This window comes from Prosopis cineraria, unplaced genomic scaffold (assembly GCF_029017545.1).
Source record: "Prosopis cineraria cultivar Desert tree isolate PC_DT_omini unplaced genomic scaffold, ASM2901754v1 PC10, whole genome shotgun sequence".
NCBI lineage: Eukaryota > Viridiplantae > Streptophyta > Magnoliopsida > Fabales > Fabaceae > Prosopis > Prosopis cineraria.
Window position 1 is genome coordinate 11,992,668 of NW_026555341.1, and position 72,089 is coordinate 12,064,756.

At 30.4% G+C, this 72,089-nt stretch overlaps 2 protein-coding genes and 1 pseudogene across 6 annotated transcripts; 2 read left to right on the forward strand and 1 right to left on the reverse strand.

Annotated features, from left to right (window-relative positions):
- The first annotated feature begins 3,162 nt into the window (after nt 1–3,162).
- LOC129322407 (high affinity nitrate transporter 2.5-like) lies at nt 3,163–5,872 on the forward strand (annotated as a pseudogene).
- An 8,056-nt stretch (nt 5,873–13,928) lies between these two features.
- LOC129321234 (polygalacturonase At1g48100) lies at nt 13,929–17,899 on the forward strand. Its single transcript, XM_054966938.1, has 8 exons — nt 13,929–14,209; nt 14,332–14,460; nt 14,988–15,155; nt 15,269–15,313; nt 15,426–15,633; nt 16,387–16,468; nt 17,123–17,231; nt 17,338–17,899. Exons 1-8 carry the CDS (start codon nt 13,943–13,945, stop codon nt 17,740–17,742), a joined length of 1,413 nt encoding a protein of 470 aa, XP_054822913.1. The 5' UTR covers nt 13,929–13,942; the 3' UTR covers nt 17,743–17,899.
- Nucleotides 17,900–20,603: 2,704 nt separating this feature from the next.
- On the reverse strand, nt 20,604–41,291 carry LOC129284331 (homeobox protein knotted-1-like 6). Of its 5 annotated transcripts, none has more exons than XM_054919768.1 (6): nt 41,066–41,291; nt 29,431–29,823; nt 28,731–28,850; nt 28,408–28,543; nt 21,094–21,332; nt 20,604–20,981 (listed from the first exon to the last, which is right to left on the reverse strand). In XM_054919768.1, the coding sequence occupies exons 2-6, from the start codon at nt 29,752–29,754 to the stop codon at nt 20,817–20,819; spliced, it is 984 nt and encodes a 327-aa protein (XP_054775743.1). In that variant the 5' UTR covers nt 29,755–29,823; nt 41,066–41,291; the 3' UTR covers nt 20,604–20,816. The 5 variants fall into 5 exon arrangements, with proteins under 5 accessions (XP_054775743.1, XP_054775742.1, XP_054775741.1 ...); XM_054919767.1 differs by lacking the exon at nt 41,066–41,291 and adding an exon at nt 30,077–30,225; XM_054919766.1 differs by lacking the exon at nt 41,066–41,291 and adding an exon at nt 30,060–30,223.
- Between the last annotated feature and the right edge of the window lie 30,798 nt (nt 41,292–72,089).

Here is a 72,089-nt window from a genome sequence, read left to right on the forward strand (position 1 = left end):
AGAGATCAAATATAATTAATTTTCTACCAAGTCAATAACATTGATTGCCCTCAAATGCTGCTTCAAATATTATTTAACACTCCCTCCATATCAAATTATAAGACAATTTTAGATAAAATCTCATATATTAATAAACCTCATTAAATACACTAAACAACTTTATCTTTCCAAAACAAAAATATAAAATTTTAAAAATACTCATCATTTAATACATTAAAAAGAGAAGGGACAGAAATTAATTATAAAAAGAGAAAGGATAATATTAAAATTGGTATGTTTAATGAAACTTTAATCTACCAAAAGTGTCTTATATTTTAGAATAAAGAAACTCTTTCAAAAGTATCATATAATTTGGGACAGAAGGACTAATTCAAAATAATTATATTTTCTTATAAATTAATTAACAACTATTCATGGATGCTTCTTAATGTGTGTCTCATATTGTAAACACTGTTTTTTGTATGGATTTTCAAGTATAAATTAAAAATTGATAAAAACACAATAAATAAAATAAGGAATAAAGGAATAAAAAAGGGGAGGCTTTTGTGATAATAATAACAATAATATTTTTTTTACCCCAAATCTCCTTAATTATGTTTCCATTAAGGTTGACTTTTTTAAAAGAAAATTTAGAATATTTGAAATTTGATTTGAAAAAATTATGTCTTGATTGAAATTTATTTTAATTAATTAAGGAAAAAATCTGAAATCTAAAATAATGAAAAAGAGTCAAAATAAAAATTACCTTTTTTTGTTTGATTCTATTATTAAGTGAGTGAACCTTAGTTAGCACCTATAAGAGAAGATAGACAAGAGATTTGAGAAGAGGACAAAAGGAGAGAAAAATTGGGAGGAAGCAAAACATATCGGGCGAAGCTTCGAAAGGTAACCGGTCCCATTTTGATTCCATGTTTTTCTAATTATGTGTGCTTAGTCGGCAAAATCTCTTTGAAATAAAAGCTTCTTAGGTTTAGATTATGCACTCTTGTGTAATAATAATAATAATAATAATAATAATAATAATAATAATATGGAGCTTTGTACGTTGGGTTTGAGGCCATGTATTATTGTGCTTGGTTTGGTTTGATCATCACGTGACATCCTGTAACCTCATCCACAAATTTTTTTTTTTTGGGTTTTACATGATTGATCTTTACGTGTTACAAATGATCCCGTACTTGCTCGAGACTATGGGAGACACACTTTTTTTTTTTTTTATATTTGTGATAAGATTCACTCTTGCGGCTTTATTACATAATGGAGTGAGTTTCGTGTTTCGATTAATGAATCATTAGCCTTTTCTCCTTAACAAAAGGCAGAGGTCACGATGACCAAAAAAAATTCTTATAGCTTTCCCTTTTTTTTTTAAAATAAAAAATAAAAAGTTTATGAGTAATATCATATCACTATGGCATAACCTAACTTTTTTTAGCATATTTTAAGTTATGTCATAAGTGGTACTAAATTATTATGGATCCCTAAAATATTAAATGAGACACCGTGAATGACCCTAAGTCATTGCAGGTATCAATTTTTGCAATTAAAAATTTTCATAATTAAATTAGTTCATGGAAAATTCATTTTAGAAATTTCTTTAGGGTTTGTTATGGGTGATATTAAATCAATGTGTGCGCCTAGAGCATCAACTAATGGACCACGAGTGATACTAAATCACTGCAGGTTCCACCTCTCTTGTGCATTATTACAAAATAATAAAAATAATAAAAACTTTTAACATATTTTAGGTTGCCTCATGAGTGATACTAAATCACCGTGAATTCTAAACAAAAATCAAACAAGATACCGTGAATGACACCAAGCCATCAAAAGTATCTAATTTTGTATTTAAAACTTCTGAATTAAATTATTTTATAGAAAATTCTTTTAGGATTCACCACGAGTGATACTAAATCACCGCAAGTTCCTCCTCTCTTGTGCATTATTACAAAATAATAAAAAATTTTAGCATATTTTAAGTTATCCCATGAGTGATACTAAATCACCGTGAATTCTTAAAAAAAATATCAAACGAGGTACTGTGAATGACACGAAGTCATCATAAGTATCTAATTTTGTATTTAAAACTTCCAAATTAAATTATTTTATAGAAAATTCCTTTAAGATTTTTCATGAGTGATACTAAATCACCGTGTGCACTTAAAATGTTGACTAGCGGACTGTGAGTGATCCTAAATCATCACAAGTTTCAATATTGTTTATTTTCCTTTTACCTAAAGGTATTTATGACAATTTTTTTATAAATATAATTATATAAAACAAAATAATCTTCTCTTCATAAAATAAATTAATAAAAAAATTAAAAGAAACCCTAAATAATAATATTTCGAACTACGTGAATTTTAATTTTCATCACAGGGTACGTAGGTCCTAGGCTTTGATCGTAGGTCAAGTCCTTCCATGCAAATAAATAATTTATTTTTTTATTTTTTATCTTGATTTTTCATGTGCAATAAAGGATAACTAAAATATTCTTAAAAGGCCAATTAATTTACACGATCAACTTAGGGTAACCGTTCTTATGAACGGGTGTCGTGAGGTACTTAATATCTTTCCCGTGCACAAATGACTCCCAAACTTTATTCTAGTTATTATAGACTATTTTATTCTTTTTAAAAGATTTTCAAAATTATCTTTTAAAATTTTGGTAACGAGTCTTACATTTATCGACCTTCTTTCTCGGGGAGATTACAATTCGGACGCCACACATATCATACTCAAACACTATAACTTTCGAAGAATATTTTAAAAAGAAAATAAAAATTGGAAGCTAGTTCACTCTCTCGCAGCCGCAGCGAAATATATAAAATAAAATTGAGAGCATAATGTGAGAATCGGCAAAACGAGGGTTTTCCGAGCTCCCCAGAAATCAGCCACGCCTTTCCTTGCTCATGAAAAGCCAGATTCTGCAATTCTTCAAGGTCTCAGTTTTTGAACTCTCCTTCGCGTATTCTTAATCTAATCGAGATAACAATAACTTCTATACATGACTATTGATGCAATAACTCTGCTGTTTGATTCTATCCCTAAATTTTCCATCATTCAAACTATTGATGCAATCATAAGGACAACAATCATCTTCATATATCATCAAACAAACGCACAGTACGCACGTGAGGTTTTATACGCACACGCTTGGAAAGAATGGAAGCTTCAGACAACCAGTTTCTTAAAGAAGATTCTTCTTCGCAGCCACCGAAATTCGTTCTTCCGGTGGATTCAGAACACAAAGCGACGGGGTTCAGACTGTTCTCAATCGCCAAGCCTCACATGCGAGCATTTCACCTTCCATGGCTCTCCTTATTCTCCCGCTTCGTCTCCAGCTTCGCCGCGCCACCGCTCCTCCCCATTATCCACGACAATCTCAACTTCACCTCCTCCGTCATCCGCAACGCCGGTGTTGCCTCTGTCTCCGGCGCCGTCTTCGCCCGTATCGCCATCGGAACCGCCTGTGACCTTGTTCTGCTTCACTCATCCTCCTCACCGACCTCGCCGTCTTCTTCACTGCCTTAATCTCCTCGCCCACCTCTTTCCTCCTCGTCCGCTTCTTCACCGGCTTCTCTCTCTCCACCTTCGTCTCCACTCAGTTGTGGATGAGCTCCATGTTCACCTCTTCCGTCGTCGGCTCCGCCATTGGATTCGCCGCCGGGTGGGGAAACCTCGAAGGAGGAGCCACGCAGCTGATAATGCCGTCAGTCTTTGACGTCATCCGCGACATAGGGTCGCCAAAATTCACTGCATGGAGAATCGCGTTCTTCGTTCCCGCCCATTTTCAAATGTTGACAGCCTTCTCGGTGTTAATTCTGGGACAAGACCTGCCGGACGGGAACTACTACGGACTGAAAAAATCAGGCGAGAAGGCGAACAACGATTTCTCTAGGGTTTTACATCCCGGAGTTACGAATTACAGAGGGTGGATTTTAGGGTTGACGTATGGGTATTGTTTTGGGGTGGAAGTCAAGGTGGATAACATAATAGCTGAGTATTTCTTCGACAGGATTAACCTAAAGCTTCACACAGCGGGGATGGTGGCCGCCAGCTTCGATCGGGTTGGCTAATGTGTTCCCACGGCCGGCCGGCGGGTTTATATCGGATTTTATGGCGAGGAGGTTTGGGATGAGAGGGAGGTTATGGGCGTTGTGGCTCTGCCAATCTTTGGGATGCATTTTCTGCATAACACTTGGCCTTGTAGGGTCTTTGGAAGCTTCTATCATTGTTATGATTATGTTCTGTGTGTTCGTTCGAGCTGCTTGTGGACTCACTTTTGGTGTAGTACCATTCGTCTCAAGAAGGTATGCGTGCATATATGCGGAGATAATGAAACATCTTAGTCCTTAAATTTATTTTAATTATTGATTTCATCTCTTAAGTTTAATTTTATCAATCGAGTTTTTTATATTCTCTTAAGATATCATGGTAATCTAAGTTTTGAAACACAAATTGGCTATCAAATTAATTATGTTAATTTCTTATCTCAAATACAAACACACAAGTTAAATGAGAATAAGTGAGATATTACAAGTAATTTGACTTCCTTATTTTCCTAATTTCCTCTAATTATTTTCAAATATTCTTTAGTCATCAAATAAGGGAATCAAATAACTTTTGTAAAAGCTCACTTGTTTCATTTAACTCTATAAACATACCAAATCATCAATATATTTTATTTTTAACTTAATTTGAACGCAAATTTGTGTTCAAATCTAGATGACTAACGTGGTAATTTTAAAAAATATAAGATATTACAACAACAACAACAAAATATAAAATATTATATCCAATAAAATTTAAACTTACGAGCAGGACTAAATTAATAATTGATATAAATTTGAGAGACTTATTTATTATATCAATCTAGTTTAATTTGACAAACTATAGCCTATCTTAATTATTATTTATTCCCTTACATTTAACTTTTCCAATCTAGTTTAATTTGTTATATTTTCTTAAGTTATCATGTCCCCTAGACTTTAATATATAAATTGACTATCAAATTAATCTCATACATAAAGTACATTTGATTGCTCGAGCTGTTAGTTATCAAGTGTGAGTAGACTTGGCTTGGTGCGGAGAAAAGTCTCCCATTAGATAGAGTTAAGCTAGAGAAGAGATATAAGTAAAAAGGATCAATAAACTTAATACCTTAAAATTTTAAATTAAGATGTGATATCATTTTCATTTATATGTGTTCTTTTAAAATTATTGGGTGGCCCAACTATGTTCTCCCCTCTTTAGAGATGCTTCGTGGGCCTAACACTAGCAAGTCATATATGTGAACATGTTAAAACAGGAACAAGTCAGATTTCACAACATTTGATTTCTTCATTTTTCCTATTCTCCTTATTTTCAAATATTCTTTTGTCATCAAAATTTGAGGGAACTAAAAGTTTCATATGATCTGTTTCAACAATGATCTTTTATATATGTAATATTGCTTGAGCCTTTAAATATTGAAAGTAAAAGATTAAATTACTGCGCAGGTCGGTGGAGGTCGCTGGAGGTGACATTAGGGATGACAGCACAGGAGTAGTGTCACAGTTAATATTCTTCAGGGGGAAATTCTTGAAGGAAAGAAGGATCACCCTCACGGGAGTGATGATCCTCATCCGTATCCTCCCTTGTCTGTCTCATCTGATTCCCCCAACGGGGTGGCATCTTGTGGGGCCCATCTTCTTCGTCCTCTGAACGAGACTATTATCTCCCAGAATGGAGCTCTAAGGAGTGGCAGAGAGGATCTCATCATGCCAGCCTGAAATTTGCATATAACAGCACCACCAAAAGAGGCAGATTCATCCATCACTCCTCAACCATGCCTTCTCAGCTTCAGCCCCCTCTAACCACCACCACTCTCTAATTCATATTATTTATATATATTCATAAATCACAAATAGTACTATGGATTAATTTCTTGGTATAGATTATCATAGTCAGATGGGGAAGATCTACCTTCCATTTTCATGCTGCCTCTACATGCATGTTTCCATATAATCTTAAGCATTTGGTTCATCACCTTATTATAATATAATGATTTTCATTATTTATAAATTGTAAACAATGAAACTCATCACATCAAGCTCTATGCAAATATACAATAGCCACTATTAAAAAAATTACCATACATAGCATCTTCTATATAGTGGTTATTAAAAAAATTGCTATATGTCTAAGGCAAGATTTAAGAAAATAGACTATATAGCGATTATTTTGAATAATCGTTATATAATCTTAAAATTATATAGTGGTTATTTTAAAGAACCAATGTAATATCTTTTTTTATTTTATTTTTTTCTATAGATTATATAATGGTTCTTTCTAAATAATTGTTACATAATCTTAAAACTATATAGTGATTATTTTAAAGAATTGTTATATAATCTCTTTTCTTTTTGAATTTTGTCCCTAGAGATTATACAGTGATTCTTTCTAAATAACCATTATATAATCAATAATTATATAGCAATTATTTGAAAGAACCATGCTATATAGTTTTCTAATTTCAAAAACTTTTAAAATACACACATTTTATATAACATGAATTGGTGATACTATTATCTCTAAATCATTTTTTTTTTTTATTCATTGATACACACACTCTTTCTCTCGTGCTCTTATTGTCATTTCTCACATGCAAATACATCTTTCACACTTCACCTTTACGACACTCAACCCTCTCTCTCCCTCCTCTCTCACACACTCAACCTCACTCCTCCACTTCACACTAAACCATCTTTGTTATTCAAACATCTCTTTTACTCCAAACTTTGAGTCTTCATTTTCAATACTTACACGATCAACTCCAGCCTTGATCTTCGGCTTAACATACATCCCTTCTCCATCCTATGTGCACACACAAAGCTGTGCACCAATGTCTAGTTTGTGTGGTACCCAATTTTGTCGGTGTCAGTCTCCCTCAACTCTATCTCATCATTGTCATTGGTTATATTGTTAAATGGGAGATTAATATTACACATTTGCATTTAAATTATATTGGTCATATCTGTATGGTACTAGTTCAAGTTCATTTTTTTCATGAGGATGCTTCTTTTTGATTTTCTAGATCTATAATTTTTTTATTTTCCATTTAAATTGTTAAATAGAAAGCCTTAACATCAATTGTTATTAATTTCATATCTATATATTATCTCTACTATTTTTATTCTTTATTTATTCCATTTTTAACTCTACTTCGCTCAAGGATTTAAGAGGGAAAAAAAAAAAAAAAATAGTGTAGGGCTGCTAAAAATGTAGCCCCTATTTTTTTAAAAAATGCAGCCCCTATTTTTTAAAAAATGCTCATATATATATAGTGTTATTTAATAACCACTATATATTTCAAATAACCACTATATAGTTGATTATTTGTAACGGTTAAAAATTATTATATATTAATTTAAAGAATATATAATGTTAGAATATATAGTGATTAAAAACTGTTATATATAATCCTTTTTGTAGTAGCTAGTGATCCACATTCGTTTTGATGTCTTTAGTTCCTCTTCCATAAAGATGAAGTCCTCTAATTAATCAACACAACACTCTCTCTCTCTCTCTCTCTCTCTCTCTCTCTCTCTCTCTCTGCGCGCGCGCGTCCAACCAAGATCTCGGTAATGAATGGACCCTGGGTAAACTTGAGTATGCCTGATATCAAACAAATGGCTCCAACATTTTTTAACGTAAAGGGAAAGATAAAAAAAGGACTACTTTTGGTAATGTTTGTTGATCCATCGCCTGATTTAGGAAGTTTAGATATTACCACTTCTCATGCAAACTAATACAAACCCCCACTTTCTAGGTCGTTATTATGATGATTGATCTCAAGAATGCTTTTAACATATTCGTTTAACATAATTACATATTTTAAGACTTGAACTTGAGATTCTAAAATAAACTGATTTAATTTCTTCAACTGATTGAATCAAGCACTTCTCAATATTTTTGATAAACTTTTAGTGAAAGGAATGAAGAACACAATGTTATTGTCGTGTCATTGCATTTGGGCCGGTTCTTTTGGTTCTTATAAACTTTCAGAGTGCCTCAAAATTAGTTAATCCTGCTATGAAAGCTAATTAAGTGGCTGCTGGCTTGCTGCCATACTCCACACATGCCAAGTTCAACACCTTATGGTTGATCTTCAAGTTTTGATTTTGAAACTACTACAAAAATTAAAAAAAAAAAGGTTTGTGAGAGCATTTCAAAAATGTTCTCATAAGTTGAAAATTTTTTATTAAAAAAAGTGGCCTTAGAAGGCCAATTCCCCACATCATTAAGGGCTCTCTTGTCGGCTTTTTTTTTTTTTTGGCGGTGTGAGATTATATGTGCTCCCTCTTGTCCTTTTTAAGTTTTTAACTAACTCACTAAAATCAAGGTGAATTAGTTAAAAAAAAAATTATCTTAAAAATAAATCACTTGTCAATTTTGCTCCTAAATTTTAAAAAGAGTGATTTGATATATGAAAATAGTTTTCTCAATTTTTTTCATTGAAATATTACACTTCTTTGTAGAATTTGCTACAGGGTAGTTTTGAAATTATATATATCAAATGTTACAAAAAAAAAAAGGGAAAATGACTTATATAAATTATCAAGAAAACCTTCTAAAATGTAACTAACAAAAAAGACGGGAGGAAGTACTATATAAATGAATGTGATGTATTAGAGTTTTTAACTTTTTTTAGGATCAAAATTTTTTCCCATCACCACTACTAGAAAAATTGAATTTAGCAAGGGATTCGTCTCTCGCTTTTCATAGCTAAATTGTATTTTAGCTACGAATTTTGTCCCTCGCTAAATTCGTAGTGAAAAAAAAGCTCGCTAAATTTAGCGAGGAATTGTATTTCCCTCGCTAAATTTTGCCCTATCACCCACTACATGTGCGATAACTCATGACATGTCATTGTCCACCTTGCGCTATGTCACTTGCTCCTTACCATATCATATATTCATCATGTTTATGCCAAAGCCAAGGTTTGAACCCTTGATCTCATACCTTTCAAGCTTTATGCTCTCCTTCTTTACCAGTTGAACTGAAAGGCACCTACAAGCATTATATGATAAATTAAATATATATATATATATATATATATTATTTAACTACATAAATATATCAAATAATATATTATAAAAATACACACATATACATATTAAATTTTATTTTCAATTATTAATATGTTAAAAATATTTATATTTTATTTAAATTATTCTTTATATTATATTTTTAATAAAATATTATTTTATTAATGAAAATCAACTTAAAATAAAGAAAATATTAAATAATTTTATTATGAATATTTTAGATAATTTTTTTTTGTAGTAATTAGTTAGGGATAGAATCCCTTACTAATTATCTTATTTTAGAGAGGGATTGACAGTCCCTCGCTATTTTTCTCGCTAATTCCCTTATTTTAGAGAGGGATTGACAGTCCTCGCTAATTTTAAGTCAAACTATGAAATCAACATTCCTCACTAATTTCTCGCTAACTTGGTATTTTAGAGAGGAATAGATGATCCCTTGCTAAATTTTCTCGCTAATTTGCATTTTTCTAGTAATGCACTATTTCTTTGTAGTTAATTTGAATATTTGAAACTCCGAATTTGTTTGTGATCCAAGACAACAAACTTATCAAACACTTTAACAAAAAGAAAATTATATATGTCCCAACTAAGAAATTTATTTATAAGCATGTTGAGTAAATTTATAATAACACAATCACATTCCTTGTAGAGATGGCAAAGGGGTGGACTTGGGCCATAGGGGCTCAAGCCCTTGAACCCAATTTCCTAAAAAATGGTCAACTTATAAAGCTCAGTTCTTATTTGAATGGCTCAAGGTTGGTTCCATAAGCTTGTTTTATTTTTTAAAAATTTAATAACATAAATAAATATAAATTCAGATATAGAATCTTAATCAAAGTTTTAAAATAAAAACAAAAACTTTCAATCCAAATCTAGAGCCGGTAATTCGGGCGGGCCGGGCTTATTCAAATCGGGCTTAAAGCATCCTACTCCTTCTAAAAAGCCCATATAGCTAAGCCTGACTCTAACACCTTCAGGTTTCAGGCTTATTCGGGCTGGCCCGAATACCCAAAACTTTTTTAAAATATTTTTTATTTATTTTTTGAACCAATTTTAATTTTTAAATAATTCTATTAAGCTTAAAATATTATCTTAATTTTAAAAGAATAAAATAAAAATGACTTATCAATTTTATATTTAAGTAGCTCTGTTATTATTTTATTATATTATGTATAATTTATTTATGAATATTTTTTTTACTTATAAATTAATGTCTTAATTGTTTAAATATTGCTCTTATCATAGTCATATATAAATATTTTATATATTTTAATTAAATTATATTATTTTAATTATAATTAAGTTGATCTCGATTCAATCACAGTTAGACTACTAACTTAAAATTATTATCCCAATTAGTTCAAAGTTTTTAATAACTTTTAGGTAAATTATACTTTTCATTTTTATGAATATAAAAAAAATTGCCATCATTATATTATATAAAAAATTATTTAATTATGAGTAAAATATTTTTTTTGAAATCATTTTTTTAACTTTTTATATTGCTTAACTCTTATATAAAAGGGATTCTTACTCTAATTTACTCTTAATTTTTAACCAAATCTGGCATGGATAATAACCAAATATTTATTCAAAAATATTATTTTATTTATTATGTTTATCTAGTAGTAGAGTCAGAAATTCGTACATGCCTAAATTTTATTTTTAAAATTATTTTTACTTTAAAATTAATTATTTTAATTTATAAAAAATATAAAATTATTTTTTATATGCAAATGATTTATAGGACTCAAATTTTTCTAACAAAAATTGGGTCTTAAAATATTAAAATATATTTTAAATATTATTTTGAGATATTTTATTGATTAAAAATAATAAAAATATGAAATATAACTATTTTTAATTTTTTTTAAAAAAATAACTATATTAAAACACTTATATATATATAGTATTTTGGTATAAAATGATATAAAACTTGAAAAATTAATTAATATTTATCATATTTTATATATTTTTTAAAAAAGTTATTTTTTATTCAGGTATTCAGGCCAAGCTTAAACCCAATAGGGCTTGGCCTGAATTTCCTTGAGCCTATTCGGACAGCCCGAATAGGCCCGAATAATAAAAAAATAATATTTTTTCAGGCTTGACCCTAAATTTTTCGGGCGGGTTCAGGCTAACCCATCGGGCTTGGCTTAAATTACCGGTTCTATCCAAATCAACCTTATCAAATCTAATAAATGCAAAAACTTGTGTATCACAAAGTACAATATTAATTAAAACCAAGAAATATGCTTTATAAAGTAATCATGCTTAAGAAATTAGTAAAAAAATCTATCAACATCATGTTAAAATAAATGAAAAAAGAACTAACATCAATTATTTTCACACTACAATACTTGAACCAATTCATTTTTAGTTCTACATACTCTTTTCTAGTTTTAGTGAAGAAGATGTAGTGACAAAAAGAAAGAAGAAAAAAAATGGAAGCAAAAAAAGAAGAATGAAAGGTGGGGGAAGAAAATGATGACTACTCACCACAAACTTGAATTCATCTTTCTCTTTTGAGTTGTGATGATGTGAGGTAGAGGCACCTCAGCATCATGACTAGAGAGAGAGAGAGAGAGAGCATATTGTGAGACTGTGAGGGAGAGCATTGTGATTGAGTACCCATAGTATCACCTGAAGTTGAGAATCAGAGATTATGAGACGAAGGGTGAGAGGACTATGAGTCCTCTATCAAGATTGAGAGCCAAGAGAGAGAAGAAGTTGAGAGGAAGAATAGATTGCAGAGTTCAAGATTGTGTAGCATGAGTGTGCTTAGGGTTTTATTTTAGGTGCCAAGCCAATCAATCCTCTTGAAATGAGAGAAAGGAAAAAAGGGGAAGAGGCCTTGGAGGACCATTGGAGCGCAAGTATTTTTTCCAAAGCCTATTAGGATGGTACCTGAAAGTTCAATCCCCTTAAAACACCACAATTTTTCAAGCCTGAACTGTTATTTAAACAAGACTTTTAAACTCGATCTTTATCCCTCACTCTAATTCCATGGGATTTAAATGTAATTTCTTTAAATGGAAAATGATCATATTGTCCCCATGTTAGACATGTTCAGTTATAAATTATGAAATTTCAATCGTAAATTTGTGATGATTTGTCGTAGCAAAATTTTCATGATATTTATAGGAGATTAGCCATTTACACATTGTTGTGAGAATTTGCAGACGGGTGGCAAAGTGGCACCGACTGGTCCCGCACACGCATGCACCAACAAAGACAAATTAACCCACAAACACCCAATTCATTCAACCCTAATCTTTTATATTTTTGCATATATTAAGCTACACTTTTTTATATAATAATAATAATAATAATATATACGTGCAAACCACCTTCCCATATTTCTAATTATAAATCATAATACAATAAAGCTACCCTCTGCTTCCGACCCAGCGCAGTGTCTGTCCTATCTTCGCTTCTGTGGTGTGCATGACTTTCTTAGTTTAGTTAAGAGTCAGTGCTTCTGTGGCCAACTTTGATTTGTCTATAACCTAAAAAGTGAAAACCTAAGACCACTAGAAAACCAGGTTGGGCTCGTTTTGTCTTACACTAGCTCTACAATGCACTAAGCTGCTCAACAGGAAAAAAGTAATGCACTTTTTAATCCACTTTCTGCTTTCAGCAAGCACGCTGTACTGACTTGGTTATCCATTATATACATACTCCTCCATCATTGTACCACTTTCTCAATTGTTGCCAAACTCAAAACAGGCTTAATTATATTTCAATTGATTTCATCATGATTAGAAAGCAATATCAGCTGTCCACATGTGCTGACTTCGGTAAAGCGGTGAAATTTAAGACCACTGTTTTGTTTTTCTAAATTCATGCATATCTTGATTTTTAAAAAAATACCCTTAAGAAATAGCTTTCAAAGGGTCTAGTTATAATGATGATGATGATGATGATAATTATGAATTTGTGTTAATAACTAGGTTATATGAACTCATGGTGGGATTAGGGTAATGTTTGCCTTTTGCTTCATCACAAAAGACTGATCCAGCAATGCTATTATCCCATCAGTTCCAGCAACTTAACTATGGAATAAACAACATTAAAACCTTTAAACTATGTTATCTAGTGAGTTGGTAACTATATCTTAAATGGAAAGGACCATAATTTCCTTATCCATTTTCCCACTAAACCAAATAATGCATATTACATTCTGAATTAAGTTGCGGCTTATAATGATTAGATCCGTAATTTTGTTAACAACACAAAATGGTAATTAGTGTTACAATAAAACTGGCTCAAATATATGCATTCAAATCATTGCCAATTACCATCCTACTTTAATTATTTTTTATGTTCAGCAGAAAAAATAACTGCACTAAAACTGAGTGAAAACAGTCCTAATTTCTGTTTCCGACATGTACCAAACATAAACTAGTATGCAACTGCCAGTTTAGTTTAGTTTAGTTTACTATGTACGATGATAAAATCATCTTTTTTACATTGTGGGGTTATATATGAATGCCCATCCCTTACAAGTCACAACTTCAGAAAGGACCGCAGGTTGATAAAGTTCTGGTTTTGCAAGCCCTTCAAAAGGATTCACGAAAGAAAGAAGAAGAATGTATAAAAAAATACAGGGCCAAACCAATTACTGACAGGAATCTTCATATTATATAACAAGGGAATCCAACTAGACCCTGGAAATGGGGTCCACTCTTGTAATTTAATCAGTGATTTAGCAACTTTAAAGAAAAGTGCTTCATTTGAAAATTACAATAAATAAAGGAGACTGTTAAGTCTTGCAAGATTGCATTTATATAAACTGTCAATAACTGCCATACATACTCATACAGATACCACCTAAGTTTCCCTGAACTGAAATGAAGAGAAACAGTAGCAATTCTCTTCTCTTTCTCCTCTTCTTACTGATTCATGTCATTTTGAACTCTTGTATCATTTCTGTGGAAGCAAGGAAGAGTCACACCAAGAACACAAAGCCTCATAAATTTCATAAAGATCATGGCCATGGCCACCTTGCTCATTCTCCAAGCCCTGCCCCACCTCCAACTCAAACTCAAACTCAAACCACCAGTTTTGACGTTCTGTCTTTTGGGGCCAAGGCCAATGGGATTTCTGATGATTCCAAGGTAAAGCAAAAGTAACCATTATTTACAAACAAATTAAAGAGATTCTTAGGTATGAAGAATCTGTCAGGCGATTGTGATAAGTAAAGCTCTAACGTTAGTGCAATGTTGATTGATTAAAGCAGGCACTCAAAGCAGCATGGGAAGCTGCCTGCAAAGTTGATGGTGCTATAGTGAAAATTCCAGCAGAACACAGGTTCTTAATCAAGCCCATTACTTTACAAGGCCCTTGTATGCCTAACCTTACTCTTCAGGTCTGCTTCTTTCTTCTTTTTTACTGTTAGTTTACTAATTCTTAAAGAAGCAATAATCAAAGCAAAGAAAACCAAGAGGAAATTTATATTCTATTGAATTATTTAATATTACTGTTAAAAGGTTACATGTTTACTCTATGGTATCAACTTTCTTGATGTTCATGGATTTGTGCCACATTTACAGTCAAACCCAACAAACTTTCTGCTGAGCAGAATGTCAGAGATTTATGATTAAAGTATTGGTAAATTTTATGTAACTTAGAATGTTTGTCCAATAGAATGAAAGTTAAAATGGTCCATGAAACCAAAATCTAACGGCCATTTTCATGTAATTCCTCATGCTCCAGATTTGTGAATTAAAAGAAATAAAAGCGATCCCTTTTAACAGGATTCGAATTAGTTAGAGCCAAATACAATTTTTAAAGGCTGAAAGAATAAATCCAAAAAAAGGGGTCCCATCAAAAAGATTTCACATTTGGAGAATCTCAATGTTTCATAGAAATGAATCAATTGTAAACTTTATACAGATAGATGGAACTCTGATAGCTCCTCCTGCAATATCTTCCTGGCCAAAATCCAGTTTATTTCAGTGGATAAATTTAAAAAACATCCACAGCTTCACCATCCAAGGTTCTGGCACCATTAATGGCCAAGGCTGTAACTGGTGGACCACCTCACAGATTTATCATATGCAGGTATAATTCAGCAGAAAAGTAAAAATGCGTATATTCAAGTATCTTTGAACAAAGTTTATTAAATAATGTTCAAAACAAGAAACTGACCCTTTTTCCCCAATGAATTCCCACAGAAGAAGGGATACTATTCTAAACAGATTCCAAGCATGAAACCTACTGTAAGTTCTCACATGTCTGAGACAGACATCTTTGTTATGTAATGTGTTCCATTATAAATCAGGTGTTTCTCGCTAATGATAATTTCCAATATGTCTGTGTGTGTGTGTGCAGGCTGTGAGGTTTTATTCCAGCAATGATGTAACAGTTCGTGATATCAAAATCATAAATAGTCCTCTGTGCCATCTAAAGTTCGACAATTCAAAAGGGATCAAAGTCAATAACATTACAATATCTTCCCCAGAAAATAGCCAAAACACTGATGGTATTCACTTACAGAACTCACAGGATGTAGAGATTCAACATTCCAACATCGGAAGTGGTATGCCTTATATTTTACTAGAAAATCTTAATTATTAAACATACTCCTTCCAGTCTTAATTATAAGGCAAGGTTTTATAGTCCTATTTGATCCTAAATATGAGGCAAAGATGTAGGAGTTAATTTTTTTTTCCAATATTGCCTCTCCTTGATTGCATCAAGTGCTAACAACCTTTTAATTTTTAGGCATATTTTATTGTGTTGTGGTCATTAATTTCAACGAAGAGCAAGATTGGAAAGTCAAACATTTTTTACAAGTTCAAAGATATTAACCACCATTCCTAAGAGTCGTGAAATTAGTTAAATTTGTCTTAGAATTAGGTCCGGAGACCGGAGGGGGCACACCATATTACACTTCGCAATTGACCTTATTTTAGAGTATATTAGTGATGGTACATTCCTCTCCTACCTGACAAAATAGATAAATTATTAATGATTCTGCATACAGCATTACACACTAAAGACTTTCTGAGCTAAAATATGTCTACCATGACTAAGACAATTATTGACTGAGAAAACCTTTTGAGTTTTAAACAGCAAACGGTCACAACAGATAACTTTTGAAACGTGCTTTTAAAAAATTATATACCCAATTACAGAGCCAACATTATTTTTTGCAAAACTGTGAGCGTGCTATGTATCCAACTTTGAATCATATTAAATTAAACTAGTACAAATAGTTTTTATTTTTCTACTTGATTCTCATAATCTTGTATCAGAAGTTCAAACCAGTGCTGTTTCCACGATTGAACAGGAGATGACTGTGTATCCATCCAAACTGGTTGCGCAAATATTCATATTCACCATATTATCTGTGGCCCAGGACATGGTATAAGGTAAAATAATAATAATAATAATAATAGCGAAAGTTAATGGTATTCTATTTTATTTATCGTTATTGTTACTAAGATTAGAAAAGCAAGAATGACATTTAAGGACCTTCTAAAAACATTATTTACATTCTGAAATTTTGAAATTCCAAGAAAAAGACTATAGTTTTTAACTGGAATTAAAAATTTTCTCAGTTAATTTTTTAGTACTCATCTTTTTCTTTTCAAGTACTCATTTTTCACATTTTTAGAACTTATTTTTAGTATTTTCAATGCTCAATTTTTTAATTTTTCAATAATAATCTTGGATGTTTTCAATATTCATCTTCTATGATTTCAGCACTGAAAAACACTTATTTTCAATTCTTTTCAGAACTAAAATTATGGAAAATGAGTATTGAAAACATAAAAAATGACCACCGAAAAAAAAAACTGAATACTGAAAATACTAAAGATGAATATTGAAAATTTGAAAGATGAGTACAAAAATATTCAATCAAAAAAATTTTAATCCCAACTAAAGGCTATGGTCATTTTTCTGAAATTTTATAATTTTAGGATCCTTAACTGTAATTAATATTCTTAGGAAGTCCTTAAATTTCATTTTTCCCATTAGAAAACTACTAATATCATTGTCTCTTTTAATTGTTCTGAATTCAGCGTAGGAGGATTAGGAAAAGACAAAAGTGTGGCATGTGTCTCCAACATCATGGTTAATGATGTTTCAATGCAAAACACATTATATGGAGTAAGGATCAAAACATGGCAGGTATACACTATACATTGAACTAATTACAGAACAAACTTTTTTTCCATATCTACTAAGTGAATTGGAACATAATCATGTTGGTATCTGAGTTCCTGCATTGAACTAGGGTGGTATTGGGATGGTGAAGAATGTGTCATTCTCAAGAGTCCAAGTGCAAGACGTGAAGATTCCAGTAATGGTAGATCAATACTACTGTGACAAGCATGTGTGCAAGAACCAGACAGGAACAGTGGTGATTTCTGGTGTCAATTTTGATAAAATTCATGGGACTTATTCATATCAACCTGTTCATATAGCTTGCAGCAATTCCATACCTTGCACCAACATTGATCTAACTGATATTCAGCTAAGGCCATCACTGAGATACAGAGGTTTTCAACAAGCTTTGTGTTGGAACTCTTATGGGAAATCTCAAGGCAGCCTGCAACCTTCAAGCATTGATTATTGCCTGAGAAGTGGTGGTGGTTATATCAAGAAGATAGCTAGGTCTCATGATAGTTTGTGTTACTAGAGATTTGTGGACTTTCAGATTTAATTATTTGAGTCTTGTGTGTAATGGAAGCTTCCCTTCTGCTATAGTTTTTTCATTGTGGGAAGGTGATGCTGTAATTTAGCTTTCATTTTTCTTCTTCATGCCCTGTAATTTTACTGTATTGAAAAATATTGATGGAGGCAAAGTATCTATATGGGTCTGCTGTTTTTGTGTGTGTGTGTGTGTGTCAGTGTGTGTTTGGTGGGTGTCTGTTCTGTTATTGAGGAGGGGGAGAGTTTTTATCTCTAAAAGGAATGTGGGAGGCACGTTCTTCTGCTTTCCATTCTCTTCTCTAACTTTTTTTTTAAAAAAAAAAAAATTAGTAGCACTAAAGTGAAAGATCACTCAATGGAGTAGCAGTCAGGTGATAGAATAGCCTATTTACCTGTATACATATACGCTCATTGACAGAGAGATAATGCTTGGCTTTGATAATGGGAAAGATGAATGGAAGATAAAGCGGAGGGAATGATAGAAATGTAAATTTCTAAAAATAGTAAAAAAAATATTTTTAAAAGTTTTTTTTTTCATATTATTGTTTCCTCTATAATTTTTTTTCCCATTCAAACCAAGGGTGAATCTCACCCTAAAAAAAAAAGTGGGGCAGTGAGCAAAATAGATCAAAACTAAAGATTGAATGGAATCAAACTGAATTAAATCTATTTGGTTTAGTTTATTCCGTTACACGATTCAATTCAATTTTCTATTCATAAAAATTTTGATAGATTAATTCAGTTTAATTTAAAAATTATTGAATTAAATAGACCAAATCAATTGAATTATATATAATTTATATATAATTTTTTCTTTTTATTTTTTTTGAAAAAGCGAATAAGCGAAACATCTATTTTCCCCATGTTTGCTTTTCCATTTCTTGTATTCTACTCTTCCACTTGCGATGGTAGTATCTTTTGTTTAATGTGTTATTTTGTTTTTTATTTCTATAATTTACTTTTTAACACGAGTTGTTGGTTTTATTAGTTTTCTGGTGGAATATGAAATAATGTTGCTTTTTTTTTTTTTGTTGGGCCTTCAACATTAGGGGGGGAAAATGGATAGAAAATATGTGCACAACCAAACTTGATAAACTTCAACGAAAGCCCATTAATTGAATAAATAGATTAAATCAAACAATTATGATTCAATTTGATTTTAATTCAATTTGATTGAGTATTTCAGTTCGATTCAATCCAAACTTCTTGTATAATTTGGTTGATCGTTTTGGAGAAATTAGAGTCAAACTGAACCAATGCTCACCCCTAAAGCCTAGTTAGATGGCAACTGCTCCCATGATATTTGAGATTAATCTCTCAAATACGTTAATCAATTAAAATTATTTAAAAATGATTAAATTTTCAAAAAAAAACTTTTACAGTTCATATAAATTACTTTTGGTCAAAAAGAATATATATATATATATATATATATGAATATGAAAATTCTATACATATAAAAATTATTTAGAAAATGTTGTCTAATTATATAAATTTTGAATTATAAAAAATTATATAATTAATTTTCAAGTTATATAATCTTTTCATAAAAATATAACAGTTCTTAATTTCATTTTTTAATAGTAAATTTTATTTTTTGTATTCAAGGATTGCTAAATATAATAAATCAAATTATAAGAGCTCGATTAAAATAAAATAAATTATAGGGGTCTAATTCAAAATTTAAAAGACTATATAGATATATAGATTAATTTTAAAAAAATTGAACTTATTAAAATAAAATCTCTCCCTTCCAAGCCAAACAAATAAGGGGATATGAAATACAAAGTGTTAAGGTAAATTTTTGCTCCAGAAGTATTTTGGATGAGCACCTAGTACTTTAACATTTTTATTGGAGCAATTTTACTCTTAAAGTTATTAAAACAAAATATTTTTATCTTTTTCATCAAAATTTAATAGTCAGCGTTAAAATTTGACTGAAAGAGTAAAATTGTTTCATTTTAATAATTTTATGGACAAAATTACTTCAATAAAAATACTAAAATGGTGGGTACTCCTCGAAAAATATTTCAAGAACAAAAATATACCTTTATTCAAGTACAAACTCCCATCAGTCAGTCATGCCAAACAATTTTTGTCAAACATTTTTGGTTATTTATAATTATCCTTCTATTACAGACAATCCATCACTTTTTACTCTCCATCTCTTCAAAGTCCCAGCCATTCTTCTTCTTCTTTTTCTTCTTTGAATCTTGAAACAAAATGAGAAATTTTGTTAATACCCAACCTAAGAAATGTAATCAATTTGGCCCAACAACAAGACAAAACACACCTACTGCAACAACCAACCATAACGTAACCCAGCAACCCAATAGGTGGCAAGCTCCGAAGAACAATGCAAAAGCCTACCTCGACCAACAACAAAGCCATACGACCAAAATCAACCCAAATAACTTTGAACACAGACTCCATTGAGCCCAAAATCTTCAAACAACAGAAGTGCTCCCTTGACCATTTGCATATAATGCTCGTCCTTGCACATACATTTCCCTCGAGCCACGAGTGCAATCAAGTCACATCACAACACATGCCCAACTATTGCAGATCTCACCTACATCCCATTGTTGACGAGCTAGAAGCCATTAATTCTAAGTTTCTAAGCCCTTGCCGTGACTCTGAGATCTGCTTCACGAAACCCAGACACCCGATTTCAATACAACAAACACATCGTTGCTTATTTATTAAATGAGTTACAAATGTGGAGATTCAATTTGGTGAGCCTCATGAAAGGGCCCCTGATTTGTCTGTCTACACACACACACACACAAGAATTACCATCAATTCATCATCGAGCAATTGCAGCAAAGCCCAGGAAAGCAAGGCAACTAACCCACAAAGTTTATGTAACATTTCATTATTAACGCCAGACAAGTTTATCAAGAATACACAGGTAGGGAATTACTATCAATTCCCATGTAACTTCACGGGAAAGTAAAAGCCTTCCAATGTCGGTAATTCTGCGTTTAAAATATACAGATGATAGAAATTAATAGTTAATATCAGGATATACATTTTGAGACTGTCATGTGTAAGTGAACCTCATTCATCAGTAAAAAAAAGTCCAGTGAGATTATCCATGGCAGAAAATTGCGCGCTGATGTTCTCAGATGGCTTCCAGTGGCGCTTTCTCTGATTAATAAACCAATTGTTAATTTGCTTCTGGTCCAGACCCGTGGACTTGGCCAGAGCAATCTTATCAGATTCCTGAATTTGGAAGTGAATATACAAGGTGAGTAATTTCCACCCTTCAAAGGCCAAAATAATTGGGAATGGCATAATCACGCAGCAAGCAAACGGAAGGCAAATAAATGATTACCGTTGGGTATGGCCACTTGTAGTGAACACTCCACCACTCAAGCAGTGCTTGCCTGGCTTCTTTTGGTAGCTTACCCTTCTTCTTCTTTTTCGAGAACTCCAATTTCAAAGAGGCAATACGGCTCCCAAACTTGCGTAAAAGCCTGTCCTTAATCTCTTGATCTTCAACCTTCGCCTGACCATCTTGAGTGTCTCTACCTGCAGTACTGAAATCTTCTTCTGAAGACACACCTCCATCATCTACCCAAATTGTAAAAACCAAAATCATGAGGATGCCAACTTTAGACTTTCAGTTGCTCTTACAAATATTCAAGAAGCAGCATAAAAAGATTATAATTGACTTGTAGATTTCTTTCATTTGCTAGGATGAAAATTCTCACTAATAAAGATGCAAGTACCATTTCACACAATATGAAAACAGAACACTAGCAGTCGGAGGCAAAATGCATTACGTACACAATGATTTAATAGATCTATAAAACTATACAGGCGGCTTCATATATGAGCCCTAAGAGTCTCACCCAAGCATTTAGACTTGAATGAGGCCAACTGGTCGAGCGACTAGACTTGTTAATACTTAATAGCCAGTAATGTGAAAGAAATCTTGTAAACAATGTTTTAATGGCATCCTGAACAGATGGCCTTAAATTACAGTAACAGAATATTATGATGTAGAAAACATCCCAAAAATATACTTTACTGTATAAAATTTAAGAAGTCACTACTTTTTTTTTTTTTCAGGAATCCCACTATTTATAAGCTATAAATCACAAGCTATAATTTGTGCAATTTATTTTATTTGTATTACGAATGAAAAAATGCGCCTAGTTATGACATACAAATAAGCACAGAATCTCAGACAAGTGCAACTCCCGCGAGGCTGGTGCGAGGGGGCAAATTATAAGAAATCAATTTAGTAGCCTAAACCCAAAATTTATGAGAAGGGAAAAACTATATGTATATACGGGCAGATGCATCTTGCCCGATTTTTTTTTTTTTAAAAAAAGGTACTTTATTCGAATATTACTGGAACATATACTAGTTGAAATTATAAGATTGAAAATTAAATGACAACAAAATTACAACTTGAAATAATAAAGCATTCAATTTTCTTCATTTACTCCTCTTCTAATTTTTTTAATCATTACTTCTCTTTCGAATTTCTGAACTACTCTTTTAGGAACCTAACAAATAAGTCATCTTCCTCTTTTGATTTCCATGCACGCACTAAAAAAGTGGGCGTGCCCGACTCATAAACATACACTTTAGGGGCCTACCTCACCTGACCAATCATTTGTTTATTAAAAAAAATAAAAAAAACGGGTACCAAAAGGTAAACAGACTAATCGTCTCCTCAGATCAGAAACATCTGCTTCTGACTGGCGACGGAGGTGGTGGTGCTGGTCTAAGCCCACAAGCACCCACATTTTGGTTTCTGACAGCCACTAGCCCACTATATCCGACAAGTACTAGACCATTGCATGAGGACACTATACAAAACCAGGGACCCATGTTGGAAGGAAGAAAATGAGATCAGAGAGAGAACAGTGTCTGTTTGGGTCCGTCAATTGTCAGTCAGACGCTCAGAGCCATCAAGAGAGTCCCTCCAAAATAATTTACCAAACCAAATCGGGCCAATCGAAGCTCTCGAGTGTTCCCGTCTTAGCTTCAAGGAGCCTAGATGACCAGACAAGCTAAGAGGCCTTGAAATGATGTACATTGAGGATAAACAAAACATAGTGCGCCAGCTCAAGCATTGATATAGCTTTCTTCCTCCTTCCTTCCTTTTCTGGGATTTATTTTTCACCCTCACGCAGATTGAAATTTTCTCGAGTTAGAGAGGGGGAAATGGGGATAAAGCCACCAATCCCTAGGAGCTATGAATGCGAATATGAAATATATATGAAATGGCAGCAATTTCAAGTACGTGAAATTAACTAAAGTGCTACACTATTTCAAACATTAATATTTAAATGACGATTTTCTGTTTTCAGAATTCCTGTAGACTAGCCAGGCAATAAAGTAGACATACACGTGCCGATCCAACAGGCAAGTACAGTAAAGGTGGACGAAAGAATGAGATTGCTTAGAGGCAGGGGCCCATACATACTTGGTCCGGGAGATCAACAAGCATTAAGTAAACACAGAAGCTGGCAGAGAGGCCCGGGATGGGCCCCAACACAGAGAACAAATGGCAAGCAGAAAGCAACACAGGTGCGTGGGGGAAGATAAGGCGAGGCAAGGCAAATGCTTGAACGTTTTATTAAGTTGAGAGCCAAAAAGCTGCCTCATATCCCAGCGAAATCTGCGGGAGTGCATGTGAGAGTGATAACTCTTGCCGATCACCCGCTGCGCTGCACTCGGGATTTTCTATAAAGTTAGTGCAAGAAAAATTTACTACCACCAAACATCTATTATCATCATCGAACTGCACCATTATTTTCATTAAAGAAACTCAAGAAACAGTAACAGAATACAAGCTTTGGAATGGAACAAAAGCTCATATAATACTGGCCCAAACACAACTTTGTCAGAGTGGAAGGCTAAGATCCAACGGTCTAAGCATAACCTAGATGTTATTTTTTAACAAGAAGCCAAGGATTTACTACTTTAAATACCAGCTCTTCATGATGAGAAGAAAGTCAGAGAGTAAACACAGCAAGCTGAAGGTCCACATCGGCAAAAAGAAATTAACCCAGAGGGATATTCTTCTCTCAATGACAGTGCGACTTAATCATTCATTATCACAAGTGTTAAATATTCCTCCCAAATTTTACACACGGGCAAACCATTAATTCTTATTTAATAAAAAATATCTGAACAAAGAAGAACCAAATAATTCGTGATTCCATCACAAAAGTTTGGGATGATTAATATTCGTTGTGTCTAAAATATATTTTAAATTTGTTTCGCATATCAGTCAAAATTTTCAAAGTCATTTTAAATACTAATTGCCAATTAAATTTAACAAAAATTGACGACTTCTTGTTCCATGTGGACTAACGATCATTGTAGCATGTTGATGGCTGAGGGGCATTACACATTCAAGGCTTGCATAAACACACCTAATCTCTTTTGACCCCAGAAAATAATAATAATAATAATAATAATAATCTCAACCCCAACAAACAATGGCTCTTTATTAAAACCGCATACATGGCCATGCAGACTAATGATCATTATATCGTTAGGAACTAGAGCCATGGACCATGAAGTTACACCAACATCAATGTAACCAATAACTGCCACCTTACTTCAAAAGAAACTTAACGTTACAAATTTATACTCTCTTTCAGAAAAAAAAAATTTAATTGAATCGCACACAATAAATTAATTAATTGCCTTCAAACAAGCACTATCTTTCTATAATGAAATGTTTCACTTTAAAATAAATATAAGATTAATAAACATCCTAAACCTTAAGCTATTACTCGAATAACATTTTAAATTCTAAACTCTTAAAATGAACAAAATCTCCCATCTCACTTATAAGTTATGAGCAAATTACGTCCTGTCATTTACCCATATAATGTTGATAGTTATGCAACCCTATCGACATGCCACATGTCAAGAGTGAATGAGTGCCACTTCAACCTTTGACTGAACCCCACAAAGTCAAAAATAATAACAATTATATGTAAAGTAATGGCAAAGGATAATTTGCCATTCAAATAACTATGTATGATCCAAGACGCTCATTTTCAAAGTTCATGATGTTATTCGAATAATAATTTACTGTCTAGAATGCTCATTAACCCATAAATATTAAATAATCTACATATCATAGAGTATTTTTAGGAAAAAAACATTAATTACACTTTAAAACAGTTAAAAAAACCTCATATTTTTTAATATCTAACCTTGTAAAAAATCTTATATTTTTGACACAAAAAACTAAATGATAATCGGCCCCAATTTTTTTCAAGAGAGAAGATATTACGGCCAATGGTTATTTACCAAACAACTAGAATTACCTCCTTGCTTTTGCAAAGGGGTCTCAAATTTTCTTATGGGCAAAGGTGTCAATTTTTCAATAATGAAAAATATAAAACACGAAAAAGAAAAGAGACAAATAATATAAGAAACACAAAATTCAATGTGTGGACAACTATGAATAGTGTTAGGAATTCCAATTTTATAATATATATATATATATATATATATAATATATTGAAGATTCATGGTAGGATAGAAAGGGCCAATACATTTTAATTCAAATAAATTTTAGGAACTCAATTTCCATATTTCATGAAACAGCCATCAAGGAGTGATGATGCATGTATCATCAACATGCACTGGATAATGGATACAGTGACGGCTCCCGGGTATCCAAAAAGAATGGGGGTCATCATGCAGCATATTACAATACTCAAAGTCTTATTATATTGATGAACGCCAAATCAAGTCTTAAGTTCAACTTTAAGTAACAATGAATAGAGACATCTGTGACATGAGAGATTTATTAGCAACGTGTTCAACGTGAAATTCCATGCAGTTTAAATTAAAATATTCATATATCCCCAAATAGAGTGAAAAAAGTTTGGAACTCCTAGATAAATACCAGAAAATAAAGGAACGAACCAAGGTGGCAAAAGAACACTCGGAAAACTCATTTTTCTCCTCGGCAATCTTATCCCATAGATTTTAAGCTTAACCAGGAAGTACATTTTATATGACCATAAAACGAAATAGTGTCAACCATGCTCAAATGAAACAGCGACATGTAAAGCTCAAGAAAAAATCCACTCTAGAACAGACTAAAATAAGGCATGCAACTAATGCAAAACACCAGGTCTCCAATCCGATGTACAACACAGAATATGAGACAATTTAAAAAAATAAAAGAATATCATAGCCGCACATACCATCCCTATATGTTTTTACACGAAGGAATATAGGTAGGCACATGAAGATTTCGGAGTTGTTATCAACATCCGTCAAGATGGCATTTAAAGTTTTATGAACATCATGACCATAGGAAATCTCTGCGTTCATACGTTAAAATTGTTAGTTACCAATGACAACCAACCTGACCGCCCTTGGCAGCACCTCATTCATAATTCATAGTTAATTATCAATTGTCAATAATCAGAACAAGTAGGGAAGAAAACTAAATAATCAAAGTTATAGCTCAGGCAAAACAGATTAACGGGTGTTCTGCTATAACTTTAAATAGGATGAAAGGGAACCTAATCAAGGATTTCAGTAGGAATAGCTGGGGCTTACGGAAGCAGAATATAGAAGCCAATAGCCTAACTGAGTCCTTAAGGCAATGTACTGCTTAATCACCACATGCATAAAAATATTATGTTGAACGTTACAATGCCAGACAGACTATCTGAACGGAAATATAGTTGGATATCATGGTTATAAATTTTAATCACCCAAAGCTGCTTACAAATTTTTAAGAGGGGGCCGGGAAAAACTGACATTACTTTTTCTGCAATCAGACTTCCAGCACCTTAAACTATCATTTTTTTTTATCTCACTTCCACTGTCATCACTTGTACTCTATTGGAACTTGATACACTAATAAATTACAAAGGCAGACAGCATCACATATCATTACTGTCAGATCACGTTATATATGTTCATCTAATCCAGAATGAATAGATATGAATTAATCTATTTCTTAGGATATTGCCATTGAGGAAACTTTTAGCCATAAAGTTCCAAGTGCAATTAAAAAAAGAGAAAATAAAGTTCTATATCCATGCAACTATATATTATAATGAAGATTGAGGACATCTAATAAGTATAAAGAGATAACGATAGTGCATTTAGATTGCTTAAGTAACCACAGTGCTGAATTACTTTATGATGCATTGATACTCACCATCTTGGAATACTAAAATATGTACTATATAAAGCCCAATATAAAACTTTAATTTGCATTGCATTTTTTCAGCATTACTCTACCATATATACAGCATCCTGAGTCTCTAGCTACTGTTTCATCCTCCTACATGTTTAATCTTTGAGTAGGAAACAAGACTTCCATCGAACAATTTAAATACAGCATAGACAAGTCCAAACTAAGTCACCTCTAAATTATTGTACTGTATTAGAGCAACAATACTAAAATATCACCTTCAAATTTTTTACCAAATACAGCATTTATTAGTCTCCCTGTCTTGAAGTAGGTTCAGGAAAATCTGGACTTAAAAATGTTGATGACAGCAGGAGTTCATGAGCGAAACAAAAGGCAACAGCTTACAGCATTCAATTCTCGTTAGGAAAAAGTAAATTGTCTCAAATTACAATTAGACAATAAGAAACAAGTCATTTGTCATTGAAGACTAGAAAAAATGATACAAGCAGATGATAACAAAAAAGCAATGAGCATGACATTGTGGATGCCAGCCTGCCCAACGTGCATCAGAATCCCAAATGTCTAATTAAATCATCAAAAGATGAATATAAATGGAACACAAGAAAAAACTTCCCCCTAATTAAGACTAGTGGGTCTCAGGAGAAGTATTTCCCAGTGAAATTCGTTTTAACTATCAGATTCAAAAATGCTATCATCAAGGAGTTTTACAATGTCAAAAGTATAAACCCAAAAAAAGTTTATAGTCAAAATGCAAATTCACCGGCAGCTGTCAGAAAATTAATGAAATGGAAATATGAGAGTGAAGAAAACGCGTATAAACAAAACAAACAAGACAAGTCCAAAGAAGTCATTAATTCATGATTCCATATAAAGAACGAACTGAAAAAGTGAAAGGTTTAAACACTGTTGCTAGCCATGAATGACTAAACAAACGCCAACTTTTCTCCAATAACGCTGTTTTTAGACCCAATAGTTCCACAATAACGATAGAAGCATGGAACACGGGCTAATAGTAAAAGCACCGATAAGCAAAGTATTCTAGCATTGTACTAGCTGAAGAAAGCAATGGAGTAAGAAACATAGATCATATTGTTGATTCTCAGGGTTATATCTTTTGCTTATTTTGCTTTAAAGCTGTGTAGTATTATTCGTGCTATCTATTATTGCAAGCGTGATATTAATAGGTAGAGAGTAAGACTAATCGACAAGCATTATTTATGCCATTAGCCAATGGTTTTCTTTCAGAAAAAGCGATGAGATCATTAAGCAACTCTAATACTCTAACCTAGGTATAATTACAACCCCTTAAACGTTTTTAAACTAGCAGTACTCCCAAGATGTGTTTCTCCTGAAATAATGCATCATAAGTGGGGAAGAGGGGGAAAGAGAGCAGAAGCACAGATATCAACGAACACTCAGTGGCTACATGATATTTCTGCATAAGAAGAAAGAGGGGGAGAGCGAGTAAAGGGAAGAACTGACCGGGAAGGCTTAGAAGGGAAGCACCACTGCAGAGATTGGTGAGCTGGGTTTCGATCTTGTTAAGGAAAGAGGTTGCTTCATCAAAAGGCCGGGCAAGATCAGATTTATACTTCAACAGCACGTCGCAGTAGGTTTCCTATGAAGCCCAGGGCAGACACCCTATCTTTAATAATTATAATATAGTGGTCGCAGAGAAGAAACCGAAATCACAGACACAATTTTAATAAAAGTAGTATTTTCGTCTTCTATAACTATATGCGGTTGTGTGTGCGCGTGTGCATATATGAGAGAGAGACTGAAAGGGGTGAGAGAGGGGAGGGGACCATGAACTCGTCGAGCTCGCGGTCGTCTCCAAAGCACGTGGAAACAACGTCCCTCTTGTTGAGGTCGTTTTCTCGCCGGATTTCATCTAAGAAACACGCTATTTCTGGAGGTGCTCCTACCTGCGTATGCCGTCCCAAAAAATATTATCATCACAATAATTAGTACCAAATATTAAGTGTTCATTGACTGCAAAGAAAAAATTCCGTTTCAAAAAATTTCCAGAACAAAAATCACAAACTCATTCCAAGGGTAAGAGGAAATGAATATATCTATTTATTTTCATAGTCACTTGGACGTTTTTTATATGCTCAGAAATGAAAGGCCATAACTCTTAGCAAATATGAAAAAGAAGAACCATGACCAGCTTAACGTGAGCTTGGCTTTACAACGCACAAGCAAATCTCACAGCCTAGTCTTCAACTCGTACTCATGAGGCTTGGTTTCCGCTTCGCTACTTTCTCAAGCATTATTCAAGAGAACGAAGAATTGAAAGTTCAAAATCCAAGCACACAAGAATCTCACCGAAGCTTTTGGCCAACAAACAATTCAAGAATTAAATCCTCAAAAGGATGATATTATGTGCGAAGAGAGCTCAGCTTGTCCTCGTTCGGGTTGGTTTTTCTTTTGGTAAATATCTCAAGCACCACGAGAACACTCGAAGGGAAAAATAAAAAATAAAATTAGCAGACAACGATTCACCTTCTGGCAATCGATATAAGCTTGAATGAGACGAGGATAGTTAGGATGAGACGCGATTCTGGCTTTGATGACGGAGGAAGAGTCCTCTTGTGGCCGAAATTCAGGAGCAGCGACGGAGGCTTCGACTTCGGTAATCGCGGAGGCAGCGGACAGCAACTCTTCGGATCCTAAAACGGGAATCCGATCACGGAAGCCGGCGGCGGCGGCGGAGGAAGACATGAGGAAGCTCTGGTAGTCGGCCGGGAAGATCAGATTGTCGGGCGTCATGATGGCTTTGTCCGAGTAATCCTCAGGGGACGACGGGAGGCCGTACATTTCCTCCATGACCAGTAACGACAACGAAACACAGCGTTGCGTACCTTATCTCAGGCTCCGCCACTGCTACCACCGTTTCTAGAAGCAAAATATAATAGTATTAACCGGCTTTTCAGAATTATGCTAATCACTATTTCTATCCATTACCACACACTAATAGTATTTCAGAAGAAGATTTTCCTAATAATTGCTTTTTTAGCAACTGTTTATTACTTATTTAGATAATTTTTCATTCATTCGCTGGTTATGACAGTGAATTATTGTTGAAATCAGAGCTGTGTGTGAGTGAGAGAGGGAGTTCTGAAGCGCTGAACGGAGAGAGGCAACAGACAGTGGTGGTGGGAGAAGGAGGGTGACGGCGAAGGCGAAGTAGCAGTACGAACGAGGAAGATCAGACTGCCAGAGCTTAAATTTTTTTTTTTTTCCTTCTTTATTCTGTTGCGCGAGTGAAACTGCGGTGGGAGCTAAACGGAGATTAGACTAATCTGGGATTGAGCGCCCGTGGGACACATTGAGATAGTTGGCTCTATTATCAAGTTGAACTAAACATTTGACGATGTTTCAATAAATTTATTAACAACTTTTTTTTTTAACAAAAAAATTTATTGACAACTTATCTCAATAAATTTATTAACAACATATCCATATAAATATAAGAATAAAGATATAGTTTTGCTTTTAAAATATCTTTTAAAAGCGCCTAACATTCTAATATTTTTTTAAAATAATTTTGTTATTAAAATTTTTAAATGAATTATTTTTTCTTTCTGTCAAAATTTCAATTTTGCCATTAAAATTATTAAAATGAAACAATCTTTGCCTATTTGTCAAAATTTTAATGAAATTTTGACAGAAAAGGAAAATTAAAATTTGGATAGAAAGAAAAAAAAATGTTTTATTTTAATAACTTTAAAGATAAAATTATTCTTACAAAATGTTAGGATATTGAGTGCTTCTCAAAAAACTTTAAAGATAAAAAATGTATCTTAATCTTAAATATAATAGAAGGAGTTAGTTTTATTAAATTTCTACTGGGAGAAAGTTCAACCATTAATTGAAACATAATTATCTATGATAGGAGGAAACTAACAATAAAAAAGGGCACAAGTGTGGTTTATATATCTTTTAACTTCATGTAATATTTCATTTATTTTAAATTTTATGAATTATTTTTTAGTTTTTTTGACATTAACTATTTATTGAAATATTAATATTTAACTTTTAAATATTAACATAATATTATCAAATATTAACGCATTAAAGTTAAAGTTATAAAATTAAAAAATTAAATTAAAATTTTATATAAAATAAAACACTGAATGTGACCTTTTACCAAATGCGGTCTGTGACTTCAAAGAGAATAGTCCTAATGATAACATATAATAATATATTTTATTGGAAATATTAAAATGATTTTCTTAAAAAAAATTATATGAAAATGATTTAAAAGAAAAAGTTGCTCTTCATCATTGCCACAGAAAATTTCTTGTTTCCTTCAGTAATAACATGTTTCACTAAAACAAAAGAGAAAAGATGGATGATGTAGTTTTTTTTTTTTTTTTGACCAGTGATGGATGATGTAGTTAGATAAGATAAAATGGAGTGATATGACTTAAAAGACTCGTTTATTGTTTTGAATGAAACTATCGAAAAGTGGGATGACTGGAATGGCAAAGAGCGTTGGCCAACCTAACGGTAAAAAATGATTTTCTCATTAAAAAAAAAACAGAAGGAATTATGTATAAGTCTCAAATAAAAAAACTAATTATTTATAAGTCTGGTTCACTTGCAAATATTAAAGTTTAATGTTAAAATATGGAAATTAGAGTGAAAAATTGATTGGAGAAATAATTAATTTCTTTATTTCAGACCTGATTGCAATTGTCCAATATATATATATATATATATTTCCTCAAAACTGTATATTTAAAACTTAATTTTTCAAAAATGTAATTTTTCAAGACTGCTAATGGAAAGTTACAGATGAAATGAGAATGGCAAAATACATAGATACAAAATTTCCCCTTAATCTAATTGAAACTCTAATGATAAAACTATTTGTGTTTGATTTCTCTGTCTCTGTTTGATTATATTATTATAACAAATGTATCAATTGTGTTATTATGCACTATAAATAAATAATATGACTTATTTTTAAATTAGCTAATAAAACATCAAGCACATCAATTACTCTCTCCTTCATTTTTTAATTATAAGGCCATGTTAATTATTTTCATAATATTAAAAAATTGGTCAAAACTCGTTACGTGTAAAAATATAAAAAAATTCCTTCATGTTCATAAATAATTAATTCACTATATCTTTTATTGAGTATATTATTAAATATTATTATTATTACCACTACTGCTATATACCACTACTGCTACAATATACCACTGTAATTGTACATCTCTGAAGATCAAATAATCATATAAATCTCAAGATCGTTAAATGGACAGAGCCTAGAAGCTCAAGCTCCTATATCAGGGAATCATGGATTCATGGTCCAAATAATGAAAATAAATTATTTATGTTAAGGAAAGCAGATTGTTGAAGCATATTTATAGTTTTAAAAGTTTTCAAATATTTTTAATTAAGCGAACATTTCAATAATTTGCAATCCTTCTGTTAGCAATTATCCTCTTTTATTTTTCCCTTTAATTTAAATATACTGAACATTTAGCCAATTTTTTTAAAAAAATTCACAGCTTAATGTGATTATTAATGTAAAAAAAATAAAGTTTAGATTGGTACGTGGCTATTGATATGTAATGATCCATTAGTGAACCAATGGATCAATTAACAGTGAGCAAATTGTTGTTTTTACAAATTTCACCGAACCCTGGTGGGGAGGGTAATTAGGATATTATGTATTTAATCCTTTTTTAAATGAATTGATCATATATTAAAAAAATATAATTACATGTATCCATTGACTCACAACCAATCCACCCCCGCCAACGCAAAATGTAAAAAAGATGGATAAAATATAAAATTTTATCTATCTTTTTTCAAAAATAAAATTCATGAAATTAACAGTTTTTTTAACTTTAGAGAGTTTAAATATTTTTTTTCCTAAAACACGTCACTATGTTAGATGATAAAGTGAAGGGAAGAAAAATGTGTGCAGGTTTTTTTCTTTTAAAAATTGTTATTGAATAAATTTTAAAAAATATTTTTGGTTCTCACTGTTTTTTCAAAATTAAATCTTTTCCATAAGTCAAGACACTTAAATTAAAGAAGGTGAACAATTCAACTATTAAAAAATATGAAATAAGTAAAAAAAATATAAAGATACAATTAAAAATATGTAATCATAAAATTAATGTACAATGGCAATTTTTCTACTAAATGTTTAAGGAAGCTGGATTAGGAAAATTTATTAAAGTTAAAGCATGCTTCTATAGTTAAAAAAGTTCTTACAAACCAACTTATAAATTTTGGCCAAAAAATTAAAAACAAAACAACTTAAAAATTATTCATGAACAAAATTTTTTATATCAACAGTGATATTTTTATTGAAAAAATTCCAAATCCGTAGTGCAATGAATAGGGAAATACATTAATTGATCATACTGTTTCGATCTCAAATTATAGATACCTTAAAACAAAATTATATAAATCAGCAAATTTCATTAAATATATTTTATAATTTTATTTTTTAAAATAAAAATGTAAATTTTTATATTGAAAAGAGAGAATATAATCAAAAGATAATATTAAAAAAATATTATTAATAAAATTTTATTTTTTTTAATATCAGAGTACGGAACTCAATTTCTACTGGACCAAGCCCTATACTTGCAGTCTAAAAGAAATTGAAAGTCTCAAGCGTAGACTAACAGTCTAAATGTAGGCTGTCATGCGTAATTTTCCTCCCCACGCCCCACTTTCTCTTTTCCACGATATATGTTTTCTTTTTTAACCCAGGAGATCTCAACATGAGATTGTATATCTATTTACAACATAAATAATATATTACATATCAAAAAGTAATGTATCATGTTATTAATGTAATTATAGTAACTATAGACTTCAAAAAATTATATAAATTATAAAATAATTACATAATCAATAACATCATAAAATTACATAAATTTAAATTATAATATAGAATCTCAAGGTTAAATCATTAAAAATTATTTCTACCCTCAACGTTTTTATAGTCGTGTCTGGGTGCCCTATAGGATAGGACAATATTTTTTTAAATGTATTTTTTAAGAGCAAAATCATTATTTTGTCTAAAAAAATATTTTATCTCCTTCATTATTTATTGACATGGAAATGAAATGTTGTTGCAGTTCGTGGACCTCACAACCATTTCATGTTTGTGGATAACAAGAACAAAATATAATGAATCTCTTACAGATGTTAATTTTGATTGGGAGCAAAATATTTTGACTAAAAATATATCCATAAATAACTTCATTTATTACATCAAATTATTTTCACAAACTCAAAATAATATATGCAAACTCGTGAAATAATTGAATTGGCCTCCCTCTTTCTATTGTTTTATTGGGCCCCTTTGTTTTAGCTTTTTTTTTCCCGAAAGAATCATTTATTTTTGGAAAAAAAATTATTTTGTGAGTTTTTATCATGTTTGTTAAAATTTTTAAAAATAATCAAAACATGAAAAAAAGCATAAATCTGATTATTGTAAACTCATAAAATAATTGAATTAGCTTTCCTCTTTCTATTGTTTTATTGGGCCCATCTGTTTTCGCTTCTTTTTTTTTTTGAAAGAATCATTTATTTTTGCGGAAAAAATATTTTTTTATTTTTATTATGTTTGTTAAAATTTTAAAAAATAATCAAAATATGAAAAAAAGCATAAATCTAATTATTTTAAGAAGATATTTTGAGCTTTTAAAAATAATCTGATATAATAGATAAAGTTAATTGTAGGTTTATTTTTAATCAAAATATTTTGTTAGTAATTAAAGTTAACATTTGTCAAAAATAATTGCGAGGTCCACGTATGGTGATGACTATTTCATTTCCACATTAATAGCTAACGAAGGAGATCAAATGTTTTTTTTTTTTATTGACAAAATAACAACTCTGCTCCTAAAAAAATTATTTAAAAAATGAAATTTGCCCCACCTTAGAGGATACCCAAACAGTGCTAGAAAAATGTTGAGGAGAAAAATGATCTTTAACGGTTTAACTCTAAGATTATATATTATAATTTAAATTCATGTAATTTTTTGATGTCATCGATTATGTAGTTATTCTATAATTTATATAATTTTTTAAAATATATAATTATTATAATTATATTAATAAAATAATATATTATCATTTGATATATAATATATTATCTATGTCATACATAGATACTCAATCACATGTTGAAATGTCGTGAGCCAAGAAAAGAAAACATATCTTATGGAACAGAGGAAGTGAGATGTGAGGACGTGGGGAGAGAAATTATGCATGATAAGCTTACAATTAGACTATTAGCCTGTACCCGAAATTTTTATTTGTTTTTTATATGTAAGTATAAAACTCGGTTTGATATAAATTGAGTTTTAAATTTATAATATATAAAAAATAATTTTAAAATTATAGTATTACGATAAATAATTTTATTTTTTTTGGTAATGCGTGGTGCTATGGTGTGGGCAAGCCCAATGTCACAAAAGCATGCTCTTGCTCCCTATAGCCTACCTTCTGACAGGTCAACGTCAGTCCTATCCCTAGGCCTAACGTCTCGGATTATCGGGGGTTTTCCCTATAAAAGGCTTGCAATTATTGGTAAGGAAAATTATTTGTCGTTTTTCAAACCATTAATTTAAAAAAAAAAAATCGATAGTAAGTCCGTCGCTTGAGACTGAAGCTATGTTCGAAGACCTAAGGATCAGGATAAAATAGACGGCCATAAAATTTCAGGTCCATCTACTTAGTTCCTCCAATCCATTTTATTAATCATTTTTAAAAAAATAAAATAATTTATTTTATAAATTATTAAATTAATAATAATATTTTATTTTAAATAAAATATTTAAACTTTTATTAAAAAGTAAAAGAGAAAAAAATAAAAAAAATAAAATTATATAATTTATTTACTTTTTGAAGGTTATGTTTGTAATTTTATTAAATTTTATTCTTTATACTTTTATTATATTGATATTAATGAGATTGGTAGAAATAGCTTATCAATAAGATTGGAAGAAGTATACCTTAAGTTTATCTCATTAATAACATAACACCATCATGAATATAAATAAGTAAAATTAGGCACATAAACAACTCATATATGAAAATGAACAATTGATATAGGTGGAATAAGGGTTATATTGTTCATTTTCCATATAATAGTTGTTCATTTTCATTTTTCAAATTGTTCATGTTCTCAATTTCACTAGGGATAATAAAGTTATTTTAATTAGGTTTTTAATTTTATTTTAATCCTCTACATATGCAATAAAATTTCAAAATTCTAAAGGTTTAGACTAAAAATATATTGGGTAAGGAGTCCTCATTGAAATTTTTTCATCCATTTTAAGGCCATTTTTTTTCTTAATTGCCCTTAAAAATGATATATTTTAATTTTTTAAATTAAATTTAGACTGTGTTTGCATTTTAAAATTATGATTTACATTACTTATTTTTAATTTTTGAACATTATAATTTATGCTCTAGATAATGTATAATATTATGATAGATAAATTAAATTTTAAAAATTCTGAAAAAAAAGATAGATAAAAAAGAGGCGTCCTAGCTGACCTTGAGTCTGATCAACATAGGCTAGCTTGAGGAGTTGATTAATCCAAAGGTAACTAGACTTTTAGATTTGAGCCCATCCATCAACGAGCTCTGCTAAACTTCCATTCCAAGCAAAGTTGTTTGGATATTTTCTTAACTCAAAACTAATCTCTATAATTTTTTAATTTAACAAATTATTGAAACTAAATTATAATGAGCTAAAGCTCAAAATTAAATGAATAATCTAGATAAAGTTGATGTTATATGGGAGAATTAGGTTGAAGTTTCATATAAAAAATTAATTACTACAAAATTTTATTATGATCTTAATTTAGTTACTAATGAATCTTATAATTATTAATTTCTTTTTATGGGACCTATATGTAGTTTTTCCATATTATATTTTTAGTAATGTGATTTGTCGTGTTTTATTTCTTTTTAATGATATTATAACTTTTAAAATATTATTCAATTTCTAATTCATTACAATAAATTTAAACATTAGAAAGTATAATATTATAGGTTAAGGTATAAAAATGCTCTCAATATTTTCATTGAGGTGCACCCTATATTCTTAATTTTTTTTGGCTTAATTTTGACCCAACCTTTTTTAATTTGATACAATTCTGCCCTATTGTTAGGGTTTGACTACCTAGAAATTTAAACCCAAGTAATTAAGCTTAACGATAGTAATTAAGTGAATTAATGTGGTGTGTGGTTAAAGAGATTTAATTTGTATGATTAATTGTGATTTCAACCCTATATACAGGTTCAAAGTAAAGTCAGGTCATCCAGGTATCAAAAGATAAAAAAGATTTGAAGAAGGGACCTTTATGCCACATTTTGTGGGATGGGAAACATCCGTCGCATCGCACAAAGGCAACTAACATGAGTTAGGCCTCCTTATGCCATGTGCCATGGTGCACGACCTATTTTTTTGATATGCTGATAGTGAGATAGATTGAAACTAAAGGAGAGAAGAAGGGAAAACGAAAGGCACGAGGTTTGCTCTGCTAAAGCACGAACTTGGGGATTCTTGGAGACATTTTGGAGCTTCCTAACTCACAAGATAAGCACACTATGTCTTCTTTTTCACTTTTCTTCCATTTTCATGAAGGTTAAAGTTAGAATTTGAGTTGGGAGAGTGATTTTCAGTTCATATAAGCTATGGGCCTTAACCCATTAACTAAAATTAATATATTGAGAGTTGTTTAGAATATTTAAACCCTACATTAATCATTTTCAAAGTTGTTAGTTGTTGAGGGCCATTAATGGCGAAAAATTTGTATTTATTGAATGATTCATTAATGACAACATAAGTTATTGGGACTAATAAACTTATTGGGTATGATTGAGAGTAAGTTTATGGCTTTGATGAAAGGGAACATGTGAAGTTATGATATTAAAAATTTCCCAAAAATGGAATAATGATGTTATCATTGTGATATGATTATAGCTTACCCTAAATGACACCATTTAAGTTTGAGAAGAAGTTTTAGAAGTTAGTGTTTTAAAGGGTACCAATGTTGCCTATTTCTTCACTTTGTAGGAGAGGTTGTGGGATCGAACCTACGTGGATGCGCAATACACCATGCCCCTTGGTATTCGATCATTAAAAAGGTTTTAGGATGGCTATACTACTAGTGTACCCTATCCTAAGTAAATTGGGCTCAAAAGGGTCCTACTCTCTACCATATCAGGGACACCTAGGGGTAAACTCTGAGAAGAGGAAAGGTGAACATTTGGTAATGGGTATCCACCTTTCTGTAGAAAAATAATTTAATCGTGAAGCTTATGCCATTAGCTAGAATTAGGAGAAATCTCTCTGTAGATACCTATATTACCTCAATTAGACTTCTAATGGAGAAATAGGACGCCTTGAAAATTCATCCCAAGTGTTGTCAAACAACAACAAAATTTGCTGTCAAATTCGTGCAATGCACCACAACGCATGGCACACAGGAAACACACCGTGGTGCATGAGTGTTAAGCTGCGATTCTTGTGCTGCTTTCTGCACAGTTCACTGTTTCGAAGATTATATTCAAATGTTTTGATTTTTTCTTCAATTTTTAGGCTTCTGTGCATATTTTAAACTCTAATTTGAATACATTGAAAGTATATCAAATTATTTTAAATATTGAAAAAACTTAGGATCTCATTTGTAAGTTGTTAAAATTTATTTATCACATTGATGTTTTGAAAATTGGGGAGGATTAGTAAGGATAACTTTATTAGTCTTTCCCTAAAGATTACATTGACTATGTTGATTCTTAACTCAATAAATTTAACCATTATCTGCATACTCAGCTTGCCATATGGAAGCTGCCTGGAACATATTCTTTGAAGTTTCCTACTATGGCCATTTTACAAATTAAAAAAAAAAAAGACATCATCTCATTGTCTTATTCCTACAATCTTCCTTTTCTTTGATTTCTTTTCTTCCCAACTTCATTCTCTATTAAAGCCTAGATTCAAATTAGCACGCTTAACATATATTCAACCTTTGTTTCAACCATAATTGAAGCACTTGATGATTACTATCTGATCTTTTTCTCCATCAACCTTCTAGCTAGATGCGAAAGAGGCCAAGCCTAAAAACTCGTAGAGAGGGAGACGACAAATGATGTTGAGGGAGATGATGGGAAGATGCTGGTGGAGTTTTAAAGAGGAAGAAGAACAAGGCGAGGTAAGGATTTGGTTTGATTAGTCAAGAATATGGGTTTGAAGTTATTGCGAGTTTGTATTTCTTGGGTCAGCCAACATAAAATCTAAACCTTTCTTTTCTCTAGCCGTGCTACTCAATCTCTCTAAAAATCTTAGGTATTGCCTTTGGTTTGAAAATCATGTTCTGATTCAAAATCATCTCTTTAATCTTGGGTCTGTTAATTCAAAAGGAGTTTGTTCTCAATCTAGGTTATGTTATCAACTCTAAGTTGCATTCTTGAATTAGGGGCTTGTTCTTGATCTAGGTTGTGTTATCATTTGAGGTTTGTTCTCGATCTAATGGGTTGTTAATATGGGATGAGGAGTTCAATAGTGCTTGATTTTAGATGACAGAGGAGAAGGTGAAGCTTAAGCCCAAGAGCAAAGTGAAGCTTGCTTAAGAACTTGATTTACAAGCTTGACAAAAGGCGATTAGGATCTATAATCTAGTTGAAGACCAAAATCAACGTCTGATTCTAGAATCAGTATTGCTAACTTCCAGAATCATTGTGCTTAATAGAAGCTGAATTGATTTTGTTTTTTATTTTAATTTTATAACATGCATTCAAGTTTATGGATGGGTTTCTAAATTATATTTCTTTAGGCAAATTTTGGGTGAGTTCGATTGATTCAAGTTTTCTTTTTTCTAAATCTCCACCTAGTTCATAAGAAGAGAAGCATATGTGGCTCTTAGATTTGGGTCTTATTTTTTATCTAGGTTGCATTTGAACATTGTTTTTGCCTACTTCCTTGTTCCATTAGGGTTTTTCTCATTGTTGTTGCCTACTTTCTTGTTCCATCTGGGTTTTTCTTACTCTAAAACTCCATTTAATCTAGATTGTTGATTATGATTTTGTTGCCCTGTTCTGGGTTGTTGTTCTTATTTTGTTGCCATAGTTGCTTACATCTCAAAGGCATAAGGGAGATGAAGCATTTGTCAATTTTTTTTTCAATTTTTAATTTTTAAAATACGCCTTATCAGCATGCCACCTTAGGAAAGTAGATTAGCTAACAGTCAAATGTTTAGACTTGTTAGTTTTGGGTAACATTGTACTATTTTTAAAAATGTTGGGGGTGAAATTACCTCAGAAAATGCTTTAAGATATAAGGTGCACCTGGGTAGAAAAATCGAGGGTATTTTTATACCTTAACCTAACATAATCTATCTCTTCAATTTGCCTTAACCCTAATATAGAAAAAAAAATTAAAGGTTAAAGTAAGAATTTGCCTTTGAATTTTTTCTGAGGCACAATTAGTATCTTAAAGTATTTAAAGGCTCAATTTTTCCTTAACATTTTTAAAAATGATACAATTTTGGCCTCTAGCAGTTTGATTACATTGACCATTTATTTTGATCATTAGTATTGATTTGGCATTTTTGCATTGACATTCGCTTTCTTGATCTCTCTCTTCCTTCTTCACCCACATCCACCATTCAACATTCACTAATGTCTAGCCAAGAATACAAATAGCCAAACACATAAACATCTATGCATCCATATGAATTAGAACAAATGAACAAGGTTACAAAGCATGAAAAAAAATTAGAGCTACTTGTAAGGGGAAAACTAGAACAGAACGCAAAAATCAAAGCCATTTTCAACAGAAAAATCAGAACAAAAGGCAAAAACCTAAAAAACCCAAAGGAGAAATCAAGCACAAAATCAACTGAAAAAGAGAGAAATCAGATCCATTTGTCTACATATACACAGAAGTCAGAGGAATTGACCTTAAAGAACATCAAGCACAAAATGATTATAGGCAAATAAAAGGGGGAACTCATTTAGCAACTCCTACCCTTTGTTCTTTCACAAATCAATCAACTGTGCTCAATTTGGACTCTTAGGTCCTTTAAAAAGGCAAATCAAACTGCAAACATTTTAGGAGAGGAGTAATTGATGTTACCCGTTTGGTCTTCTGATGCCTTGTTTTATGATGCATTTCCTCTGATTTTGATAGTTGTTCGAATTTTTGCTTTAAATGCTCGACAATGCCTACCCACAATCTAAATATTTGGAGGCAATCGTTGTGAACCATATAAGTATTTTGAGAAGAATGAGAGTAATGGAGCGATCACCAAGTTTAGATCGCTGAATTTGCGGGTGGTAATGGTGGTAGAGGAGGAGGCATATTTTTCAAGGAACAATGATGACTTTGTGAAGGCCTTTGAAGAGTGATTGAGCCATGGAGGAAAGTTTTGGAAGAGATTGTAATGGGTATGGAAGCATGGTGCTTATTGAGAATGTTTTGATAGAAGAGGGAGACGAAGGCGATGACTGTTTGGATGAAAGTGAAGGAGTAGAGAAAAGAAGAGCTCATACATGGAGTTCAGCGTGACAACTAGATTTATGTTTAATAGTCAAAAAACCCATGTTAACGGCCAAAGTAATGCTTCTCTTACTTCAGGGCAAAAGTGTACAATTTTTAAAAATATTAAGTGAGATTCCACCTTTAACTATTTTAAGATACCAATTGTGTTTCAAGAAAATTTCATGGACAGATTTATATTTTACCTCAAAATTTATTTATTTAAAGTTGAATTTGTTCGTTAAAAAAAAAAACTTGAATTTGGGCTTCTTTTCAAAGAACAAAAGTAAAGCAGCATGCTAAAGATATTAAAGAAAATGACACTTCCGAGTTCCAATCCATCCACAGTATAAAATTGCAAGAATTTAATGTTGGGGGACAAGGCATATTACCGTCAGTTACTTTGTTTGAGCACAAGATACCTTGATGAGGAGGAATTAAAATTCCGCTGCTCGGGGAATCTGGAGCCTCTGGTTTCTTCTTTTATACGGGGAATAAAGGAGCCGAATCCTGTGTAAGTGATTTCCCATCGTGCTTGATTCAGTCAAGGCCCAAAGTCAAAAATTCTTCACTTGGTTCCCGCTTCACCGAAATCAGAAAAAGCTCCTGCAAGAGGGTGATAGAAAATTATTAAGGATGCTCAAAAATCAATTAAACTAAACTACGGGTGCATTTGGCGATCCTACATTTCACATTTAAAAAGTAAATTTATACTTTTAAAAAATGTAATATTATTTGGTTAATAAATTTCAACCACATCAACTTTTAAAAAAGCATGTTGAGACAACAATTAAAGTGAATTCTTTGAATGTAATAGATTGAAATTTTTGGAAAGTATATTTCACTTTTTCACTTATATTTCATTATCCCTATATTCAAATGCTTTGATTTTGTATGAATATAAAAATTGATTAAAAGATAACCTTACCTAGTAGACTAACGGGTCAAAGTGTTTGGTTAATATAAAATTTTGGTCCTTGATATGGGTAAAAAATAACATTGATCAATTAAATTTTATTTTATATTTTTATTTTTATTATTTAACATATCAAATTTTATATTATTTATAATTTTTATCATATTTTTTTTTACAGATTTTTAATATATTATATTTATATAATAAAAATTTAAAATCATCATAAATTAATTTTTTTTATAATTGTACGTTTAAAAATATATTTTACTATATATAATATAAAAAATTCTTAATTTTCTAAATTAACATTTGAAAACATCTATTTAAACATAAATCTTGTTATAACAATTAATTTTTATTAATCTAACTTTTGTCAAATGAGCTCTTGATAAACTAACTTCTAATCAATGAAAAACTAAACATGCATTGAACCAAATAAAACATACCATATACTGAGATTTGATTCAGTTTTCATAATTTCAAAATCAACTAATTTAGGTTAGATTCCATATACATATGCTTCCATTTAAATTCAATAGAATCATTCTCTTCATCTATTTAATATATATCCAACACTAATGTTTTCCAAATTGGAATTCCGAATCTAATTTCGTTAACTCTGTTCAGGTCTCCCGACTCTCAAATATTATTTAATACTAAATAAAGTAAATATTAAAGTAAACTATCTCTAGAGTTCGAATCTCTCTCTCTATATATATTGAAATTTCAACATTTTTTTAAAAAATTTATATTAAAACATTATTCAATTAAAAGAATCAATAATTTTAAAAATTCTTATTTGTACATTTTTAGCATGCACGTATAATTATATTAATATCAATTTTCATTTTCAAAAATGAATATGTTAATTTTAATCTAAATTACCAACAAGTATAACAATTTTTTTTGTTATCTACAAATATCTTTTTATTAAATGTAATTTTGTTTAAGTCACTTCTGGATATTAAATGTGGACATATCTTTCATAAAAATTTGAATTTTAGTTAGATACATTGTGAGAGACTAGCTGCTTTTATTAGACACAACCTTCATTAAGAAAATAACATCATTTTAATATTACTTAAACTAATCTAAAATGAAAAAAATAAACAATTACAAAATCAAACCAAGCCAAATTAAAGAGAAAAAACTTGATGGAGGGCATTAGTAATTTAGTAGCATAATCTGGCTATTAATATCTTTAACAAATTAATCCATAGAATGAATAATATAAAATATTGAGTGTTGAATAACTATTTCGGAAATAATATAGATATACAAAACAATAAATAAAAAAATTGATTTTTTCCATAAATGTTTTAGTAGTCTTGGAACATTTTGGGGGAAAAATAATTTAGATATTATAACAAATTATTGGATTTAATAATAAAAAATAGGAATCTTTTGCCGCTTTGTGATTCTCATTGCGTAAAAATTATAATAAAGCTATCCTTCTATTATATTCTCGCCCGCAAACGGAACAATCAGTTTCATTTTCCTAATTTTTATTTAATATTTGGCAATCATCAAAGTTGGCTAAAGGAAGCACGGCGAATGTCGATAGTGTTGAAAAAATTGTTGTACTGATTATATCGACAGTAATTATTATATTTACTCGGCACTATAATTATTAATTAATATGCTTTTTGCCATAGCTATAATAAATAGGTTTTTCCTGAAAAAATATAATTATTCTGAATAGTTTCATTTTCAGAAATTTGAATGATATTTGGTTGATATGACGTTTATTAAATACATAAAACAAATTATGTAAATATCTATACATAATAAAGAAATTAAAAGTATGGTAATATTTATAGATAATACAAATCTCCTAACAAATCACACTCTACTTATGATTTTTTTACCTGTTGCATGAGTGATGAACTTTGGTAGTAATAATTCTAATAATTAAGCTACACAAATTTTCTATAAAAAAATGATTTTACCTATTTGCTTTGGGCGAAATTTAGATATTTAGCATTATAATTTATTTACTTGTTTTTAATTAAATCAAGGTACATATATTCTTTATTTATTATTTATTTTATAATAAATTATTATTATTTTTATTAATATATTAAAATTACTTGTTTTAATCTAATTAAAAAATGCATTAAATATATAAGACACTTAAATCTCGCTTCATCAAAATTAGTAATTAGTAATCTTGATCAATTAATCGTAATTGATTACAGTTAAGTCCAAAAAAGCCGTACAAGCACGTGATGGATATTACAAGCTTGTATCGCGTGGATCCTTATAGAGTGTCGTGCGTGCTATGTGTGAAGGAAAGTGTACATCGCGTTGCTTACTGGGTGAGCCAATGGCCCCAGCAATCGATTGGTTGATTGATTGGTTGATTCACTCACCCGGATTCACTGTCTTCAAGCTTGAGCTCCGTTTCACACACACATTCATGGAATTCAAAATTAAAAAAACAATGAAACACTCACCTGCCGAACAAACACAAATTAAATGACAATTTTATCTTAAATTGTAAATTCAAAAATGTTTGAGGCTTTAAATTCAATTTTAATACATTTTTTTTTCTATAACAATGATATGATATTATCTTTATTGTTAATAAAAGTTGAATTTTACAAATAGATGACTAAAAAATTACAAATAAGTTAAGGATGCAACCTTGAACCTTTAAGTTTTGAAATAAATTTTCAATTTAACTCAATAAATAAGTTTTTTAATTTTCATTTAATTTTTTTAAAAGAAGAATGCTTATAAAGTCACGAAAAACAAGTGATTAATGATAGTTAGAATTTTTATAATTTTTTAAAATAAATTACAAATACATCAATATAGATAATTAAAAACAAAAATCTTAATTGTAAATTTTCATGGAGCCAAAAATGTAGGAACTAATAACCAAGGATCTCGCGTAATTGATATGAAGAGATTTAATGAGGAGAGATGCACGTTTCTAGACTCTACTACGAATGTGGGGCCAAGGAAGTTTGGGTAGGATACATTGTTTCCAATTCTATTTATAAATTATATTTTAAAAAATTTATTTAAACTCATTTATAATTTATGATATGACTTTTTAAATAATATTTAAAAAATATTTTTAAAGTTATTTTTTATGAAAGGAAAAAAATAACATAACATTATTTTTCAGATTTGTTATGTAAGAATATATTTTAAATTACACACACTTTTATTTTTTATATGTTTTTATATTAATATTAATGAAATTAATAGAAATAATTTATCAAAAAAATCGGAGAAAGAAATGGAAGGAAGAAGGAGTGAGTGTGTCCCGGTGGGTGGTAAAAGGAAAGAGAAATTGAGGATCAAACAATGATAAGGATTTGGGCTCATGTGGTAGGCCTATTTTGTATGTCAACCCTTTTGCCATCTTCCAAACAGAACCTCCAGATGGGCCTATAATGGACCATGAAGCAAATAGAAGCAGTGATCTTCGGGGCGGACAAAGCATGGACGTTGAAAATAGTATTGCGGTGGGCCAAGATTCTTTTGCGAGTTCAGAACCTGTTAGACAAGATGGATTGAGCGAGGACCAGCGGCTGCATATGGGTTGTCCAGATCACGATGTGTCAATTTCAAATAATAATGCGACTAGCGTGATGAATGTAGACGTTTCTGAAGGAACAGTCGGGTCTCCTGGCTACAATGATGACAGGCGTGTAATAATGTTTCCTTATGAATTGTTTGATATGGAATCCTTGTGGTACAGGGGTGAAATCTTTTCCAAAGCTTTTATAGTTTGGATTTTTTGGCTGTTGTTGAAACTCAGGCTACTAATAAGAAAGCTTCTGATGCTATTAAAAAGCTTGGCTTTCCCCTCTTTGATCTGGTGGATGCGGAAGGGTATAGTGGTGGGATTTGGTGTTTATGGGATGATAAATTTGAATCTGTGGACGTCGTGATGTGCTATCGACAATTCATGCATTTAAAGTTGGAAAGCTTTAAGAATGAAAGGTGGTATGTTACTGTTGTTTATGCTAGTCTCAACGCAGCTAGTTCACGTGAGCTTTGGCGGGAGTTAAATGGTTTGTATAACCAAATTCGTCAAGAGGCATGGCTTATAGGTGGTGATTTTAATGCCACCTTGTTAGGGTGTGAGCGTTATTCACTTGGAAACGTGGGTGTTCTGGGGCTCGGCTCAATCGTCCTATTGCTAATGAACAATGGATGAATCTGTTTCCCAACACCAGTGTTGTTCATCTCCCAAACTTCAAATCTAACGATCACCCAATTTTACTGAAATAAGGAAAAAATGGTTACTGAGGGGACTTGATGGCGTTACTTGTGCAATTGCGAGACCGTAATATTGACTATATTGAAGACCTGCAGTGACAATTATGGAAAGAGTTGAAAGATGCTCTTATTCAAGACTCGCTGTTATGGGCTCAAAAGGCTAGATTGAAATGGCAAGTGTTTGGTGATCTTAATACATGTTCCTTTCACACTTATGCTAATAAAAAACGGAAGAATAACAAAGCGGAAGCTTTGAAAGGCGATGATAGGATTTGGTGTTATGACCGAGATGTGATTAAGAATATGATGGTGAATTACTTTTCCTCTTTATTTACGAAGGAGACTCATGATCGATCTTTCATTGCTAGTGAGGTCTCGTATCCTCCGATTGATGAATCAATGTTTCATTGGCGTACTACTAGATTTAATGAAGTGGAGATCAAAGAAGCTCTGTTTGATATGGGGCCTCTCAAAGTTCCAGGCTTTCATTGTTTTAATGCTTTCTTTTCCCAACATCAATGGGATAAGATTAGAAAATCGATTGTGGAAATTGTGCAGTATATTGTTGAGCATCCTGCAGCTATTCGGGATATTAATACACTTTGATAGTCCACATACCCAGGAAGAATTCACCAGAGTCTTTAAGAGACATTCGACCTATTAATCTATGTAATGTCATTTATAAAATTATCACTAAGGTATTTCCCAGAGGTTTCCTTGCTTAAATTATTTCACCAAACCAGTGTAGCTTTGTTCTTAGGCGGAATAGTTATGATAATATCTTTGTTGTTCAAGAGGTTGTGCACTCTATGAGGACAATGAAGGGAAAGAAGAGTTTTATCGCTATAAAAATTAATTTGGAAAAGGGTTATGATAGGGTGAGTTGGAAGTTTGTGGAAAAATGTTTGCAAGAATTGAAACTTCCTAAGAATATGATAGACCTTATTTGTTTATCAATTTCTACTTTTACTATGCAACTTCTCTAGAGTGGATCTAAAGTAGAGGCTCTCCAACCTTCTTAGGGGATTAGGCAATGAGACTTTATGTCTCCTTACCTATTTGTGATTTGTATGAAGAAATTGCCTGTGTTATTCAATTAGAAATTGATATACCTCACTAAGATTGGATCTTCTATTTTTCATTTGTTTTCTATTGATGATATTATCTTGTTTGCTAGGGCGAGTTTACAACAAGCGAAGCTTATTAAGTCATGCCTTGAGACTTTTTGTGAGGCATAGGCTTAATGTAAATTTCTTAAGGTTGTATTTCTCTAATACAATGTGAATCATATACCAGGTGCTCTAAGATAAGTTCGTGTTTGAGCTTCCTTCGCACTATAGATTTGGACAAATATTTTGGAGTTCCGTTGCTTCATAAGAGAGTTAACTAGGAGACTTTTCAAGAAATTGTTGACAAAGTAAAAACTAGACTTTGTAAATGGTAGCCTGGCTCTCTTTCATTTGCAGGACGGGCCACTTTAGTGTTATTGGTTAAGTAGCACATGTGATGTGCTTAATAAGTGCAACCATAATTTTTTGGGGTTTAGTTTTTATGCTCACTAAGAATAAATAACATGAGCTCATTCTCAGAATAAGATTTGGACAATTCAGATTTTAATTTGAATGGTCCAGATTTAATATATTATTATATATTATATCTATTAAAACAAAAATTTATTAAAATTATTTTATAATTATTATAATTATAAAATAGTTTTAATAAATTTTTGTTTTAATAAGTATAATATAATAATAATAACCAAATATGGATGGATCCAAGGATGAGCATTGGGATGAGTAAGGAAATCAATTCTGATTTTATGTGGGGCAACTCGCTTGAGAGAAGGAAAATTCACCTTGTCGCTTATTGGAACGAAGCGTGCAAACCCAAGAAGCAAGGTGGTCTTGGGCTACGGCATGCTAAGAATCAAAATTTATCTTTCCTAATGAAACCCAGATAGGGTTTATGCAAGCAACCTGTTGATTTGGGGTCAAAGTGGTGCAGAACAAATATCATTGTGGGAAGATCTGCTTCCAAAAATTGATGGGAAACAGTTGGGTTCCAATGCTTGGACCAGCATCAAAGCAACCTGGGAAAAAGTGGAGGAGGGATTGAAGAGAATTAACAATGGGACGACGATGCGTTGGCATGGAGAAAAGTCAGGTTTATTTTCAGTGAAGTCCGCCTATGGAATGTTGTCAGACAACCACTCACAATAATTGAGTCCAGGATGGGACAAGATTTGGAGGGTGAAACCACCTCAACGCTGTTGTGCCTTTCTGTGGTTGGCCAATCGTGATAGTTTGCTTACTAATTCTAAGAGGAAAAAATGCGTATTCAGCTTTGACGATGTATGCCCAATTCACAACAGGGGCGTGGAAGATGCTATGCATGTACTTCGGGATATAGTGCCCAGACGATGCATGGCCTCGACTCGTGACTGCTAATATGAACGAATGGATATTAATAAATATCTCACGAAATGAACACAACTCAAAGATTGAGTAGGGAGCCTTGTTCATCATTATTTGCTGGGGTTTATGGCAGCGTCGGAATACGTATGTGTTTGACAGCTTGAGAGCAAGCTGACCAGAATCGATGCGGAGGAAGCACATTTGCAACTGTCAAAACATACGAATGGGGTTGCTTTGCCAATAGGTTGGAAACCACTGCTACTGATTGCGGCGGACTGATACGCAACCTGAATGGGAAGGTTCTGCATGGTTTTATCTGCCACCTAGACAGGGGTGATATCTTGATGGCTGAGTTATGGGCATGCTTGGGTTATAGTCTCAAAATAGCGTGGGACACAAGCTTTAGAAGCATTATACTCGAATCTGACTCATCGGAAGCGATTGGGCTTATCCTTACGGAAACGAATGTCGAGCGCCATGATTATAATCTCATTAAGGAGATTCGACAGCTCATTGGAAGGGAGTGGGAGGTCCGTTTGCAGCATCTAATATGTGAAGGCAGTAGGTTAGCTGATTATTTACCGAAGTATAAGGCTTGCTACTGAAACTGGATTTCACTAGTTTATTCATCCCCCAGCTAAGCTTCTTCACGTTGCTGACCTTGAGTGACCTGGGATAGCTTGTATGGTACTGACTGATTAGGTAGTTTGTCTACCTCCTTGCTTATAAAAGAAAAAAAAAATCTTAATTGTAAAATAAAAATTATATTAAAATTTAAATATATTATTTACAATTGAAAATTTTAAATTTGCAATGGTTTGAATTCATATTTGTAATTTTTTTAAAAAATAATTTCATTGTTATTGATTTATTTTTTTAGATTTAAATATAATTTTTATTTTAAAAATATTTTTTACATCATATAAAGTTATACATGAGTATAAATGAACATGAAAACTTTAAGATGATAATCAAACTATCGATATAAATGAACATGAAAACTTTTGCCATATAAATCATGTCCGGTAATTAAAAAAAAAAAAAGGTTTGCCATATGTATTTTTTCTATTGAGAGAATCAAATTCAAAAACTTTTTTAAAAAATTATTTACAAACAAAGATTAATACGAAATTGTTTACTATTAAAATGGTAACAAACTAATTTTTTTTCCTCAAGTGGTGACTTGTTGTGATCCGTATCTATGAATAATTATATTAGAATGTCTTTAGTCAGATGCGATTTTCCTTTTTACAATTTTACAAATCGATTATACCACCTATAATATAATTAATTATATTTAAAATCAATCATATTAATTAATTTTTTATAATCAATTTTTTTTAACTAACATCCAAAGAGGTCCAATATCGTTTACGATAATCAAACCATCAATTTAAATGAACATGACAACTTTCAGGAAGCTATGATCTGTTTGCTTTTGCCATATACATCATGTCCGTTAAAAAAAAAAAAAAGGATTTGCCGTATGTATATTTTCTTTTTGTTTTAATATTTTAATAGTGATAAATCAGAAAATCATTTAACATGGACAAATGGTGCTTAGGTCATGCCATGTTTTACTTATCTACACTCACCTAATTTTCATAGCATGGAAAACATAACTCATTTCACCAAGGTAATGGATTTGAATTAAACTTTTAGATTTAAAAATTTACATTTAAAATTTATACATTTAAAATTCTTTGTTTGAATAGTGTAAACAATTTTAAAAGTAAAAAAAGACAAACTAAAATTTGAAGAAAAAAACAGAAGATTGAGATTAGTGAGTTTACCTCTATTCTTCATTCAGTGATGAAGGAGAACGAGAAATGGCGGGAGGAACGAAAATGATAGAGACACTAATAATGAAAACATGAAGAAAATGAAAAGATTAGAATAATTAAAATTATAAATAATTAAGATCTAGATGAAATTTGAAATTATATGTAAATTATAATAAAACATGAATCTAAATCAATAGGTTTATATGCATCCAAATACAAATTTTAACTTAAGTCCAAATTCAAATAATCAAGTATTCAACTTTAGTCTAAAATTATGTTAAAGAAGTTCCTAGGAACTTTTAAAATAATTATTTTGTTTTATGGTACTCTTCTATCATTTTTCTATTTAGATATGATTTATTTATATTTTTCTAACTATCAAAGTATTCTTTTTATAATCACCAATCATAAAAATTAAAGTATGTCACATGTATTTGTGTGGATTTTGAAAATGAGTCATAGTTCATGAGTCATGACTTATAAATAATACATTTTTTATATTTTTTATTGACGTAAAATTCAAAAAATAATTTACTAAAATTAATTAATAATATTGTTATGCCCGTGCAGCCGTGCTGACCATGCAAATATTATACTCATTAGTTTATGGCATAGTGATAGGGTGATTGGTGCTGTGACATTAAGGTTTTAATGCTCCTCCTAAGTTGTGGAAATTAAATCTATAAATATTTGGAACTTTAAAAATTAATTAATATCAATTAAGAGATAAGGGCCAAATTATAGATTAGACGAAAGTTGAGAATTAATAGTTTGATATCTTTCCCTCTATTATATTTAAGATTAAAATATACTCCTTTAATTCAAAATATAAGTAGTTTTTTGAGAAAAAATATGCATGCTCCTAGTTCTAATCACCAAAGCATTCTATGGCGAGTGAAAGATATATTGTATAAATATTTAGGTTAATAAATAGATGGAGTAAAATGAATTTTTTTATATGTTCTAAATTACTTATATTTTGAACCAAAATTAATTGAAAAAAATATTTATATTTTAATTAGAGGTACAAAAGTTTTCTCAGTTTTAATTCATGGGCAAATAACCCTCGACTTTTAAAACTTAAAAAAAACCTTTTTAAAATTTCAAGTTTGTATAGATAATTCCTACTATCAATTATTATTTTATTCCACTAATAAAATATAATATATTTTTGATCAAAAACCTCTTCAAACTTTTGTGTTTGTAGATAACGTCCCTCATGTGATCGAGCCATGTATGAATAACTTTTTAAACTTTAAGCTCTGAGGTATAAAAATATTTAATTTTTTTACAAGCTTTTAATATCTTTAAATCAATAATAATATATGAGTATTTATTAACTTTATAAAAAAATGTTAACATTTTCCTAACCATTAAAATATCACAATGTAGACCCTTTAGTTTTAAAGATAAAATTTAACAGATTGAAAAAGGTTGAACTTTTTTATAAAGTTAATGAATATTCAAACACTATTATTGACTTAAATAGTGGGCATTTTTATACTTCAACACTAAAGTTTACGTGATATGCAAATAAATTTCCTATTTTGTTATACTATATTTTTAGTGAAATTATAAACAAATTAATGGTAGCGGTTATTTGTATAAAAGCAAAAGCTAAAGGTCAAATATGTTATTTGCACACAACCTAAACTTGTAAAGTGTTGTGTGTAATTAGCTTTATATTCAAAAGGGTTTAAATTGTTGGCTTTAACTCATACATTAGTCCTTGTATATCAAAACAAGTCCAAATGACCATATCGTCGGTTAAAATATTCATATAGTGTTAGTTGACATACATATTTGTATATTAAATTAATATTATTAATTGAGCAACTTCCTGATTTGTGAGTTCGGATCATTTGTTATTCTCCCCTCTTTAGACCTTCCAACATTAACTATGTGGTTTTGGGTTTGTTTTACTTTGTGGACATTTTGGGCCATTCTTTCTTTTTCTTGATCCAAGTTTTCGGGCCTTCCTTTCCTTCCACAAAAGTCACTTGTTTATCAAAATCTATAACCCATTCCTGAACCACCGTAACAAGATTTGTCTTAATTGGCACTCAAAAAAAAAAAAAAAAACCCCACAAGTGCGAGCCTTCCATTTGAAGTTTTAAAATAAAATAAAATGTTTACCAACGAGAAGTTGAGTTTGCCATGAGATTTGCTCATATTTAAAATTTAATTCTGCCTCGAATAGAATTTTTTCTTATAAGAGGATATACCAACGCACAATTAAAAAAAACTATAAATATTTTATTTGGTTAATTGATCGGTTAGATTCGAGTATCATCAGACCTAATTAAAAATATTTCTTTCAAAAGCATTTTTGCATTCACATAAACTCAAGTTTGAGATCTCATATTTAAATAGTCATAATTTTTTTTATTAAAACCAACAATTATTAGTTAATTATCATGCTAATATAATAACTGATCTATAAATTAAGCATGCCATAATAGTTCAAGCAATGAGATTCAAACATTCAATATTGTAAAATATCACACAAGCTACAGATATGATACGTATAACTGGATAACATTATAAAACGGTAGAACTTATCATCAACAACTAACAGGTTTGAATAGAATCACTACTGTACATAATGGCTTGCCTTAAAGGCTTAAACTTTGGTTTCATAATTTACCTATTCTTAGCATACTAATCTAGTTATGTTCATGTGATCTTTTCAGTACATCAGCCTTTTCATATAAAACAAACACAAAAACCAGCCAATTAATTATTTTATTAACTAAAAGATAATACTCATAGATTTGTGCATATAAGAAAAGATGTACATACCTGGGACTCAGAGGAGAACAGAGAATTGAGATACTTGAATTGCATTAATTTGTAAGCTAAAAAGGTAATTAAGTTTAAAAAATAGGCAAGTTGGGAGGGGAACAGAGGGGCTGAGAAAGAAGAAGAGGTGGGGGAAAACAATGAGTAAAATGCTGAGTTTTGAGAAGAGAATGGCATCAATGTGTGAGTGTGTGTCTAGATATATAATTGAGTTAATTTGATGCCAAATGCCCTTAATTAAATAAATTATCTGCTTTTCTACACTAATCTTAGAATATTCCAAATATTTTAATTTTATCAACTCCGAGTGCTCCCTTCTCTTTCCACGCACAACTTTCGAAACCCTCCTGAATTATTCTATATGTAAATATGTGTGTTTAACAGTAGAAAACATTAGAAAATGAGCTATATAAAAAAGTTTGCGGTTTGCCTAATTTTTGCAGAAACATTATTATAAATGTTAAATGGTCAATTGACTTATAAATTATAAATTTAGGAACGTTTGAGGTTTTAAATTTATTTTTGATATAATTTTGTATTTAACTTTTAAAAATGATACAATATTACGATCCCTATGTTAATAAAAATTAATTTTAACTCTTAATTGATTATAAAATGATAAAAAAAACCTAAAAAAATTACAGAAAACAACAAAAAAGTATACCATACTTTGTCTTTCTAGCTATTCCAGTAAAAAAATAAATAGCTAGTAAGATTGTGTTGGATTCACTTCTATTGACCCTTAGGTGAAAACATTATTGTTTGGTGTTTTTTAATTGAGAGAATGACAAATAAATTTATTTAAAATAGGAAAATGAAATTTAGTCTTGTGAAAATGCAATGATGACAGTAAAACGTAAGGGATTTCTTTAATATTAATTTTTTTGTAAATTACTTTAATACCCCTCTATGATTTAGAAAGTTAGATTTTCTAAATCATTTTAGTCATTGGATAAAACTAAATTTGAAAATATTTATACCAAACTTGTAAATAATGTCAAATGCGTTGGACTTTTATTGAGAAAGTTATAAAAATGCTAAAAATAACTTATAAATAAGATCAAAAAAGTATTCTTTAAGATCGGATGCACGCTTCTAAGCCTAGGTGAATTCTTACCCAACTCACTAAATTTTTGTTATAAGAATACATATCCAAATGAGTACCATGATATTCACGTAGAGGCATAAATTTTTAGGGTGCCAGAGAAATAGACCTCCAACTCTCCAATTAACTATTTCAAGGTGTGAGAGCCTTATACTGTTCACATTAATTTGAATTGGTCAAGCACACAATTTATAATAATTTGATATTAAGATAATAATTTATATATGTTACTAATTTGACAGTACATTTGGATTAAGGAGGATTTGAATTTGGATTTGAACTAAATTTTTTGTTGGGACACATAAAAATGTATGAATTTGGATTTGAATCAAATCTATTTCAAATTATAATTCTTCTATAATTTTAAATTCTTTCCACATTCTAGTTATTTAAGATTTCAATTCCTTCAAATAGGTTGGCCAAAAAAAATTACTCCAAATATCTTGTTCTCTTCATATTTTATTATTGATATTTTTATGATTCTCATATATTTTCTCATCTCTTATCGATTAAAAATAAAAATAAACTCTCATTTTTAATTTTTAATTTTTGTTTTGAATTTCAGTTTATATCTATTTTTCATTTGAATTTTTTTTAAAACTATCCATATAAATAATTTTAAATACATAGATTTAAATTAAGATTTAAAATGCAAGATTTTAAATATAAAATTTAAATCTAAATCTATAATTTAAACACTATCTAAAATAATTTGATATGATAATTTAAGATAATATACAATGGGTCAACTATCCAAATTCTTCTTGATCTTTCTTTGTCTAACTTGGCCCCTTTTCAAAAGCCCACTTTCATCTTATTCTCTTTTCCTAGGTAACTTGACCATCATACTAACGAAAAAAAATTTTATTCCCCAAATACAACCAACTAAAATTTGATTTGATAATGGCTGAGTTTTAAAAATATTTTTTGTATAAGTCATGAATAAAACTTGGGCTCCATCACACCAAGTTTATATAATTTTTTTTTTTAAAAACATATTAGAGAGTGAGCATGCCATACTCTTTCTCTCCCCACTCACATCACCAATCCGGTTACGGCAACGACTACCCTCACTCTGTGCAAAAGTGATGGAAAATTCTCCACAACCTCATAAGTCATATTCTATTTGATCTAAAAATAAGCATTTTTTAAAAAAATTACATATCAATAAAGTTTTTATTTCCAAATATATATATATATATATATATATATATATATTTACCCTTAGTTCCAATTCCAATTACCAATGCAATGAGTGAGAGATAAATCCATACAAAGATTTGGATTAATAAATACAAACGGTAAAATAGAAAAAATATCTTTTACATATATTAGGTTACTCATATTTTGAACTAACATTAACTAGGGAGAAATGCATGTATTTTAGACTGGAGGGAGTAACTGCTAGTATAATGTGAGGAAGTAATGCTAGTATAATGTAGATGTCATATTTAGAAGTTTTCCCAGCTAGTTTTCCTTTATTCCTATCTTTTTTTTCATAAATGATAATGCTTACTTCTCTAACCTTCTATAATTATTAAAAAATAATTCAAGTAAATATTATATAAATTAAAAAATAATATAAATATGTAGTCACATTTATTTATGTTTTATTAGTGGTAGTTTCAAATTTAAAAAATATACATATTTTTATAAAAATATTTATAATTATTTTGGAAGTATCTATTTAAAATTTATATTATGGAAATATATAATTTTTTTATCTAAATAATACTATATCACATCTACATTATACTAATACTTATAACTTATTCTTTTCGAATCATAATATAAGTCATTTTTTACAAAAGCCCTTTGGTCCAAAATATAATGAATTGATTAAATTTTATGTTTTTTTATCATTTGTACCCTTGCTTTTTTTAATATACCTGGTCTCAATTTAAATGCCATATATTTAAAGATGGCTCACATGTTACTAGAAAAATTAAGGATATAAATGTAAAAATATAGACATTTTTTTAAAAAAGTAAATTTTCAATTAATATTTTTTATAAAATATAAATTAGTTATTAATAATATATATTGTGGTTTGGAGGAAATATGAAGAAAGGGAGAATTTTTCCTAACTTTTGTAGTTGTTGCATTAACCGGAAAAAAGAAAAGAGATTAATTAGTTGTATGAATTGGGAGAGAGAGAGCGGGGCAAGCTCTCTAAACATATATTTTTTCCCCTTATATATTGAACTTGATGTGATAGAACTGACACAAAAAAAAAAAAAAAAAAAAGAAATCACAACTCAGTATCTGTTTTTGGATATCTGTTAAATAGAATTTTATTATGTAGTATTTTGATAAATACTTTTAAAGCTTAGTATTTTGAAAAGTTTTTTTTTTCTATAGCATGATGTTGAATTTGCCGTGTTTCTACTACCGGACTTTATACCAGATTCAGCAATACAAATCTTCATAATCAATATGATATATTTATTTTTTATTAAAAAATTGACATAAGTAGATGTTCAATGAATCAATGTACAGCTCTCATAATGTTATATTGCTTTTGCCATCAATATCAATATTTAAAATCCATATATATATATTGTTCATAAATCGTGAATCATATGATTCATCTCAAATTTTATGCCATTGCAGGGAACCATTATAATTTTCAATAATTTGAGGTGTTAAAAATTAATTTTTTTATGAAATATTAGATTTAAAAAAGCCATACTCTCAATAAATCATAAATAATGTGGCTCTACTTAGATTTCATGCCACACCTTTTTATTCCTTCAACATCTTTCTCCACACAGTTCATTTGGTTTTATGTGACTTTTTTTAATCATTTTTAATATTTTTTACATTTCTAAATAGGATTTAAATGTTAAATAGTTGAATATAATATTTAAGAAACTTTTAAATTATTATTATTATATATAATAGTAATAATTTGAATAGTTTGAATATTATAAATGAAACAATCATATTGAAAAGGTATTTATGAGTTGTGAGTCTCACTTGTAAAGTGTGGTTCATAAGTTCATAAATTCTCTCACTTAATATGCTAGATTTTTGAGATGAGTTATTTGTTTAAATTTTTACTTATATTTAACATTATTGTTTGCTGAAAGGTTGATTTTATGAAAAGGGCTACCCACATATAATTCTAACTAGCAAGAGATTATTTTATATTATAGTTAATACTCAATTTTGGATTAATTTATATTTCTTGATTTTATATTTTAAAAAGAAAACTACTAGAGAACACGATTGATTAGTAATTAATTATAACGCGGGATGAGAGCCTTTTTTAAGTAAACTAAGAGGACACGTGGTGATAACATTACCGATATTAGTGGTCAAAGATCATTCGTTGTCACAAACTTTTTCTCCCAAAACTTAGGCTTTAAAAGTTGGATTATATATAGTCGGCGAAAAGTCCTTTAGGCAAATTAAATCACTACTTCACGAACCTGCGTGATGAGTTAAAAAATGTTATCTTCATTGCTGCCAAAAAAAAAAAATTGTTATCTTCATCATTATAAAGTCAAACACATACATGAACTTAGACAGAAGCATAACAGAATTTTAGCAAGCCAGCTAGGTAATAGCTTGGGAAGTGTATATAAATATAATTAAGAAAAAAAATCATTCAGTTCCTATATTTTTACTCAATTAAAACTTAATCTCTAAATTTTGATACAATACAATTTAATTCTTATAGTTTGATTTAGTTGTAATTTACTTAATTCCTATAATTTTAACCATTTAAAACATTAGTCCATAAGTTTTAATAACAAATTTATTTTCTAAAATATAGCCAGCAACATTTTAAAAAGAAAAACTATAGGGACTGAGTTATAAATTAAGATTTAAGAACTGTGTTTTAACCATTCAAAATTATAAAAATTGAGATGTATTGAATTCAAATTCATGATTGAGTTTTAATTGAATCAAAATTATAAGGATTAAATAATTAAATTTTTCATAAACATATCTTAAATTTCGATCTACATTATTGAGATGCAATAGTAATGAGGTGAGATTGGCTATATATTCTTTACACACACACGCACAATATAAACCTTTAAATCAAGATGAATAATTATCATAAGCAAAGTAAAAGCACTCTTTTAATTTTCTATGGAATATATAGTGCAGAAATTCAACAGACAAACTATAAGTGCTAACCTTTTTGGAAAATAGTTTTTAATTAATTGAGAGGCCTTTTGAAACTTTTTATATAGAAATAACATTTATGCTAATAAGATCTGATATGCTTAACTTTTTGTCCAGCTAAAGCACAACAGCGACACGATGCATGCCCATTTTGTGCAGTCATGTCATCGTCGATCGACTTCTTTAGCTTTTAGGGTTTTGGGTTGAAGTAGTGACGAGTTTGACGACCATTGGATATCACCTGCTTGACACAAGCTTGATGTTAAGTTTGACAACCAATAATGTTCTGGTCGATTGTGAAAAAGAAGGAAACAACTTTTGAAATCAGAGTACTGGTCTAAAGATATATAGATCATATCTTAGGCCAAGATATGTTTGTTTGGAATTTTTGGATTGAAGAGAAAGAAAAACAATGAAGTGTAAAGAAAGATTTATTTTTTTATATTATCACTAATAATTCAGTCTTATTATTGTTTGCTTAGAGACTTGGTTGGAACAAACTATACATGAAACTATACAATTTTATAACACTATATGATCATTAACTAGTTTTAATTTTTTTTATTGTAAAAGCAATTCTGTTTGAAATATAATTAAACACTAAATGTTTGCTCCTTAATTTCTTAATGAGATTTAAATTTTAATTTATTATGTTGTGATACACTAACTCCTTCTATTAAATTAAATCTTTTAAGTTTTAGATTTATGAATTCATTGGATTGTTATAACTGTAAAACCTATATTAATAGATTAGACAAGGGTCTTGTGCATGCAAAAAGAAATTAAACAAACGTATAAGTGTTCTAGCTGATTTTGCCATAGTGCTTGGCTACACTGGTACCGAATCTTCCCCTCTATACCCTTATGAGTTATGTAGTTTTTGGAAGCACACACAAAGTTAGGGTTATTGGGCCCACTCATTATAAGTTTTGGTAAGGTTAATGGCCGACACTTTAATTACTAACTAAATTCAATAGTTGCATGTCAAGCCCATTAAGTATATGAAAATATAACTTATAATTGAGCTTTAATATTTTAGAACCACCCATTAACTCCTTTTAACAAATCAATAAAATAATCAATGCAAGTCCACTAATAACCTTTGTTCCTTAAACATGCACTTTGGGATGTACATGGATCGTAAATCTAATTAGAAGGGGCTCGTGTGCTGGTCTTAACGTTCGTATACCTCGAAGAAAATTACTTTCTGAGGTTGATAAATATCATGAACAATACAACATTCATTTTGTAACACTAAACTGCATACAATATATATACCGACGGGTGGCCATCTAATTAAATATATATATATATATATAACACAATCATCATCATCATCGACAACAACAAGAAGAAAAAGAAGAAGGAAATTCTTTACGTAATTTAACTTAGCTTGGGAAAAGGCTCTTTTTTGGGGTCAAAAAGAGGAAGAAACTTTCATGTTCAAGTATCCTTCTTGGAATATGAACAAAGCAAATTGGGAGACAAAAAATAGAATGATATGTTACATGGAGGGTTTTGATTCATTACCTTATCTCTATCATCAAATGATCCACCAAAGTTGACCTTGTCATGATAATAACCCTCCATTCGATCCAAACAAGAATAATAGTACTAATAGTCTTATTTATATACGTCTGCATAGGCAAATTGTTTTATGCCACTGCATGCACTATATTGTTCGGTTATGTTGTTCCAATTAAACTAATAACGGTGCCGTTTTGACTATTTGCAATAAGATTGTTATGTTTGTCTATTACCTTCCATTTAGAATGTGAAGAAAATACTAAATATAGATAAGTGAGAAAACTAGGAGTGAAAAATAAAAAAAAGCATTTTTTTCTCTAGAATTAATTTTTTTCCCTCCCTAAGAAGAAAATAGAGGAAAACAAGGGGCAAAAAATGTCCTTTTTTTCTATTTTTTTGGCCCCTAATTCTCTCCATATTTTCTTCTCATTCTAAAGTCTAAACAAATGCTTAGTGTCTTTGCCTATTTCCTAAGATATATTAATTAATGTTTCACTTTTCCAGCAGCGAGATGCCTTGGAGATGGATTAGTAAAAGTTACTGAAAGCTACACTACCAAGGAGCAATCCAAATAATTGATGCAACCTCCTTTCATGCTTTCATCTTTACATTATATATATATATATATATATATATATAATTTTAAAATGTGCACTATATATGCAAATATTATACACTGTGATTAATAATTTCTCAGAAGGGTCTTGGGTTAAAATTAAAGTTTATCTATCACGTTATGTAATGCAATTTTAATTACCATGAATCAGTTTAATATTTTTTCCCAGAATGAGTCAGTTTAATATGATGATATTAGAAATGAGAAAAAAACAAATCTACTAGAATGAATCACGAACCATTGAGGATGGATTTGGATTTAGTAACTATATAATTTATTACATATATTAAGTGTCTATATCATGTGAGCCATTGAAATCTTGATCAATGGTTCAAATAAACTCACTTATTCATTAATTTTAAGTGGAGTATGAATTCAGAATCATTGATCTAAATTTTAACATTTTAGATGATATAGACACTTAATATTTATACTAAATACTGTCATCGAAATCAAATTCATGAGGATCAAGATCGAGGGGAAGAAGGTTAAGCTTTTGATTTCTTATTTTCAATTTTTTTGTGTTATTAATAGGATTAAGTGTAATGAAAGAGACCAACCCCTCACAATATGATGAATCAATGCTTGAATTCTCATTAAAAAAGATGCTCACATCTAGTGTTTGGTAGTAGAGGATTGTCTCAATAAAAGGGTGTTTTGTCAATAACAAAAAAAAAACAGTTTTTTGTTTTGCAAAATAAAATAAAAAAATAAAAAAAATGATTTTTTTTTTGTTTTGGAAAACATAATAGTTAAAAATTATTTTAAAAAAATTAAAAAACTAGAGCATGTTTTTTATGCTTTGTTACGTTTTGTTTATCAAATTAAATTAAATAAAAGGTTGAAAGCATTATATTTCACTATTGACAATTATATTAATAAAGTAAATAGTTCTTTCGCCTTTCAATTAACAACTCTAGATATGTTTTTAGAATGATGATTTAAATAGATTTTTTATTTTTTTGTTTCTAAAGCTTGTTCCCAAAAACTACTTACAGAATTATTTTGAAAACATAAAAATAATAAAATCAAATAATTAAGTCTGTTCATCACTCATTGAGGATGAGCTCACATGAGAATTGAATGCCAACATAAATTATATTCAAACCTTCATAATCATCAGAGAAAATAGCTTTACTAGTGAGGACTCGTAAAATTAACTTCTCGCCAATATCTATCTCAATACTTATCCTTGCAAATTAAATCTGCTCATTTTCACTTTATTTGTAAACTCAGTGTGTATAATCAAATTTAACCCTTCCATTTATATGTGTGGGGAAAAAATAAAGAGAAAGGAAAGTTAGGAAGAAAATCTCTTAAAAATAGCTTCTTCTTCTTCTTGTTTTTTTTTTTTTTTGAAATTTCTCCTCCTATTTGATCCTCATTATTTTCTTCCCACATTTTTTTTTAAATCCAAACCAAGCTTAACCATTCATTTGGATGGATAGAAAAATATGGAAGAAAGAAAACTAGGAGAGAAAACTCTTAAAAACAGTAAAAAAAATTATTAAATTTGGAAATTCTTTCTCTCCTAATTTTTTCTCCTTCCTATTTTTATTTCACTTTTCTCTCCATTCAAACGAAGTCAAGAGTCCTACCAAGTATATAATATTTTTTCCGTAGGAAAGTTTCAATACAATAACATGAAGGAAGATTAGGAATACAAACCAATATTGTGAATTTACCAAGATTATTATCCAAAGGAGTAATCTCTATATTAAGAGATAATGACCTTGTATAATCCATAGGCCACCAATAAGTATACCTTATTATATTCTTCCTCATTCTCAAGTCTTACCATGTAATATATAGCTTCTTTCAAGGTTGATCAATCCGTTCAAATTCAGCAAAACCCCATAAAATCTACATGTTTCTCTCTCTCTCTCTCTCTCTCTCTCTCTCTCTCCCCCCCCCAACCCCCCTCCATCAACCCAACAATTATTAAACAACCAAATTGGAGCATTTTGAGAGCAAGAACTCCGAAATTAGAGGGAGATGATCCTTTTGAACTAGCTTAAATCAAGATAAGAAAATTTTAATGTGTTAATAATATTAATAACAAGATTTTGATATAGAATAAATATTTCATAAAAAAATATACATATTCTGATTTAATTAAAAACAAAAATATTAATCAACTAAAGTTGGTATAAATGATAACAGCTCTTATCATTTATCATTTAAGTAAGTGGTTGAGAATTTGAATATCAACTCTTGTATGTATTTTAATTTAGTTGAGAGAGACATGTCTTATGTCTCAGGGGAGATAATCTACGTTGCCGGAAAAATTTACTTTCTATGCCATTAAAAAAGAAAAGAAAAGAAACAAGAGTTTCCTTATGATATGGACCAAACATTCTCTTTCATTGCCACGCTGATTTTTTTGGACTGATATTGTGGAGCAATATCTTTTTTTTTTTTAATGTAAAACGTCGCAATCTGTTGGTGGAAGAAAGGGGAAAAATTATTAAAGGACGTATCAAAACTGATATTTATTGTACAGGGCCACAAGAGCCGTAATTACATTGAAGAACCAAAAGATAATTTTTTTTTTGAAAGGATCCAGTTAAACACATACATAAAGTACACCTAAACACAGGTTATAAAAATAATTAAAAAAAAACAAACTCACATATTCAAGCATGTCACACACAATGACAAAGCATAAATTTAAACCTGTGACCTCCCTCACAAAAAAGGAGAGTTTTGTGCCACTGGACTCAAAATCAAAAGATAATTAATTAACCATTATATTGAGATAGAGAAATTGTCCATTTAATCTAAATTTAATTGCATTTAGAATTCTAGAGTCTGTTTGATTTTTGTTCTCATTTTTTATTTTTAAAAACTATTTTGTAATACAATTTTTAAAATTATTTTTAAAACAAAACAAAATGAAAATCTGTTTGATTATATAAATTAAAAAATAGTTTTAAAATTAAAAATAAACTGATAATAATGATTATAGACAGTTAATAATGATAATAAATAATAAAAATTGATCAAGGTAACTATAATTTTTAATTATCAAATTTAGTGTATTTTAAAAATAAAAAAATGAAAATAACTTAAAGCTGTCTCTATTTTTTGTTTTTAAAAATAAAAAATGAAAAAGTTTTAAAAATAATTAAATAAAAAATACTTATGTAAACAAAATTTTAAATTTTTTTATTTTCAAAAACAGAAAACAAACAAACCCTATCTTTGCCCTATTTCTCATTTAAAATTTTACCAACCACTACCATCGGTCTACATAGTTTGAATCAACCTCCTAATGGTTTTAGGAACTAAAACTATTCTTGAGAAAGAAGCTGTTGTGTCTCTTTCACGATGATAAGAACCTCTCATTATTTCTTTGTCCCACCAGAAAAAAAAAAAGAACCTCTCATGATTTCTTTGACCAAAAAAAAAAAAACCTCTCGTGATTACGACAAATAATTCCAATGATGAAAAGAAAAAACAAGGAAATAAATGAGAAAAATAAAGGAGGGGATCTTATGAATAAGGATATAACAGTCAATTACTGTCTTACTGATCATTAGGTCTTTCAATAAAAAGAAAAATGATAGTTAGATTTCAAAAGATAGAGGTCATTACAATTAGACTCCAACAATTTTTTTTTTTAAAATGAGTTGCAAATGCAAATCTAAATAATTACAAACAAAAATTACATATGTAATTTAAGAGTTATATTTAAAATTTAAATGTATTATCTATAATTAAAACTTTTGAATTTATAGTTTAATTGATATTCTCAACTCATAAAAAAATCAAATTTCTTAAAATCTAACTGTGATTAATTTAATTTGTGTTAACGGTCACCCTGTCTTAATATAATTATAATTTTTGCGATTCCACACAATAAATTTGGGTTCTTAAGAATCCTCTTGTGTATTAACTTTTTCTCAAAAGAAAAAGAAATCCAAATTGGGCCTATTAACTTGGGGCCTGTATGGGAGTTGCGATGCTTTCCGTGTGGGCCATCATTTGGGCCTTGTGGCCCATAGTCTGTGTGATCAACGAACTCTCCATTAATCCTTGTCCACCTACCTGATCTTGCAAGTTGCCATCCCTTTTATTCCCTTAATATATATATATATATATATATATATATATATATATATAAAGCATCAATCATTCGTCATTGCTTACGTGGCATGAACCAGTTTCATTTTTCATGCACAACGAAATGAACTAGACAAATTAACATAGATTGAGTTTGGCAGAAGAAGTTTGTTCCTTATAATATAATAAATGTAAAAAATGTTAGTTTGTTTTAAAAGATAGATTTAATGATTATTAGATCCCAACAAAATTTTTTAAAATAATATTTATAATTTGAGAGTTAAATTTGAAATTTAAATATATTATCTATAATTGAAACTCTTGAATTTGTAGTTGAATTGATACTCTTGACTCAATTTTTTTTAAAAAAAACAAATTTGCTGAAATCCTAACTATCATTAATTCAATTTGTTGGACCTAACTGTCATCCTAGCTCAATATAATTATGATTTTTGCGCTTCCACACAATAAATATGGGCTCTCTCTCTCTTAAATTTTACTCATAGCCTAACCTTTTCTCAGAGGGAAGAGAGACGTGTGCATGCACACCAACCATGTTAATGTTAGGTTTAAATCTAAAACTTATTTTGAGAGAGGGAAGTGGCATTGTCGTCAGGATAACTGAGTGTGACAATAAATATGGGCCTTTAAGAATCCAGAAAAAATAAAAATCCAAAGTTGGGCCTATTAACTCAGGGCATGTGAGGCTGCTGCGATGCTTTCCGTGTGTGATCATTTGGGCCTTATGGCCCATACTCAGTGTGATCAACAAACGGTCTCCATCGGCGACGAGGAAAAATCCATGTCCACCACCCACCAAATATTGCAAGTTGCCATCTTTTTTCTTTTTCTTGTTGAAAAGTTGCCACCCCTTTTCTTCCCTTTATAAAAAAAAAAAAATTAAAGTATCAGTCATTCGTCATTGCCTTCTTACTTTGCATCAAACCAGTTTCATATCTCATGTGCGAAAAATAAACTAGATAAACTAACATAAATTGAATTTAATGAAAAGGACTAATCTCCCATAATATGATGAATTTAAAGTTTGATTTTTTTTGTGGGAGAAGTGTTTTCATTTAGTATTTAATTTTGTTTTGAATATAAATTCTTTCAATAAAAGAATGCTTATGAGAAATTAAAAAATGAAATGAATTAGATCATAGGATGTTTATTTAATTAATTAATTAGTTTCTGTCAACTTCCCAACTTTATCCCAAGCATTTAGGCACTTTCTGCAAAATTACGGTACATTATTATCATAAGTGTTGAATGTTCTTGTAAATCACAAAAAATATTAATTATTATTACTTTGTAAAATTATTCTGCTTAGCAACTGGATCTAAGAAATTCGTGATTTCATCTATTGATAAAGAGAAACTGAATTATTACTTTCGATCACATGTCAAAAGAAACAAATTGTGTGATTGACCTTGTGGCTCGCCAAAAACATCATTTAGACGCCAATACTATGCCCGCGCGCGCACACACATATATCCCTTCTATATTTGAGTGTAGAGGCATTCTATCTTAAGATTTATATCATGAGCTACAAGTAGCTTTGCTAGTTTTCATCCCATTCCTGTGGCCTTTGTTTAAACAAAATATTGATTATCACTAAATAATTAAGCTTAGTAAAGCAACAAGCTGAATGGGTGGCGTTATTAAGGACTCAAATTCCCTCAAGCAATGTTAATTGAGAGTTTGAACATTGCTAATGAATCAAATTTTATTGGGAGCACCATACTAGTTGAGCTCGACTAATACTTAAATCTGACATAATAATACTATGTATCATATCACTAAAAAAACACAATTGAAATTTATGTTTGAAGTATCACTAATTGTTATTCATTAAATTTTGAATTCAGTTAATTTTTTTTTTAAAAAGCAGATTTTGGTGCTTGATTTAGATATATGGCTTCGATTCAACAGAAAGGATAGCTAGGTTCAACTTTTGAAGAAACTTTACGTAAAGGTATCAGAGACCCAGGTCATCAGTTCATCACTGTCAACTCTAAAGTGGTCTTCACTGGCCCCCAACTTTACTGATTAATTACAAAAAAAATTTTTTTTTAAAAAAATTCAATAGCAAGAGGTGCGGTTGAACTCAATGAATATTTGTTTCATTTACAACATCTAGGGTTTATTCGGTTTTTATTCTTATTTTTATTTTTAAAAAGTGTTTTGTATTACCTTTCTAAAATTTTTTTTCAACATAAAATAGAAAATTATTTGGTTATGTTGATTTAAAAAAGTATTAGAATTAAAAATTGACTGATAATAATAATAATAATAATCACCAATGATTAATTATGGTGGTAGCTTATGATGATTATTGGTTAAGATAATAATAGTTTTTGAAACAATTAAATTCAAAACATTCCTCCAAACAAATTTTTTAAGTTTTAAAAATAAAAAACTCCTTTCAAAAATAGAAACCCAACAGCCCCTATATCACTTCCTTCTCCAAATTCCCTACACATTTTATCCTATTGATTCCATTCAAAGATTATGTTATCTTGTTAATCGGTTCCTTGATAAAAGCGTCTAAGAACAAAAGTATTAACACACGCATATATAATATAAAAATTCCAATACGCGGCATTATTTATACTAGGTCATAAATAATAATTCATTACATTTCTCATGTATAAAGCAGCTTTTGTTGCTTATGAGTTCCTTGTTAATAAAGTGGTTAAGGACAAGTACTTATTTCTTTCAAGTTATAACACATCATATTATTTATAAGTTATTATAAATGGCATGGCTCATTTCTCATTCTCGATGCAAGAGCATGCAAAACGACACATCTTATTTAAGAATTCCAAGGATTACCAAGTTTAATTTATAATTCATTCCACTTTATTATTATATATTAATTATTAACCTTAATTTTATTTAACTTGAGAGATTTCACATCGACTCAGGTCCATTCATCAAACTTGGAGAAGAAAAGGAAAAGAGTAAAGATGCATGGCAATATGTTTTACTCTCTTGTTGCTCTCCGACCCAAAGGAAACTGATCGATGATTGATTATTTTCATACTAATCCAATTCCTCCATTAAAGTACAAAACGATAATATATTTCCTGTCAGAGGAGAGTATATATCAAGACTCAAGGGATTATATATGCAAATTAGTTTGATCATAATAATAATAATAATGAAGAGAATGCAAAGTTTTAGAAAAGTGTGTGTAAAAGCGGCGTGGTCTTGGATTGAAAAAGACGAGAAGAGGGGTCCCATAATTTTGATTCCGAATTTGAAACCACATGCCAGAAATGTTATGTGAGTGACACGTGGAAGGCGGTGGACAACGTTTATAATTACTGAGACCATGACTTGCAGCTCAATCATCATACATTGGTTGAAGATAACAAAGATAACAATGAACTTACTCATAAGCGCTTTGGTTAAACTAGAATGAGAGTTGCACAAATTTAATTAAAAGTTTGAGTTTTATGAATGTAACACTGTTTGATGGTAGAGACCTTGTAGGTCAATCATCATATATAGATTGAAAATAATAAAAATATCAATAAATCGACCAATAAGCATTTTGATTCAACTGGCAAAAAAGAGTTGTGTTAGTTTAATTGAAGATTTTAAATTTGAATTTTATAAATATAATATTTAATGGTAGGGCTTATATTTAAAAAAGTCTTGATTCGGATTAGTTAGAGATGTTGTCTTTCAAACGTCACGTAATTTTCTTTATTAAAAAGAAGAAGAAGAAGATAAGAAGAAGCCGGCCTAGAAGAAGGAGAAAAATAATCCTCAAAAGTTTAGAAGAATTTGAGGGCCTAGAGACCCGAAAATTCATTCCAAATCGAAACCAACTCACATAAATTTAACATTTTCCCAAGTGGTGGACAATAATGATGCTTACTGTAAAGAAAAAAAACAAGATTAGTATAACATCAAGTGGAGACAAATCAATGTTCAAAAACCTACTTTTCCAGCAAAACTAGGGTTGTTTTCCAATCTCTCTCTCTCTCTCTCTCTCTCACTCATGTAGTTACGTTCTTCAATTCCTCTCTTGGGTTTAGTTTGAAAAATTTTCTCATAATAATGGCCGTGAGGAAAAGTTTATTAGAAATTTAATCTCCCGATCGACCTTCTGATATCTATATATATATGTAAATTAATATGGTGTATAGTAGTGGCTCGGTGATACAGTAACAATAAAACCAAATAAGTAAACAGCAAAGTGAGATTCTAAAAGTGATTTCGAAATCCAATCACTGTTTGTTTGTTTGCTAAAGAAAAGGCAAGTCAAAAGCTTGAGTGGATAGTCTAGCTGCTATATCATTCATATATGCAATTCTTTGGAGGAGATTACTCTTTCTAAGATACCGTTTGGTTATTAAAAATAAAATAAAATAAAATAAATTTTAAAAAATAAAAATAAGATAATCAAAATATAAGAGATATATAATAATTTAGTTTATGAGATTAGGAGCATGGGCAAATCTAGAATTCATCACACAGTGCCATAATTGAAATTTGATCTAAACGGGGGGCTATAATTGAAATTTTATGCAAATGTGAAGAGCTAATAATAAATTTTACATTTTTTTATAAACAATATATTATCAACAAATGTTAGTTTAATTGGTAAGAATTTGACCCAAAACCCATAGGATTATGTAATCAAATTTAGTTGCTAATATGATGATCTTGTTAGTAGACGATTTACTGTAAGTACTTTTGTAAACAATAATTGATCTTGGAAGTATATCTTAATTTTAGTGAACTCCCAGAATTCATTTACCTAAATTTTTTATTATAAAAAAATAAAAATTTTTGTCAAATAGTGCGTGGCTTAGCTTAGCCAGTAAGGAGTTATAATATCTTGGTTAGCTAGTGGCATTTGATTTTAAGTCTTAGAGAATTTTCCGACTTTTGTGATTTGTGGCAAATAAATCTGTCTCCATTGCCAACAAGGCTCTCGTATCAATGGTGGGCCCGAACATATTTTCAAGCACTTGTTATATATACAAGAAGGTTTTTTCAACATGATAAATTAGATTTTGAGGTACATAAATTAACTATAGAAAAAAAATATATTAACAAAAAATCTAACAAACCACTAACAATATTCATACACTACATCATCCAGGAGTTAGGGTTATCCACCAAGTTAGATAACTTAAAAGAAAGAGAAATGAATGGCTCTCCAATGCATGTTGAAGCCATTAAGACAGCAAAATAGCTACTTTTTTAGAAGAATAAAAAATATAAAGCAAACATAGATCTTAGCTTCCCGCTTGGTGACAATGTAATAATCAATCTTTCTTGAAAAGGATCATTAAAGGGAAGATTATGATAGGAGATTAACAACTTGATCAAATCGATCCATACATATGTTAAATACTTGTTGAGAGAGTTTGATCGCCAATGTGATCATACTTAGCTTGGCCTATGAATAATGAGTAATTATATTAAAAAAATAAAAAAAATTAAATTTACAGCACATTCTTTCTCATAATTAATGAATTTATCTAGGGGTAATATTGAAAAAATGAAATTAATACTTATATTATGTCTTATATTAAGGACAAAAAAATGTACCTGGAAAGTACCTTATAATATACAGTAGGAACTAGAGGGAGTATATAATTGCTTGGATGGCATGGGTCTTGCCAAAAAGTGGGATTAGTGCAAAAATAGGATTATAATACTATAATTATATTAAATAATATTGGTGGGATTGGTATCAATTAGTGGATTCACTGATGCAACACTCAAAGGAATAAGCCTCCTCCAATAAACAAAAGTCAAGCACTAATCAAACACAAGTGGAGTTTCGATACGCATGTTTGATCATATATTTTATATTTATACTAAAGGAAGAAAACACCAATTAGATAAGCTTTATTGATAGATTAAGTTGCCCATGGAATTACCAATGAAGGTCGGTTATGTTGGTATAAAATTTGATTCATGCTGAGCGTGAGTTTGAATCATGCTACTAATATGAGGATTATATTAGTGAGTAATTTATAAATTTTTTAAATCTTGATGTTTGTATTATTGAGTTTGAAAATGAAGAGTTTTTAAGATTCAACTCAGTTAAATTTTTTGCACATTTAATAAAAAAGTTGCCTGTGTGAATAAGTATATAAAATATCCTAGAGAGGATTCTTATTACTAATTTTTTTATTATTAATTTGATCTGCTTGCTTTTTATAAACTTATTTTATTTGATTTTTTTTGCATGGATTGTTTTGTTTTGTTCTTTGACAAAACAATTTTTTTAATAGAAATCTTTTTGTATGAAGGATTGGACGTGATTCATTCTTCCACATTGAGTTCACCCACATGGACTATATGTGACAAAAACAAATGCGTAAAAGTAGAACGTGTTGTTGGCTCATTAGTGGGGAATAGATAACATTAAGGAAGAAATGTTAAAAAAATTATCTACATGAAATAAACCATTTGAATTAATTAAACAAAGAAAAATTGAGATCTTATAAGAACTTTATTCAAGGAAGAGAGAGGTTGGGCAATTAGGTCAATTAGGTTAAGACTAAGATGTACTGAAATATAAACTAACACAATTATTATTCATTTATTTATTTCATATCATTTTAGTCAATAAAATTAAACGGACATGGTTGCAAGACACTAGTACAGCTTCATCATTATTTTGCTGTTAAGCGAAAAAAAGCAAAGAGGCCATTTGGATATTGAATAGATGATTACCACTTGTGAGTTATCTTCAATCATTAGCTATTTAAAGCAATAGTCAGAGACTTAGCATGTCCACTTTCTTTCTGGGGGTGAGAGTCTTTCTTCAAGAGTAGTTTGGTTTCTGAATCTGATGGGTATGAAGCTGTGCTGGCAAAAATCTAGCCATGGATCTTAGAGAAGCTTGGAGAGGCAAGTACCAAAGGGAGGGTCCTGAGTCCTAAAATCTTCAGGCTCCTCCATTTTTAACAGTTCACTTGCGCTTTTGCTAATGGCTTCTTCTCTGATCACAGAAGGTTTATAGGGAAAAGCATTCTG

Bases quoted from the DNA above. Each gene is read 5' to 3' on its own strand.
- LOC129284331 (XM_054919768.1), bottom strand. From the start codon at position 29,754: ATGGAGGAAATGTACGGCCTCCCGTCGTCCCCTGAGGATTACTCGGAC. The intron at 28,851-29,430 runs GTGAATCGTTGT...CGGCATACGCAG, and splicing joins CTTATATCGATTGCCAGAAG to GTAGGAGCACCTCCAGAAAT. The intron at 20,982-21,093 runs GTAATCATTTAT...TTCCAAATTCAG, and splicing joins ACAAGTGGCCATACCCAACG to GAATCTGATAAGATTGCTCT.
- LOC129321234 (XM_054966938.1), top strand. From the start codon at position 13,943: ATGAAGAGAAACAGTAGCAATTCTCTTCTCTTTCTCCTCTTCTTACTG. The intron at 15,156-15,268 runs GTATAATTCAGC...GAATTCCCACAG, and splicing joins CACAGATTTATCATATGCAG to AAGAAGGGATACTATTCTAA. The intron at 15,634-16,386 runs GTATGCCTTATA...ACGATTGAACAG, and splicing joins ACATTCCAACATCGGAAGTG to GAGATGACTGTGTATCCATC.